The sequence below is a fragment of the Lolium perenne genome, chromosome 2, assembly GCF_019359855.2.
Source record: "Lolium perenne isolate Kyuss_39 chromosome 2, Kyuss_2.0, whole genome shotgun sequence".
In the NCBI taxonomy this organism is placed as follows: Eukaryota; Viridiplantae; Streptophyta; class Magnoliopsida; order Poales; family Poaceae; genus Lolium; species Lolium perenne.
This window is the reverse complement of record NC_067245.2, coordinates 289,934,711-290,006,176: the sequence shown is the minus strand read 5'-3', so window position 1 is coordinate 290,006,176 and position 71,466 is coordinate 289,934,711. Positions and strand designations below refer to the sequence as shown.

The following is a 71,466-nucleotide window of genomic DNA, read 5'->3' as shown; positions in this document are numbered from 1 at the left end:
CCAAGAAAAGAAAACTTTATTGTACATAGAGGATGACATGCGGGTCCCATTTAGCAGCAGCGGTCTTAACGTTTCAAATGCGGCTTGAGATCAAAAGAAAAAGAAAGTAGCCAGAAATTAGGGGGTAAAAAAAACTCCAAGAAAGGAAAGTTTTATCGATGAGCCAGCAGAGTCCTCAACGTTTCAAAGGCGGCAGGGGATCAAAAGAAAAAGGAAATAGCCGAAAATCAGAGGGTGAAAAAAAAACCAAGAAAATGAACTTTTATAGTACATAGAGGATGACATGCGGGTCCCATGAGCCAGCAGGTTTTTCAACGTTTCAAACGTGGCATGAGATCGAAAGAAAAAGGCAAGTGACCAAATATCAGGATCCAAAAATAATTCAAGAAAAGAAACTTGATTGTACATAGAGTATGACATGCGGGTCCCATTTAGCGACGGCGGTATCACCGTTTGAGAGGCGGCGGGGATCGAAAGAAAAAGGCAAGTGACCAAATATGAGGTGCCAAAAAATCGAAGAAAAGAAAGTTTTATTGTACATAGAGGATGACATGCGGGTCCCATGAGCCAAGAGGTTTTTCAACGTTTCAAACGTGGCATGAGATCGAAAGAAAAAGGCAAGTGACCAAATATCAGTAGCCAAAAATAATTCAAGAAAAGAAACTTGATTGTACATAGAGTATGACATGCGGGTCCCATTTAGCAGCAGCGGTATCACCGTTTGAGAGGCTGCACGGGATCGAAAGAAAAAGGCAAGTGACCAAATATCAGGAGCCAAAAATAATCTAAAAAAAGAAATTTTACTGTACATAGAGGATGACATGCGGGTCCCATTTTGCAGCAGCGGTCTCAACGTTTCCAAGGCGGCACAGGAACAAAAGAAAAATGAAGTAGCCAGAAATCAGGGGGTGAAAAAATTCCAAAAAAAAGAACGATTTCAATTGGGCTGCATGTGGACATCTGGGCATTCGAACTATCCTGCTGGCCTTTTGACTCGTACAATTTCAGCCCACTCCAAAACAGGATAGTTCGGATTTTTCTAAAAAAAATAGGAAAGTCCTATGCTTCGCAAAAACAAAAACAAGGAGATTCAGCATATAAATTTGTTTATGTAAAAATAAATATTTAATTTATCCGTTGAAATAGCTCAGAGCGCAATACAATGTTTATTGTCTGCAAAATAATCAAGATATCACATGTTTCTTGTATGGGGAGGCTGACATCGGGGACCCATGAGCCAGCAGCGTCGTTTTAAAGGCGGCAGGGGATGGAAAGAAAAAATAAACCAAAAATCTGTTGGTAAAAAATCCAAGAAAAAGAAACATTTTCGTTCTGAGAGGATGACATGCGGGACCCATGAGGCAGCAACATCCTCAGCGTTTATTGTTCATAGAGGCTGACATGTGGGACTCGTGAGCCAGCAGCGTCCTCAACGTTTTAAAGGCGGCAGGATATCGAAAGAAAAAATAAGCCAAAAATCATTTGGTAAACAATATCCAAGAAAAGAAACATTTACCGTTCTGAGAGGATGACATGCGGGACCCATGAGGCAGCAGCATCCTCAACGATTCCAAGGCGGCAGGGGATCAAAGAAAAAAAAAGGAAATATCCAGAAATTAATTAGGGGTTCAAAAAAAATCCATCAAAGGAAACTTTTATTGTTCATAGAGGATGACTTGTGGGACCGACCTGCCAACAGCGTCCTCATCGTTTCAAAGGGGCAGGAGATCAAAAGAAAAAAGGCAAATAGCCAGAAATTAGGGGTCAAAAATAACTCCAAGAAAGGAAACTTTTATTGTTCGTAGAGGATGACATGCGGGACCCATGAGCCAGCAGCTTACTCAACGTTTCAAAGGCGGATGAGATCGAAAGAAAAAGGCAAGTGACAAAATATCAGGAGCAAAAGATAATCCAAGAAAAGAAACTTTATTGTACATAGAGGATGACATGTGGGTCCCATTTAGCAGCAGCGGTATCACCGTTTGAGAGGCGGCAGGGGTTCAAAAGAAAAAAGAAATTGCCAAAAATCAGAGGGTGAAAAAAACCAAGAAAATGAACTTTTATAGTACATAGAGGATGACATGCGGGTCCCATGAGCCTGCAGGTTCCTCAACGTTTCAAACGTGGCATGAGATCGAAAGAAAAAGGCAAGTGCCCAAATATGAGGTGCCAAAAAAAACTCCAAGAAAAGAAAGTTGATTGCTCATAGAGGATGACATGCGGGTCCCATTTAGCTGCAGCGGTCTCACTGTTTGAGAGGCGGTAGGGGATCGAAAGAAAAAAGGCAAGTGAACGAATATGAGGTGCCAAAAATAATCCAAGAAAAGAAAGTTTTATAGTACATAGAGGATGACATGCGGGTCCCATTTAGCAGCAGCGGTATCACCGTTTGAGAGGCGGCAGGGGATCGAAAGAAAAAGGCAAGTGACCAAATATGAGGTGCCAAAAAAAAATCCAAGAAAAGAAAGTTGTATAGTCCATAGAGGATGACATGCGGGTCCCATTTAGCAGCAGCGGTATCACCGTTTGAGAGGCGGCAGGGGATCGAAAGAAAAAGACAAGTGCCCAAATATGAGGTGCCAAAAAAAACTCCAAGAAAAGAAAGTTTTATAGTACATAGAGGATGACATGCGGGTCCCATTTAGCAGCAGCGGTATCACCGTTTGAGAGGCGGCAGGGGATCGAAAAAAAAGGCAAGTGACCAAATATGAGGTGCCAAAAAAATCCAAGAAAAGAAAGTTTTATAGTACATAGAGGATGACATGCGGGTCCCATTTAGCAGCAGCGGTATCACCGTTTGAGAGGCGGCAGGGGATCGAAAAAAAAGGCAAGTGACCAAATATGAGGTGCCAAAAAAAACCCAAAGAAAAGAAAGTTGATTGCACATAGAGGATGACATGCGGGTCCCATTTAGCAGCAGCGGTCTCAACGTTTCCAAGGCGGCAAGGGATCAAAAGAAAAAGGAAGTAGCCGTAAATCGTGGGGTCAAAAAAATCCAAGAATAGAAAGAATGTTGGTTCATAGAGGATGACATGCGGGACCCATGCTCCTGCATCGGCATCGGCTCGATCGGAGAACGTTGAACGAGATGGCGCGATCGAGAAAAAAAACAATGCCAGAGAGGCTGCCATCTGGGCCCTACATCCCTCGGCGGTGCGGATTTGCGTTGACTCGGCCGGCGAACCCGAGATTTCGAGATGCACCACGTCCCGGGCCACCATACGCGACGTTTTGGCCGCTTTCGTCGGGCTAGGTGGCCTCAAAAACGAGAAAAAAAAAGTTTTGACATGCACCACGGAGGGACCCAAAATCGTCGGCCATGGTACACCAGCAACCACGGCGCGACTTCAACTTCGTCGACCATGGCAACTTTTCTTGTAGTGATTCTTGAGGGATTCTGTCGCCAAGTTTGGTAAGATGAGGGGGTGGATTAGAGAGGATCCCACCCCTGCTCGTACTCTGATCAGAGTTGCTTATGGAGGAACTAGAGATGTACCCAGGTCTTTGGTTATTAGGGAACCACAGAGATATGGGGGGACAGTAGTTTCATGGACTGTTCCAATCTACATTTTGACTAGTGAACCATAGGATGTGCTGCCACCTGATGAATCCCCTGAGCCAGAAAATGGCAATCCTCATCCACAGTTTTTTGTTGGTCCTGTTCCACCACAAGACAATTGGGCTCCACCAATGAACCAGGGCTGGGATAATTGGAATGAAGAAGGTCATGCTGGTAATGACAATGACAATGTTAATCCTGGATGGGATTTACCTGGGCCAGACTTTATGCAGCAGCTCCCTTCCTCCATATCTATTCAGTTCACTAATCAGACTATTTCTTCTGTTCAACTTGTTCCTGGAGAAGGGCCAGTCCTTGTGCAGCAAGGAAACATAGAGCTCATTGAGATAGAAGACATCACTGAAGATTGGGAGGAAGAATACCCACAGAATGTATCAGTGCATGATGTGCAGGGGAATATGGAGGATCCTCATCTTGCCCTGGTTCCATACAAATATTCTGTCTGGCACTCTGTTTGGTCTCAGGTTGGCTCATCTGCAAACACTGTTATGCTTTCTGATCCAGTGCAAGGAGATATACTGGGAATGCCTACCTCTCTGATGAACTCACTGATGCCTTTGGTGACTGCTGACCCTGCTGTACCTGGTGGTACTTCAGTTTCAGATTCAGATACTTCTGTGCAAGACTCTGCAGATATGCTACTTGATCAGCTGGTGGTGCATCCTTTGGGGGGTACAAGGAAGAGGGGGCGCGGGAAAAAGGTTGTGCCTGCTTCAGAAGAAGGGTCAGGAGAAGTACTAGGCAGGCTGCCATCAAGCAGGGGTATAAGGCTGAGCCCATCACTGAACAGCTGGAGCCCAAGAAGGAGGCAAAGAAAAAGCCCAGGTCCAAGCCCAGTAAGGAAAATGTTGCACCTTTTACTCCTATCAAGGTGATTCAGAAGGTTGGTGCAGCTCTGGAGATATCTGCAGACAAGTTGACTGAAGAGATCGAAGCTTATGGCTTCTTCTGCGCAAGACTCTACTTCAGGAGTTTAAATGATAATACACCTTTATGTGGTGCTTTTGTGCCCAAATGTGGGCTTATTTTGTTGCCTTAGCTACACCTATGATGCCACTGTGCAAGACTATCTATCACAGTATTATATATATATGAACTGCAATGCTATGATGCTTGGATCTTATTTGCTGCCTTGTGTGTTGTATGAGTTGTTGGTTGTCCAATGGCTATGTGCTGCTTTTTATACACTGTTATTTAATGGATAGCACAAAACAATGGTTAATGGATTGGTTGGTTCTGGATTGGAATGTGAGAGGTCTAAATGATAAGGATAAACGTTTCGCAGTTTATAATAAAATTGATGAAAGTAACTGCTCAGTAGTATGTCTGCAAGAAACTAAGTGTGAAAACTTTGATCATTCTTTTATCAGGAGTTTTTGCCCCAAAAGGTTTGATCAGTTTGCTTTCTCCCCTTCTGTGGGAGCCTCTGGTGGCATTATTGTATTATGGAACAGTTCTATCTTTGATGGCACTCTTTTGGAAATACATAGATCAGCAGTGAGGGTTCTTTTTACCTCAAAGCATACAAAAGAGTCTTGGACTTTGGTTAGTGTCTATGGCCCTTGTAGAGGCATAGAGAGGGATATTTTTGTTCAATGGCTGCATGATCTTCAGATTCCTTTTGATGAACATTGGTTGCTAGTGGGGGATTTTAACTTTATGAGGTCTGTTGATAATAGAAACAAGCCTGGAGCTGATATGAATGACATTTTCATTTTTAATGAAATTATCAGTTACCTTGGCCTTGTGGAGATTCCCTTAAAAGGCAGGAAGTTTACTTGGTCTAATATGCAAGATCAGCCCTTGCTTGAGCAGCTTGATTGGTTCTTTACTAGTTGTCAATGGACTCTCAAATATCCAAATACTTTAGTTCATCCCTTGGCCAAACCTGTGTCTGATCACACTCCTTGTGTGATTCAAATTGCACAAGTATTCCTAAGGCACACATTTTTAGGTTTGAAAATCACTGGGTTGAGCAGCCTGGGTTTATGGATTTGGTTAAGGAGGTGTGGACTTGGCCAGTTAGATCTTCTTCTGCTGCAGGCATTCTTTCAGCCAAGTTAAAAAAATTGAGATATGAGCTTAAAAGATGGGGGAAAAGCTTATCTGCCATTAAGCAGTTAATTTTGAAATGCAATCAGGCTATCTTGATTCTTGATCAGTTAGAGGATGAAAGGGAGTTGAGTAGGCCTGAATTTAATTTCAGAAATATTGTGAAGGAGCATTTGAAAGCTCTGATGCAGTCTCAGTCTGATTATTGGAAGAAGAGATGCACTATAAGATGGATCAAACTTGGAGGTGAAAACACAAAAAAATTTCACTCCAAGGCCACAGAGAGATATAGGCATAATGTGATTGCAGATATTATGGATGATGATGGGAATACTTTGTCCACTCACAGTGAAAAAGCTAATGCCTTCCTTCATAGCTTCAAGAATAGGATGGGAGTTTGCAGGGCAACTACTCCTATGGAACTTGGAGCTGTCATTCAGAGAGTGGATAATCTTGATTCTCTGGTAACTCCTTTTTCTGATGAAGAGATTGACAAGATTGTTCAGCACATGAAACCAGATAGAGCCCCTGGTCCTGATGGTTTCAATGGCTTATTCTTGAAAAAATGTTGGGGAATAGTCAGAGCTGATTTTATTAATTTATGTCATGAATTTCACTGTGGTAAAGCCTCCCTACAGAGTATCAATGGATCCTTTATTACTCTAGTGCCTAAGAAACACAGTCCTGAGACTATAAATGATTTTAGGCCAATTTCTCTGACTAATACTTGCCTCAAATTCTTGACTAAATTGGCTGCTAATAGGATGCAAAGTGAGATTAAAAGAACTGTTCATGCCAATCAGTATGGGTTTATTCAGCATAGAACAATTCAGGACTGCCTTGCTTGGTCTTTTGAGTTTTTGTACCAGTGTCAGCAGTCCAAGAGAAAGATTGTAGTCCTAAAAATTTACTTTGAGAAAGCTTTTGACACTCTAGATCATGAAGCCATTATTCAGATAATGAGGGCCAAGGGATACCCTGAGTTATTTCTGAACTGGGTAAAGGAAGTGCTGTCCTCGGGATCTTCCTCTATATTAGTTAATGGAGTGTCTGGTAAATCTTTTCCATGTAAGAGAGGAGTAAGGCAAGGAGACCCTCTGTCTCCTCTGCTTTTTGTACAAGGGGCTGATCTTTTACAGACTTTGGTCAATATTGCATACAGAGAGGGAATCCTGGTTGCTCCTATTCCTGTTGAAAGTGATTTTCCTATCATTCAGTATGCTGATGATACTATTATTATATTACCTGCTGAGAAAGTGCAATTGGCTGCCTTCAAACATATCCTGGATCAGTATGCTGCTTTCACAGGTCTTAAGGTTAATTATAATAAATCCTCTATGATTCCTATAAATTTGCCACATGATGAGGCTGTTGAGCTTGCCAGAGATTTTGATTGCCAGTTGGGTGGTATGCCTTTCACTTATTTAGGTCTCCCAATGGGAACCACTAAGCCAACAATCAGAGATATGTCTCCTCTTATTGATAGGGTGGAAAGGAGATTATCTGCCACTACATCCTTTTTGTCTTATGGAGATAGATTGGTTTTGGTCAACTCAGTGCTCTCCTCTTTGCCCACTTTTTTCATGCTTTCTCTAAGGATTCCTGTGGGAGTGGTGGATGTAGTTGATAGAGCAAGGAGGCACTGCTTGTGGAGAAGGAAAGATAAGGAGAAAATTCATTCTCTGGCTGCTTGGCAAATGATTTGTAAACCCAAGAATAAAGGTGGTCTGGGCATCATTGATTTAAGAATTCAGAATATAGCACTTCTGCTAAAATATCTTCATAAATTCTATAATAATGATGCTACTCCCTGGGTATAATTAGTGAGGGACTCTTATTATTTTGGATCAGTTCCTCATGCCACTGTACTTGTTGGTTCCTTCTGGTGGAGAGATGTGTTCAGCTTGGTGGACCAGTACAGAGCTGTCACTAAATGTACTATAGGGAATGGTGAGTCCATATTATTTTGGGCTGATAAGTAGAAAGAGGAATCACTGGATGTCAGGTTTCCTAGGCTTTTTTCCTTCACTAAGGATAAGCTTCAGTCAGTCAAAGATTTTTGTAATATGGATGATATTACAGATGGATTTCATCTTCCCTTATCCACACAAGCTCATGGAGAAATGTTGCAGTTGAGGGATTTTCTTCAAAGTGTGGAATTATCAGAAGGGACAAAGGACACTTGGTTGATAGAAAAAGGAAATGGGCAATATAAGCCAAGTCTGATTTATAGATTGCATTTTAGCTCAATGCTAAACCACACTCCCTCTATTTGGTTGTGGAAGAGCAAGTGTACTTCAAAACACAAATTCTTTGCCTGGCTCATTCTTCATGATAGAATAAATACCAAGGACATGTTACTGAGGAGGCATTGGAATGTTTCTGATACTCAAAGTTGTGTGTTGTGTCATGATGATTCTTATGAAGATTGGAGACACCTCTTCTTTAACTGCATGTACAGCACACGAATTTGGAATTATTTGCAAATACCCTGGCAACCGGGAGATACACTTGCATCACTATATGCTGCCAAAAGAAATTTCCAGGGACCATGTTTTGTTGAAGTTGTGGTCATTGCATGTTGGAACATTTGGAAGCAAAGAAATGCATGCATTTTTAAGCATATCAGGCCGACTTTCAGAGGTTGGAAGGCAGGGTTTTTTCATGACATCTCCATGCTTATGCATAGGGTGAAATCTGTTGATGTAGATCTTCTGTCAATATGGCTAAAGTCTCTTCCATTGGTTCCTTTTGTATATAGTCTGTTTCCTTTTTTCTTCCATCTTTTTGTATATATTGTAACTCTTCTGTTTTGGGTTTAATAAAGTGAGGCTGTGGGGGGCTCCCCCACAGTAGAAAGTTTCAAAATGCTATATGTTGTGTTTGTTGGGATCCGATGGATAGAGAATACTATGTTATGTTGATTATCAATTTATATCTATGTGTTGTTTATGATCTTGCATGCTCTCCGTTGTTAGTAGAGGCTCTGGCCAAGTTTTTGCTAGTAACTCCAAGAGGGAGTATTTATGCTCGATAGTGGGTTCATGCCTCCATTAAATCTGGGACAGTGACAGAAAGTTCTAAGGTTGTGGATGTGTTGTTGCCACTAGGGATAAAACATCGATGCTATGTCCGAGGATGTAGTTATTGATTACATTACGCACCATACTTAATGCAATTGTCTGTTGTTTGCAACTTAATACTGGAAGGGGTTCGGATGATAACCTGAAGGTGGACTTTTTAGGCATAGATGCATGCTGGATAGCGGTCTATGTACTTTGTCGTAATGCCCAATTAAATCTCACTATACTCATCATATCATGTATGTGCATTGTCATGCCCTCTCTATTTGTCAATTGCCCAACTGTAATTTGTTCACCCAACATGCTTATTCTTATGGAAGAGACACCACTAGTGAACTGTGGACCCCGGTCCATTCTTTTACATCGAATACAATCTACTGCAATACTTTTTCTACTGTTTTCTGCAAACAATCATCATCCACACTATACATCTAATCCTTTGTTACAGCAAGCCGGTGAGATTGACAACCTCACTGTTTCGTTGGGGCAAAGTACTTTGGTTGTGTTGTGCAGGTTCCACGTTGGCGCCGGAATCCCTGGTGTTGCGCCGCACTACATCTCGCCGCCATCAACCTTCAACGTGCTTCTTGGCTCCTACTGGTTCGATAAACCTTGGTTTCTTACTGAGGGAAAACTTGCCGCTGTACGCATCACACCTTCTTCTTGGGGTTCCCAACGGACGCGTGCTGTACGCGTATCAAGCAGATTTTCTGGCGCCGTTGCCGGGGAGATCAAGACACGCTGCAAGGGGAGTCTCCACTTCCAATCTCTTTACTTTGTTTTTGTCTTGCTTTGTTTTATTTACTACTTTGTTTGCTGCATTATATCAAAAACACAAAAAAATTTAGTTGCTAGTTTTACTTTATTTGCTATCTTGTTTGCTATATTAAAAAACACAAAAAAATTAGTTACTTGCATTTACTTTATCTAGTTTGCTTTATTTCCTATTGCTAAAATGGGTACTCCTGAAAATACTAAGTTGTGTGACTTCACAACCACAAATAATAATGATTTCTTATGCACACCTATTGCTCCACCTGCTACTACAACAGAATTCTTTGAAATTAAACCTGCTTTACTGAATCTTGTTATGAGAGAGCAATTTTCTGGTGTTAGTTCTGATGATGCTGCTGCCCATCTTAATAATTTTGTTGAATTGTGTGAAATGCAAAAGTATAAAGATGTAGATGGTGACATTATAAAATTAAAATTGTTCCCTTTCTCATTAAGAGGAAGAGCTAAAGATTGGTTGGTATCTCTGCCTAAGAATAGTATTGATTCATGGACTAAATGCAAGGATGCTTTTATTGGTAGATATTATCCCCCTGCTAAAATTATATCTTTGAGGAGTAGCATAATGAATTTTAAACAATTGGATAATAAGCATGTTGCACAAGCATGGGAAAGAATGAAATCTTTGGTTAAAAATTGCCCAACCCATGGACTGACTACTTGGATGATCATCCAAACCTTTTATGCAGGACTGAATTTTTCTTCGCGGAACCTATTGGATTCAGCTGCTGGAGGTACCTTTATGTCCATCACTCTAGGCGAAACAACGAAGCTTCTTTATAATATGATGATTAATTACTCTGAATGGCACACGGAAAGAGCTCCACAAGGTAAGAAGGTAAATTCTGTTGAAGAAACCCCCTCCTTGAGTGATAAGATTGATGCTATTATGTCTATGCTTGTGAATGGTAGGACAAATATTGATCCTAATAATGTTCCGTTAGCTTCATTGGTTGCCCAAGAAGAACATGTTGATGTAAACTACATTAAAAATAATAATTTCAACAACAATGCTTACCGGAACAATTCTAGTAACAACTATAGGCCATATCCTTATAATGATGGCAACGACTATGGTAATTCTTATGGGAATTCTTACAACAATAATAGGAACACACCACCTGGACTTGAAGCTATGCTTAAAGAATTTATTAGTACACAAACTGCTTTTAACAAATCTGTTGAAGAAAAGCTTGGGAAAATTGATATACTTGCTTCTAAAGTCGATAGTCTTGCTGCTGATGTTGATCTTTTGAAATCAAAAGTTATGCCTAATGAAAATCATAATAATAAAATTGCTACTACAGCAAATGCCATCCAAGTTAGAATTAATGAGAATATAAGATTGATGGCCGAATTGCGTGCTAGGTGGGAAAAAGAAGAAAATGCTAAAGAAGATAATATAGCTAAAGTTTGGACTATTACCACCACTAGTAATGCTAATGCTCCACATGTTGCTGCACCTCCTACTAATAATGGTAAAAGAATTGGTGTTGGCAATGTTTCCACTTGTAGTGGAAAGCGCGAAAAACTGCCTGAAACTGCTAAAACTGCTGAAACTGCTTGTGATAAAACTGGTGAAATTTTTTCCAACATTGGGGATGATGATCCCATTGCTTTAGATTATAATGGTTTAGATTTTGATGATTGCCACATCTCTGAAGTTATAAAGTTCTTACAAAAACTTGCTAAGAGTCCTAATGCTAGTGCTATAAACTTGGCTTTCACGAAACATATTACAAATGCTCTCATAAAAGCTAGAGAAGAGAAACTAGAACGCGAAGCTTCTATTCCTAGGAAGCTAGAGGATGGTTGGGAGCCCATCATTAAGATGAAGGTCAATGACTTTGATTGTAATGCTTTATGTGATCTTGGTGCAAGTATTTCCGTTATGCCTAAGAAAATCTATAATATGCTTGACTTGCCACCATTGAAAAATTGTTATTTGGATGTTAATCTCGCTGATAACTCTACAAAGAGACCTTTGGGGAGAGTTGATAATGTTCGCATTACCATTAACAATAACCTTGTCCCCATTGATTTTGTTGTCTTGGATATTGAATGCAATGCATCTTGTCCCATTATATTGGGAAGACCTTTTCTTCAAACTGTTGGTGCTATCATTGATATGAAGGAAGTTAATATTAAATATCAATTTCCTCTCAAGAAAGGTATGGAACACTTCCCTAGAAAGAGAATGAAGTTACATTTTTATTCTATTATTAGAACAAATTATGATGTTGATACTTCGTCTCTTGATAATACTTTATATACACTTTCTGCGCCTAGCTGAAAAGCGTTAAAGAAAAGCGCTTATGGGAGACAACCCATGTTTTTACTACAGTACCTTTATTTTATATTTGAGTCTTGGAAGTTGTTACTGCTGTAGCAACCTCTCCTTATCTTATTTTGTTGCATTGTTGTGCCAAGTAAAGTCGTTGATAGTAAGGTTCATACTAGATTTGGATTACTGCGCAGAAACAGATTTCTTTGCTGTCACGAATTTGGGCCTAATTCTCTGTAGGTAACTCAGAAAATTATGCCAATTTACGTGAGTGATCCTCAGATATGTACGTAACTTTCATTCAATTTGAGCATTTCATTTGAGCAATTCTGGCGCCTCAATAAAATTCGTCTTTACGAACTGTTCTGTTTTGACAGATTCTGCCTTTCATTTCGCATTGCCTGTTTTGCTATGCTTGATGGATTTTTCGATTCCATTAACTTTCAGTAGCTTTGTGCAATGTCCAGAAGTGTTAAGAATGATTATGTCACCTCTGAACATGTAAATTTTGATTGTGCACTAACCCTCTAATGAGTTGTTTTGAGTTCGGTGTGGAGGAAGTTTTCAAGGATCAAGAGAGGAGGATGATACAATATGATCAAGGAGAGTGAAAGCTCTAAGCTTGGGGATGCCCCGGTGGTTCACCCCTGCAAATTTCAAGAAGACTCGAGCGTCTAAGCTTGGGGATGCCCAAGGCATCCCCTTCTTCATCGACAACATTATCAGGTTCCTCTAGTGAAACTATATTTTTATTCCATCACATCTTATGCACTTTGCTTGGAGCGTCTGTTTGTTTTTGTTTTTGTTTTGTTTGAATAAAGTTGGATCCTAGCATTCATTGTGTGGGAGAGAGAAACGCTCCGCTGTTGCATATGGACAATTATGTCCTTAGGCTTTACTCATAATATTCATGGCGAAGGTTGAATCTGCTTCGTTAAATTGTTATATGGTTGGAAACGGGAAATGCTACATGTAGTAATTGGTAGAATGTCTTGAATAATGTGATACTTGGCAATTGTTGCGCTCATGTTTAAGCTCTTGCATCATATACTTTGCACCTATTAATGAAGAAATACATAGAGCTTGCTAAAATTTGGTTTGCATAATTGGTCTCTCTAAGGTCTAGATAATTTCTAGTAAGGGTCGAACAACAAGGAAGACGGTGTAGAGTCTTATAATGTTTACAATATGTCTTTTATGTGAGTTTTGCTGCACCGGTTCATCCTTGTGTTTGTTTCAAATAACCTTGCTAGCCTAAGCCTTGTATCGAGAGGGAATACTTCTCATGCATCCAAAATCCTTGAGCCAACCACTATGCCATTTGTGTCCACCATACCTACCTACTACATGGTATTTCTCCGCCATTCCAAAGTAAATTGCTTGAGTGCTACCTTTAAAATTTCTATCCTCTACCTTTGCAATATATAGCTCATGGGACAAATAGCCTAAAAACTATTGTGGTATTGAATATGTACTTATGCACTTTATCTCTTATTAAGTTGCTTGTTGTGCGATAACCATGTTCCTGGGGACGCCATCAACTACTCTTTGTTGAATATCATGTGAGTTGCTATGCATGTCCGTCTTGTCTGAAGTAAGGGAGATTTACCACTAGAATGGTTAGAGCATGCATAATGTTAGAGAAGAACATTGGGCCGCTAACTAAAGCCATGATCCATGGTGGAAGTTTTAGTTTTGGACAAATATCCTCAATCTCATATGAGAAAATTAATAATTGTTGAATGCTTATGCATTAAAGAGGAGTCCATTATCTGTTGTCTATGTTGTCCCGGTATGGATGTCTAAGTTGAGAATAATCAACAGCGAGAAATCCAATGCGAGCTTTCTCCTTAGACCTTTGTACAGGCGGCATAGAGGTACCCCTTTGTGACACTTGGTTAAAACATATGTATTGCGATGATAATCCTGGTAATCCGAGCTAATTAGGACAAGGTGCGGGCACTATTAGTATACTATGCATGAGGCTTGCAACTTGTAGGATATAATTTACATAACACATATGCTTTATTACTACCGTTGACAAAATTGTTTCTTATTTTCAAAATCAAAGCTCTAGCACAAATATAGCAATCAATGCTTCCCTCTGCGAAGGCCCTTTCTTTTACTTTTATGTTGAGTAAGTTCACCTATCTCTCTCCACCTCAAGAAGCAAACACTTGTGTGAACTGTGCATTGATTCCTACATACTTGCATATTGCACTTGTTATATTACTTTGCATTGACAACTATCCATGAGATATACATGTTACAAGTTGAAAGCAACCGCTGAAACTTAATCTTCCTTTGTGTTGCTTCAATACCTCTACTTTGAATTATTGCTTTATGAGTTAACTCTTATGCAAGACTTATTGATGCTTGTCTTGAAAGTACTATTCATGAAAAGTCTTTGCTATATGATTCATTTGTTTACTCATGTCATTTACCATTGTTTTTGATCACTGCATTCATTACATATGCTTACAAAAGTATGATCAAGGTTATGATGGCATGTCACTCCAGAAATTATCTTTGTTATCGTTTACCTGCTCGGGACGAGAAGGAACTAAGCTTGGGGATGCTGATATTTCTCCGACGTATCAATAATTTCTTATGTTCCATGCCGCATTATTGATGATATCTACATGTTTTATGCATACTTTATGTCATATTTATGCATTTTCCGGCACTAACCTATTAACGAGAGCCAGTTGCTGTTTTCTGCTGTTTTTGGTTTCAGAAATCCTAGTAAGGAAATATTCTCGGAATTGGACGAAATCAACGCCCAGGGGCCTATTTTCACACGAAGCTTCCAGAAGACCGAAGGAGTCACGAAGTGGGGCCACGAGGTGGCCAGACGCTAGGGCGGCGCGGCCTGGCCCTTGGCCGCGCCGGTCTAGTGTGTGGGCCCCCTGTCAGGCCCCCTGGCCTATCTCCTCCGCCTACTTATAGTCTTCGTCGCGAAACCCCCAGTACCGAGAGCCACGATACGGAAAACCTTCCAGAGACGCCGCCGCCGCCAATCCCATCTCGGGGGATTCAGGAGATCGCCTCCGGCACCCTGCCGGAGAGGGGAATCATCTCCCGGAGGACTCTTCACCGCCATGGTCGCCTCCGGAGTGATGAGTGAGTAGTTCACCCCTGGACTATGGGTCCATAGCAGTAGCTAGATGGTCGTCTTCTCCTAATTGTGCTTCATTGTCGGATCTTGTGAGCTACCTAACATGATCAAGATCATCTATCTGTAATGCTATATGTTGAGTTTGTTGGGATCCGATGGATAGAGAATACTATGTTATGTTGATTATCAATTTATATCTATGTGTTGTTTATGATCTTGCATGCTCTCCGTTGTTAGTAGAGGCTCTGGCCAAGTTTTTGCTAGTAACTCCAAGAGGGAGTATTTATGCTCGATAGTGGGTTCATGCCTCCATTAAATGCAGGACGATGTGACAGAAAGTTCTAAGGTTGTGGATGTGCCGTTGCCACTAGGGATAAAACATCGATGCTATGTCCGAGGATGTAGTTATTGATTACATTACGAACCATACTTAATGCAATTGTCTGTTGTTTGCAACTTAATACTGGAAGGGGTTCAGATGATAACCTGAAGGTGGACTTTTTAGGCATAGATGCATGCTGGATAGCGGTCTATGTACTTTGTCGTAATGCCCAATTAAATCTCACTATACTCATCATATCATGTATGTGCATTGTCATGCCCTCTCTATTTGTCAATTGCCCAACTGTAATTTGTTCACCCAACATGCTATTTATCTTATGGGAGAGACACCTCTAGTGAACTGTGGACCCCGATCCATTCTTTTACATCGAATACAATCTACTGCAATACTTGTTCTACTGTTTTCTGCAAACAATCATCATCCACACTATACATCTAATCCTTTGTTACAGCAAGCCGGTGAGATTGACAACCTCACTGTTTCGTTGGGGCAAAGTACTTTGGTTGTGTTGTGCAGGTTCCACGTTGGCGCCGGAATCCCTGGTGTTGCGCCGCACTACATCTCGCCGCCATCAACCTTCAACGTGCTTCTTGGCTCCTACTGGTTCGATAAACCTTGGTTTCTTACTGAGGGAAAACTTGCCGCTGTACGCATCACACCTTCCTCTTGGGGTTCCCAACGGACGCGTGCTGTACGCGTATCAAGGTTCTAGAAAAGTCCGGAAGAAATCACTATGGAAGGCGGAGTCCCGAAGGGACTCCACCTAGCATGGCCGGCCAACCCTAGAGGGGTGGAGTCCCAGGTGGACTCCACCAAGGGTGGCCGGCCACCCCCCTCATGGAAGGGTGGGAGTCCCACTTGAGGTGGGAATCCCACCTTGGGTAGGTTTCCCTACACATGGAAGGTTTTGGGTTGGGGTCTTATTCGAAGACTTGTAGTCCAACACATGGGGGTTCCACCTATATAATGAGGGGCAAGGGGAGGGGGCCGGCTACGACAAGCCCATAGCTTGGCCGCACCCCATAGTGGCCGGCCACCCCCTCTCCCCAAACCCTAGCCGCCCCACTCCTCCACCTCTCCCGCAACACTTAGCGAAGCTCCACCGGAGATCTCCATCGACACCGCCACCACGCCATCGTGCTGCCGGGATTCAAGGAGGAGCTACTACTTCCGCTGCCCGCTGGAACGGTGAGAAGGACGTCGTCTTCATCAACACCGAACGTGTGATCGAGAACGGAGGTGCTGCCCGATTGTGGCACCGTCAAGATCTTCTACGCGCTTTTGAAAGCGGCAAGTGATCGTCTACCGCAGCAACGAGAGCCTCCTCTTGTAGGCTTTGGAAATCTTCAAGGGTTAGTCTCGTTCATCCCCTCGTTGCTCCCGTCTTCTAGATTGCATCTTGGCTTGGATTGCGTTCTCGCGATAGGAAATTTTTTGTTTTCTATGCTACGAATCCCATCAGTGGTATCAGAGTCGTGTCTATGCATAGATGGTTGCACGAGTAGAACACAATTGTTTGTGGGCGTTGATGCTTTGTTTTCTTTAGTTCGAGTACTTTGCATGTTTGTGGCATGGTGGGATGAAGCGGCTCGGGCTAACTTTACATGATCGCGTTGAAAGGACACGGATGTCACCTAGAGGGGGGGTGAATAGGCGGTTTAAAACTTTTACGAGATGGGCTTAACAAATGTGGAATAAAACTAGCGTTTACTTTGTCAAGCCCAAAGCCTATATACTATGGTTCACCTATGTGCACCAACAACTTATTCTAAGCAAAGGTTCACTAATGTGCACCAACAACTTATGCTAAGCAATACAAGCAAGTATGTGATAGCAAGATATATATAACTTCAAGCACGATGGCTATCACAAGGTAAAGTGCATAAGTAAAGAGCTCGGGTATAGAGATAACCGAGGCACGCGGGAGACGAAGATTTATCCCGAAGTTCACACTCCTGCGAGTGCTAATCTCCGTTGGAGAGGTGCGGTGGCTTAGTGCTCCCGAACGCCACAAGAGGCTCACCTTGAGGTGTGGTTGCTCGATGCACACCAACGCCACAAAGGCCTCACCCCAAGATGCGGTACTCACACCACACACCGAACGCCACGAAGGCGCCTCACCTAAATCTCCGGTGACCCTCGCCACAAAGGCCTAGGTCACGGTTCCACTAAGGGATTTCCTTCGAGGCGGAAACCGGGCCTTACACAAAGATTGGGGCACACATCCACAACTTAATTGGAGGCTCCCAACAAACCGCCACAAAGGCCTAGAATCCGTCTAGGGTTCCAAGAACCCAAGAGTAACAACCTTCTTGCTTTCACCACCACGAATCACCGTGGAGAACTCAAACCGATGCACCAAATGCAATGGCAAGAACACCACAAAGATGCTCAAGTCCTTCTCTCTCAAATTCCAACAAAGCTACAAAAGCTATTGGGGGAATAAGAGAGGAAGAAGAAATAGGAGGAGGAACACCAAATTTCTCCAAGATCTAGATCTAGTGGATTCTCCTCACAAAGAGAGGGATTTGATTGGTGAAGATGTAGATCTAGATCTCCTCTATCTTTCTCTCAAATAGATGCAAGATTTATGGGAGGGAGAGGGAGATAGCAAGCTCAAAGAAGGTCAACAAAGGGGGCAAAAACGAGCTCAAACGGTTGGGAAACTTTGGGGAAGAAGACCCCCTTAAATAGGGCAAGAGAAATCTGCCCGTTATGCACAAAACTTGTCAAAACCGGAACTTCCGGTCATTTGGGGCGGAACTTCCGCCCCCCGGAAGTACCGGCCAACTTCCGGGTGAAGTAGGGCGTCCCCGGAAAGCTTACAGTATGTTTTCTGCGTGCAGAAACGTCATTTCCGGAAGTTCGGCGGAAGTAGGGCGGAAGTTCCGGCCACCGGAACTTCCGGCCAACTTCCGGCCAAAAAACTGCTTCACGGAAACTTGAATAACTTTTGCATCCGGACTCCGATTTTGATGATCTTGGGATCGTTTCGAAGCTAGTAACAAGCTCTACAAGATCATGCAGGTAACCATCATAGTCCAGTAAGGTAGGATAGAAATAAATGATGAAAGGTTTGATCTATCTAAAAAAGACATGCCGGTAAAACCTCCAACCTCGAAAATGCAACAACTTGAGTTAGGAAACTCGGATTTGGGTGAAACCAATTTTGTTGTAAAGAAGATGACAAGATCTACCCCACAAAGAGTGAAAAGCTTAAGAACAAGTGGGGTAGGTTTTTCTATGTATTTTAGAGTGAAACCTCTCAATACGAGAAACCGAGAAAAACTCCAATATCGAAAACGCAACAAGTGATTCATGCGGAATCCGTTTTCGATGAACTAGAGCTTGTCATGAGAATAAGCACAAGCTCTAAAACACCATATGGATAAGATACAAATAACAACCAAGAAAGATGATGCAAGGATGCAAAGGTTTGAGCTCTCCGAAGGATACGATCGAGTTACTCACTCGAGAGCCCTCTTGATAGTACGACAACTAAACTATAAACCGGTCTCCAACTACACTATGAGATCGGTGAGAGAGAAACCCTATCAAGAGCAAACCTTATACTTGCGCATTCCACTTGAGCTCGATGATGACGATCTTGACCGCAACAAGATGGAACGCCTTTCTTGCTTGTGCTTGCTTGACGAAGTCTTGTAGATTGCTCCCCCATAAACCACCATGAGAGAGCTTCTTCTTCGGCGCAACTTCACATATCCATGATCACCATATGGATGGCAAGAGTCAATCAAAGGATCTCTTCAAGATGGCTCATCTTGAACTTGCACTTCATTCTTCATTCTTCATCATGTTGATGTCTTGAAGTAACTTGAGGGCTCACTTCATCTTCATCTTCAAGACATACTTGACACTTGATATCCTTCATCAAATTCTTCTTATAGCAACCTTGAAGCCAACAAATGGTTCAAGAATTGCCTATGGACAACTCCTACAAATATAACTCAATGCAAACATTAGTCCATAGGGATTGTCATTAATTACCAAAACCACACATGGGGCTCCATGCACTTTCATCATGAGACTTGCTCCACGTTCGACATGCAACTTGTATTGCATAAGTGGATTTGCGGGTGTCTGTCTCTCCCACCATAGTGAAGACTCAGTTTACTCTTTCTATTGACAACACTAGTATCACCGTTGTGGTTCATGTTCGTAGGTAGATTGGAACTTACTCGAAAACCCTAAACCATGTAAAATATGCAAACCAAATTAGAGACGTCTAACTTGTTTTTGCAGGGTTTGGTGATGTGATATGGCTATGATGTGATGATGAATATGTATGAGATGATCATTATTTTATTGTGGCAACCGGCAGGAGCCTTATGGTTGTCTTTAAATTTCATGTTGAGTAGTATTTCAAAGTAGTTGTAATAGTTGCTACATGAGGTGAACAACCATGAAGATGGCGCCATGGACCTTGACGCTAAGCCGACGATGATGGAGATCATGCCCGTTGATGATGGAGATCATGTCCGTGCTTTGGAGATGAAGATCGAAGGCGCAAAGACTAAAGGGCCATATCATATCACATATGAATTGCATGTGATGTTAATCCTTTATGCATCTTATTTTGCTTAGAACGCGACGGTAGCATTATAAGATGATCCCTCACATTAAATATCAAGATAATAAAGTGTTCTCCCCTCGTATGCACCGTTGATATAGTTCGTTGTTTCAAAACATCTCGTGATGATCGGATGTGATAGACTCAACGATTACATACAACGGGTGTAAGCCATGTTGCACACGCGGAATACTTGGGTTTGCTTGACGAGCCTAGCATGTACAGACATGGCCTCGGAACACAGGAAACCGAAAGGTTGAACACGAGTCATATGGATGATATGATCAACATGTTGATGTTCACCATTGAAGCTACATCATCTCACGTGATGATCAGTTTTGGTGTAGTGGATTTGGATCGTGTACCACTTAACAACTATGAGGGATGTTGTATTAAGTGGGAGTTCATTAGTAATTAGATTAAAACATGAACTAATTATCATAAACATAGTCTAAGTAGTATTTTGAATTAATTTGTAGAATTGGCATTTGTTTTCTACCATGCGCTAGTCTTGTAATTGAGATAGAAATACTGTTAAAATCTGACAAGAAACTTTACAGACTGGTACCGTATTGTTAAAGAATCAAGAAATGATTAAATCCTATTGCAAACTTTTAGTAAACCTCACATTGTTGATTCAAAGAGTTGTGGTTTCAATTAGTACCTAAAGTTATCTTGTCTCCATGAAACTTGAAGTTCAAATCTGTTTGAAAAAGTAAGGAGCTAAAAATTTAGTTTCAGAAATAATCAAGGTATGCGATATATGTGATATCTAAGACCTTATTGCAAGATGATATAATATAATTTGGTGAGACTACATAAACTCATAAGTTTTATGGGAATGTACGAAGGTTGAAGACGCAAGGCGTCCCAATCCACCAACCATTGGGGCACTAACGATATTCGCATATCCATGAAGTGATCGTCCTAGTATGCACCGTTGGTAAGACTCGTCGTTTCGAAGCATCACGTGATGATCGGGTGTTATAGATTCTACGTGAGCATACCACGGGTGCAAGCCAGATTTGCACATGCGAATACTGAGGTTAAAATTTTACGAGCCTAGCATGTACAGACATGGTCTCGGAAAAGTCGTCATGATATGATGGATAAAATTATGAGTGAAATTGTTCATCATATTACAAAGTTACTAATAGTGAAATCTGAAACACTAGTCATATGATGATCAACTTCAAAGTAAGAACCTCAAGGTTATTGGTATTTGACCAAAAAACCTAGAAGTTATTGAAGGTGAAGTGTTTTCTGAGAATGAGGAAAGCTAAAAGAGAAACTACAAAAGATATTTTGGCAGAAAGAAAGAAAAGACTAGAAAGTCTAGCTCAGGTGTATATAAATGATATACATGTTATGGATGTATTCCTTGTTTGGTCACATAATGAAATTCTTGGGTATTTGTACCAGGTTGGTTGGTATGAGATGTCATACAATAAACACAATATAAGAATACGATGGCCTAAGTGACTAATAAGGAATATGGTAATAATGCACGTCTGGAACATAATAAAGTGTTATCATGTTTGTCGTTGGCATTCTACCTAGCCCTTAGAATTTATAATAAAGAACTTAATAATTGTTATTTTGCTCTGGTCAAATGAAAACAATGAGTTGTTCAAATTATGACATTACTCCATGTACGATGGATAAGTTATTATAAATTTTAATGGTGAAACAGAAACACATAATACTGACGCTAAAATGCCATAAGGCAAATGATTTGAATTCCACTTATTTATGGAACCGCCATTTAGGTCATGTTAGAAAGGAACGCATGAAGGAACTCCATGCAAATGGATTTTTGAAGTTATTTGATTTTTGAATTGTTTGGCGCTTGCAAATCTTTTCTAAAGAGAATGACTAAAATACCGTTCATAGGCCAAGAGTTGAACGGGCAACTAACTTAGTGAAAACATACATGATGATATATGTGGTTCACTGGGCATAGTTGTGTGCGGGAGATTCTTCTACTTCATGAAAACTTCCAACAATGAATTGAGTATATATATGTGGATATATTCGATAAGTAAGAAGTTTGAAACATTTGAATGGATTCAGATAGATTTTAGCATGAAGTGGAAATCATCGTAATAGAAAAGTCAAATATCTATGATTGGATCATTGGGAAAATATTTGAATTACGAGTTTTAGCAAACATCTAAGAGAGTTATAAAATTGTTCTACAACTCACATTTCTTGGAGTATCATAGTGATGATATAGTATCCGAGAGATGTATCCAAACTTGTTGGGTTAATGATGAGATAAAAATAAAATGATGCCATTATATATTTGTGGATTATGCTTTAGTGACTACCGCTTTTACACTAAATAGAGCATCATCATGATCCGTTGAAATGACACCATACGAGTTATGGCATGGGTATAAACCCTAATAGTCCTTTCTTTAAATTTTGGTCTAAGAGTTTACAACCAAAATCGGATGATTGTCTTTGTTGGTTATCCCAAAGAATTGATAGGGAATTCTTTCCACTATGAAGTAAAAGACAAAAGTGTTTGTTAATGTTACTTGCTTATTTCCAAGAAATTGTTTTCTAGCGAAGTATTTGAGTGGGAGGACAATAGAACTTGATAAGGTTTATGAACCTGAGCATAATGATCAGAGTAGCGCAGTATCGGAAATTGGTTCCGGAAGCGGCCACGACGATCATGGCTCCCATGACTACAAAGTGTTTTAGCCATGAAGATCGAAGTACATATTGAACCTTGTAGGTATGGTTTACTTTGTGAATGATATAATGGACACACCCAATTAAGCGTAGCATAAGATCACGCCATTAAGTTATTTGCTATAAGCTTTCGATACATAGTTACCTAGTCCTTTCGACCATGAGATCATGTAAATCACTTATACCGGAAAGGTACTTTGATTACATCAAACACCACTGCGTAAATGGGTGGTTATAAAGGTGGGATTAAGTATCCGGAAAGTGTGAGTTGAGGCATATGGATCAATAGTGGGATTTGTCCATCCCGATGACGGATAGATATACTCTGGGCCCTCTCGGTGGAATGTCATCTAAATAGCTTGCAAGCATATGAACGGTTCATAAGAGACCACATACCACAGTACGAGTAAAGAGTACTTGTCAGGAGACGAGGTTGAACAAGGTATAGAGAGATACCGATGATCAAACCTCGGACAAGTAAAATATCGCGTGACAAAGGGAATCGGTATCGTATGTGAATGGTTCATTCGATCACTAAGTCATCGTTGAATATGTGGGAGCCATTATGGATCTCCAGATCCCGCTATTGATTATTGGTCGGAGAGAGGTCTCAACCATGTCTACATAGTTCGCGAACCGTAGGGTGACACACTTAAGGTTTGATGTCGTATTAGTATATATTGAATATGGAATGGAGTTCGAAGTTTTGTTCGGAGTCTCGGATGGGATCCCGGATATCACGAGAAGTTCCGGAATGGTCCGGAGAATAAGATTCATATATAGGAAGTCATTTTATAAGTTTGAAAATGATCCGGTGCATTTATGGAAGGTTCTAGAAGGTTCTAGAAAAGTCCGGAAGAAATCACTATGGAAGGCGGAGTCCCGAAGGGACTCCACCTAGCATGGCCGGCCAACCCTAGAGGGGTGGAGTCCCAGGTGGACTCCACCAAGGGTGGCCGGCCACCCCCCTCATGGAAGGGTGGGAGTCCCACTTGAGGTGGGAATCCCACCTTGGGTAGGTTTCCCTACACATGGAAGATTTTGGGTTGGGGTCTTATTCGAAGACTTGTAGTCCAACACTTGGGGGTTCCACCTATATAATGTGGGGCAAGGGGAGGGGGCCGGCTACGACAAGCCCATAGCTTGGCCGCACCCCATAGTGGCCGGCCACCCCCTCTCCCCAAACCCTAGCCGCCCCACTCCTCCACCTCTCCCGCAACGCTTAGTGAAGCTCCGCCGGAGATCTCCATCGACACCGCCACCACGCCGTCGTGCTGCCGGGATTCAAGGAGGAGCTACTACTTCCGCTGCCCGCTGGAACGGGGAGAAGGACGTCGTCTTCATCAACACCGAACGTGTGACCGAGTACGGAGGTGCTGCCCGATTGTGGCACCGTCAAGATCTTCTATGCGCTTTTGAAAGTGGCAAGTGACCGTCTACCGCAGCAACGAGAGCCTCCTCTTGTAGACTTTGGAAATCTTCAAGGGTTAGTCTCGTTCATCCCCTCGTTGCTCCCGTCTTCTAGATTGCATCTTGGCTTCGATTGCGTTCTCGCGGTAGGAATTTTTTTTCTATGCTACGAATCCCTTCAACAACTGCTATTGAGGCGGCCACGATGGGGAAACAAATTACTCCAGCGGCAGCGGAGAGGAGCACCGAAGCAAGAACCGGTGCAGCCAGGGGATTAGAGGCGCGGGGATGAGAGGAGGTAGACGACGTGGGGTGGGAGGCCGCCGACGCAGAGAGGAGGGGAGGCGCGAGAGGAGCCCGAGGCGGCGGTAGCACGCGGGAGGAAAAGTGGATAGGGTTTGCTAGGTCTGAATCGGGACCTTTTCTCACCTTGATGTTTTTTCCTCCCTTTGCTGAGCCAACCAGGTCACGACACGTTCCCCAATCAGTGGAGGTGAAGGGAGACCAGCGCCAAACCAGCGCGCGCCTCATGCCTATTGTGGAGTGCTCTGGCCTAGGCCAAGCACCCACACACTTGCTTGTTCTCAATTGCATTTTAAAAATGTTAAAAGTATAAAAAATATCTTGTGTATATCTTAACATGTACATGCTTATAAAGTTATTTCAGCAAAAATCGACATGTTTTATGCCATGTATAAAAGGAGAAAAATTATCTCGAGAAATATATTATTCTACTTGTCGGTTTTATGTGAAATTTGTGTGCGCATATAGAACATGTTTCTCCACATGCAACAAAGATTTCTTTGATTTTTTTAACTTTTTTAAAATATGTTTTGCACATGCCGGGTGTGTATGCACCCGGTACCAGTTTTGAGTTTCGCATTCATTAAACAGAAATTTTAAAATCATGCGTATCAACTATTTGCAGGTTCAATAAATCTGGACAGATTTTAATCCATATTTTACCTAAATTCGCGATAACTATTTTGGTTCGGAAGGAACTATGGGAATCAACCCTTCTATCCTTACGTGCTCCTCTCTCGGTTACCTATATCCATTTACCGCACTTTGCAACTTGTATTGTGTATCTTGTTACTTGGTTGCATCTTGTCATATAGGTAAATTAACATAGTTGCACATCTAAAGAATTTTCTTTCGTGTCAAACCTAAATTAAAAAGAAGTAAAATTTGACTAGCACATATTCACCAACCACCACCTCCCCCCCACCCTCTAGGTGTCCATACGATCCTTCCAGACGGCGATGAAAAAAAAAGAAAATACAAAGGACCGGAGGATACACGAGCAGGGAGGACTAATGCCTTTCTCGGTCTTGGAAAGCAATTAACCAAGCTCCAATTTGTTATCGAGCAAAAGGAAAATTATGTTGAAGAAAGATTAACCGATATTTTGATGAGCGGAGGCAACTAGATCCTTTCAAAATGATAGGGATCACAACCAAGCGTTAATTCAAAAGATATAGGGGTTGATCCAACTTGAGACCAACAAAATTTGCGGTGCGATTGACCATGTTCTTACACGCTCCCTGAGTGGCCTTGGCGATGCGAACGTTGTAAGGCCTCAACCTTTTTTAATGTGACAATGTACAATTGCTTATGTGAGTACCTCTAACGTTTTTCATATGTGGTACTGCCCCTTACTTTGGAGTACTTCAAGACCGCTCATCAAAACAAGTCCTAGTGTCCTACACGTTGGTTCACTGTTGGAGGGAGCTCAAGGACGATCTCGAGTGTAGACTATGCTTTACGACAAACCAAAAGAGTCTAAAACTGACGGAACCAATGTATCGTTGATCATTGATCTCGAACAGGAAGGCCCAAGAAATGGTGTCATTCCTTCTCGGGAAGGGCCACGAAGCAATCTCAAGCTTGATGCTTATGCACTTGCATTGAGCGAAAACTTGAAGGGGTTGATGACCAAGAAGAAGGAGGAACTTTCCAAGAGGGATGACAAGCGATGCCAAGAGAAAGAGGACACATCTGCTAGCTTCATCGACCTTACAAAGACAGCTATGGAAATCTAAGCCATTGAGGTCGAGGCCAAATTGCACGTCGAGGACAACACAATCATGTTCACCGACTTGAACCTCATGGATCCGGAACAAAGAGATTGGTTCGACAAGAAGCAAGCCATCATCCGCCAAAGCGATGCGTGATTGTACATAGCTATCGTAGTTTGTCCATTTCGCATGAAGCTTGCGTTCTTTTACACTTTGATTCGGTACTACCACGTTGAACTATGTGAATTACTAGTTATTTATTAGCACTACATTTAGTTTTGTGGCCTTTTTCGTTTATATATTACGTTTCAAGATGTAAGCCATATAAACTTTTTAATTCAGAATATAACGCGTATTGTGTTTCACCACTTGCTTGGACATTATTTTTAGAGATTTGTTTACGCTTTCTTATCCTATGTGAAGTTCTCTATTTTCTCACACTAATTACCTAATGGTAATTCTTCCCAAACCTGGTGTAATTTTCTCCCAATATGTGCTCTTTAATTTCCGTGCCAAAAACTATATAGCTTATATCATAAAACGGAGGGAGGTGGCCACGATCCGTAGCTTTATTGAAGGAGACGATGCCCTTCTCCGCCGCCCTTAGTGCCTCCAACCTCTAGAGTAGAAGAAATAGAGATATGAGCCTTACTCGGCCCTAGATCTGGCTGCACAAATCCAACGCCTTGCCCCAAACTACTGGCATCACGCCAAGCACAGGCATCAAGCCGAAAACGCTAATACTACCCTATACACACCGAGCATCTCGCCTCTCTCTTCTCGAAGCGGCGATGCCACCGGAGATGAGCCGGAGGAGAGCTCGAGGACAGGAGGCGACTCTCAAAGCGAACTGAGGAGAGGGAAAGGAAGGGAAGAAGTGAGGACCCCCATTTAATATTTAAAATAGGTTATAGTTAAAAGAGAAAGAGAGGAGAAGGGTTTTGGTTCACATGGTCACCAGTGCTCCCTTCACTTTTAGATTTTTTTAAATTTCAAAATCTCACACTTCATGTATTTAAAAATTATGGCGTTAAATATATTGATAGATATGTACATGAGATATACAAAATAAACAAATTTATGACCAAAAGATATATTATTTTAATACTATTTTAGTACCATTTACTGTCAGAAATTTATCTTTTTTATATTTCCCAAAATATAACATATTTTTTAACGAAACTTTGTACATACATCTGTACTGTATATATCTATCTATTAACATAATAATTTTTAGAGACATTCTAAAAATCTGAAAGTGGAGGCAGCATGCCCATGTCACACTTTTCGGAAAGGGAGTGAAGATCCACCGAGTATATGAAAACTCATGCAGCGTGCTTACTTGCTAGAGAATTTGAGTTTCTAAGGAAATCTACCGGGAGATCAACCTGGCATTCGAGAAATTTCTCGGACACTCTGACAAACGCTGCATGGCTCCTAGCGTTCGCTATTGCGCAGAGCCTGGTGCCGAACCTCGTACACGATGGAGCTCTACGACGGCGTCCACCCCCGACGTGTCCTCGGCTCCCAGTACCGCGCAGGCCACGTGTACGCGGCAAATTCGCCACGTGTACCGCCACGCACTTGAGAGCGAAACGCGGACTAAGATCGAACTCACCCCTGCCATCTAACTATTGGCGCTTCCGTCCTTCCCGGATCACACGCATGAACTCCCGAGGAGAAAGAAACCACACGCGAACTCCAGATCAATTACGCTGTAACGGAAGCCCCCGCATGCGAATTAAAGAACAGCGGTGACGTACTGACGTGCTGACGCGTGGGCGCTCCCGCTAAAACTTTTCCTCGGCGGGCAAGAGCAAGGCAAAGAGCGCTAGCACCTAGCATCGCAGTTGATCGAAGAAGGAGCCTGAAGAATCGTGGACATCTAGGAGGGAACGCCATAGCTCTATAGCAGCATAGCGCGAGCCATGGGAGGAGGTCACGCGGCTCTGATCGCCGCCGCGATCCTTCTCTTCTCGTGCTCTGTCCGGGTCATCCAATGCGACCCGGTCTCGGCTGTCTCGCAGCAGCATGAGATCCAGAGGCTCAGGTCCAAGGTCGCGGCGCTAGGTACGTACTAGATGAGTTACATGTTCTTCGTTCAGCAGCCACAGTATGTAAAACTGAGTTTGATTGGGTGGTAGAGGACGAGGTCAGCTGGACCAAGGACGAGACCTCGCAGCTGGAGGACGTCGTCAGGGAGAAGACGGCGCAGATCGCGGCGCTGGTCAGTGGGCTAGAGGCTCTGCAGGTAGACAACCTGATTGCCCTTTTGTTCTGCCCATCATTTGTTATTATGATCAGAAGATCACCGTCCAACACATTATTGAGCTCTTGATGTGATCAGGTGAGGAATGTGGCTGATGATGAACCCGTGGTGCAGGCGAGCACGAACAGTGCGCTGCTCGAGAAACAGGTAACTATACAAGGGCAATTCCAGTCTCCAGCTTCAGTAAGTAGGTAGCGATACTGTGATGTTGCAGCTGCGATCCCCAAATATATTAACAGAGCTGAAAACATATAAAAAATGAGGACAGATTGAGAGGCTGGGGAATGATTTGGAAGACCAGGTCAGGAAAGGGGAATTATTGGAAGCCCGGGCTAGGGAAGCGGAGAGACGCCTGCTTGAACTTGGTCACAAGTTGGAGCGTGTAAGTATAAACATTTGTCCTGTGCCGGAACAAGTGGCATGTCTTTTGGTGCTGAGATGTTCGCAGATTTCTGATGTCATTCGCATCGTCTTCAGGTTGAGAAGATCAATATCGAGCAGAGGAAGAGAATTGAGGAGCTCGAGCGTGATCTTCAGCAGCACTCAGAGGTTAGTACACAAGGAAGATTGCTGTAAACAACCCTTTCTAATGTAATGTGCTAATCCGTGGTTCATGTGCTTTGGTCAGGAAAAACTCCCTGAACTGGAAACAAAAGCAAAACTAACGGCTGAAGAGTTGGCAATGGTACCGTGACTCCCACAGTTGGTATCAGAGCAAAAGCTTTGACCTTAGGTTGGAATCTAGTAAATGGGACGAAACGTTAGGAGTCAAATAGGATTAGTAAAGAATTCTCTAAAAATATGGCGTATATTCACTTGAGAATAAAACAATTATATCTTTTAGTGCGATAATTCTTTATTATCTCTATTATGATGCATTATTACTAATCTTATATATTCTTTCTATTCTACAGCCAACAATAGCAAGTTCACGTCCAGGACGAAACGTGAAAGTGGTGGACTCAACACTGAGTGAATATGATGGAGGGCTCGCAGATATTCTGCGTGCCATGTTACTTGAATTTGGGTGCGATCCCCAGATCCAAGTAAAGAAATACTGGTTCTACGACGGACCCGTATTGGCTAAGTGTAGGGTGGGATTAAGACTTCCTGAATCCTTAGGGTTGAGCATAGTAATGCCAGCAGGGAAAGCCAGAACTATCCAAACAGCCTACCACATTGCAGTCATGAGAGCCATTACTGATATTAGGGAACATAAGACGAAAGAGCTTATTGGTTCCGAATTTAGCCACATTCCACACCTAGAGGAGGAAGATGACCCTATGCTTAATCACTTCAAGTATGCAAAACGCAAACCAGCAGAAGCTGCCAAGTACATGGACAATAGTCGCAACCTACTATCATTGTTCTTTCAATTGAACCATCATTTGTCAAGGGCAATTGATACAATGTTACAAGAGTTCACTAAGCCCAATGAGGAGGCGAAAGGGAAGGAACCAGTGGAGGATGAGATTCATACACCAGTTTATTCAGCTGGTGATTATATTAGTATTGACCATCCTGAACAACAAACCACGCCAATTACACCTAGGTACTTTCCTACTAGTTCCCACGGAGGATATGAGGGTGGAGAGGAATCTGAGAACCATCAGCGTTCCGAGACTCCTATAGAAAACTCAATAGGTTGGCGTTGGGGGTCAGACACAGGAAACTCCGGCGATCCAGTCGGAGATAATACGGAGATGAATGAGGACGCCACAAACCAGTTCCAGAACAATCAGTATAGTAGGGGAGACTATGAGGAGTATCCTATACTGATCGAGTCGGATACTGATGGTGGTAACACCTATGGCGGAGACATCGGAGAGTACAGCCGATGGGTGGATTATGATGCATTGAATAATCAGTTAATGACCACAGATTTTTCTCTGGGATCATCTTCTGATTCACCATCAGTATCCGACTCGATCAGTATAGGAGACTCCTCATAGTCTCCCCTACTATACTGATTGTTCTGGAACTGGTTTGTGGCGTCCTCATTCATCTCCGCATTATCTCCGACTGGATCGCCGGAGTTTCCTGTGTCTGACCCCCAACGCCAACCTGTTGATTTTTCTATAGGAGTCTCGGAACGCTGATGGTTCCTAGATTTCTCTCCACCCTCATATCCTCCGTGGGAACTAGTAGGAAAGTACCTAGGTGCAATTGGCGTGGTTTGTTGTTCAGGATGGTCAATACTAATGTAATCACCAGCTGAATAAACTTTGGTCTGATCTCATCCTCCACTGGTTCCTTCCCTTTCGCCTCCTCATTGGGCTTAGTGAACTCTTCTAACATTGTATCAATTGCCCTTGATAAATGATGGTTCAATTGAAAGAACAATGATAGTAGGTTGCGGCTATTGTCCATGTACTTGGCAGCTTCTGCTGGTTTGCGTTTTGCATACTTGAAGTGATTAAGCATAGGGTCATCTTCCTCCTCTAGGTGTGGAATGTGGCTAAATTCGGAACCAATAAGCTCTTTCGTCTTATGTTCCCTAATATCAGTAATGGCTCTCATGACTGCAATGTGGTAGGCTGTTTGGATAGTTCTGGCTTCCCCTGCTGGCATTACTATGCTCAACCCTAAGGATTCAGGAAGTCTTAATCCCACCCTACACTTAGCCAATACGGGTCCGTCATAGAACCAGTATTTCTTTACTTGGATCTGGGGATCGCACCCAAATTCAAGTAACATGGCATGCAGAATATCTGCGAGCCCTCCATCATATTCACTCAGTGTCCACCACTTTCACGTTTCGTCCTGGACGTGAACTTGCCATTGTTGGCTGTAGAATAGAAAGAATATATAAGATTAGTAATAATGCATCATAATAGAGATAATAAAGAATTATCGCACTAAAAGATATGATTGTTTTATTCTCAAGTGAATATACACCATATTTTTAGAGAATTCTTTACTAATCCTATTTGACTCCTAACGTTTCGTCCCATTTACTAGGTTCCAACCTAAGGTCAAAGCTTTTGCTCTGATACCAACTGTGGTGACCCTACATACCAACTGTGGTGACCCATATGTGTTGTGTATGTTTGGTAGCTTACAACGCAGGAGCCTCTTGCCTATAATGATCTTCAGAGATGCTAATGCAGCGGCATGATTTGTTTTCAGGTCCGTGGCATGTGGCTACCGTATTGGTTCGCATCCCGCTCTGTACATTGTCAGGTATGTGTGGGAGTGTTCAGGGAATTGATGTAGCTTTCAACCTTATTTTAGCCTTATGTCATGCACTTGCAGGAGCTAGCATCTGCCAAATGGCATCTCCACGGGAAACCTGTGTTTGATGCTCTGACGCACAAGGTTTTTGTTTTGCATTGAATTTTAGCAAATATATTCCTCTAGTGTTAGGCTGGTGCCAACGCGGGCGGCAGCCGGGGCGCTACCGCCCGGGGCGGGGCGGGAGAGCGGCGGGAGGCGGGCGGGACGAGAGGGAGGGGCGCCGGCGGGGCGCCCGGCGGTAGCGCCCGCTCCCGCCCGGCTGGCGCCCGCGTTGGCGGCGGGAGGGAGGCGGGAGAGGGGCGGGAGGCTGGGCGGCGTGTTGGCGGGTTGGGGCGGGAGGCAGGCGGGCGCTAGGGCGGGCGAGAGCGGGCGGTAGCGGGGCGGGAGGCGGGCGGGATGCGGGCGAGAGTGGGCGGTAGCGGGGCGGGAGTGGGGCGGGAGTGCCCAACGGCTAGCTGACGTGCCGCGACGCGATTGGTCCACGTCAGCTAGCCGTTGCTGGTTCAAATTTATTATGTAATTTTTAATATTTATTATGCAATTTATTAATTATTATGTAATCGGAAATATTTTAAGTTGAATAAAATATTTTCTTGCATTATTTTGAATGTCTAAACAAAATCGAGTGAAATAACTTAATGTGGAAAAGAAATGGTGATGTGGAGGAGAGAGAAGTGAGAGTGGGGACTATAGCCCATGCATTGGCACCGTGTGGTGAGAGTGGGGTGAGAGTGGGGTGAGAGTGGGCCAAAAGCTGACGTGGTGGGGCGGGAGCGGGGCGGTGCGTTGGCACCAGCCTTAGGGCTTCTCCTAGTTTGCTAATAGTATGTGCCATTGCGCTTAGTGGCTCACAATGTCGAGTGGACAGGTCGCTGAGACGTTGGCACATGGACAAAGATTAATGGAACCACACTTGCAGGCAACAAAAGATGTAGGTTACTATTTGACTAATCCCAACACTTGGTTCTCTTCAATATCCGTGTGGACATTCTGACGCGCAATCTTTTTTTGCGTCTTGAAGAAACTGCTGCCTGTTGCCAAAGCTCATTTCAACTCACTGAAAAACAGTGCTGCCTACAAAGCCTGCAGAGATACCATGTATGGTGAAGACGCGGGAGCTCGCAGATCACTACTGGCAGGTGATGCTGCATGCATCTTAATATTAGGCTAGCAGCCTTTTTCATCACATTGCAACTTCGCACGTATGGTTGACCCACTCAGCTCTGATTCTGAGCATGAACGGTTTTCATCAGGCATCCAAGAAGTTCTCCGAGCCATACATTGCTCGGATTGCCGCAGCGTCTGAACCTCATCTCTCTAGAGCGCGCGTGGTTCTTGGACCTTATACGAAACCTGTCATGTCTGCCTGGACAGGGCTTGTCGCGCCGACGAGCATGTACCATCGTCAGGTGCAGCCTTCACACGGAGTATATGCTAACTTTTCGTATCTTAAGGCCCTCTGTTCATATGTCTCAGAACTTATCACTGACAATGATCATACTGTACAATTCATTTCTGTCTCGTGAAAAGAAAACAAAATGACTGGTGCAATATATGCAGGTTCAGACAGGAATCGGCCGCTTCCTGGAGGGCAACGAGCTGCTGAATCCACATTCAGCTCATGGATTGGCATGGTGGATGGTAAAATCTGATGTTCCGCAAGGAATGAACACAACTAAAAAATTCACCAGGCCTGCGGAACTCACCCAGTTTGCTTGCTGCTCCTTCTTTTGCAGGCGTCCACCTTGTTTGTGCTACCGATGTTCGCCATCTACAGGATCTTCTCGGCCACTGTCCGGTAAGCGGTAAACTTGCATCCCGTCCATGTGTGTACCATTCGTTCGTTGTCAAATGGCTGTACTACTGTACGTAATCGTCTCTGACTAATCGTCCATTACGTATGGACACGTGCACGTACGTACTTGTCTGCAGCAAGAAAATTCAGGAAAGTCCTGACAGAGGAAAAGGCAGACGATCGTCTGGCCGCAAGCACACGCGCAGGGTCCACAAGTAGGGGAACCACGACATGTGGTTCTCGTGCTGAACGGTAAGCTTTAGACTAGTCACAGACTTAAAGTGGCTAATGTCGTAGATTAGTATATATGATAATAGTAGTATCGTAGGTTATATAGTTATATCATATTTTTATTATATTTATTATTGATTTGTAGAATCTCAATATAAACCATGTATATGACCTATACTTGACATTAAACTTTCTAATACCGTGTTATGATGCGGGATCTATCTATGATACTACTATCATCTTTTTTATTTTTAGTAGCATTTCGATTTTTTTACCCATATGAAATATGTAATACTACCTACTACATGTGGGTAGTCTTAGAACCCCTATCGGAATTTCTCGGAGGCACCACGAACGTTTTCAGCAACTGTGTAAAAAGCATTATGGATCTAGGACGTAATTGGTTGCCCATGAAGCTCTTTCTTACATCACTTGGGTTAAAAACTGGGGAAGCAGATTTGGTGCACATGGGTTTTTGTTTTCAAAATATTGAAAAACTGTACATATGTGTTTCAAAATATCATCACATTTATTCCATGAATACATACATATGTCTTAGATATTTGTGCGAAGTTTCGGTAAAAATTGCATTATACTTTGAGCTACATGAAAAAAAAATTTTATAGCTACATATAGGGGTAGATATTTGTTAAAAATTTATCTTTTCTATATAGCTCAAAATACAACATAGTTTTCTCCAAAATTTCTACCGTACTTTAGGAATGTTTATATATATGTGGGTATTTAATTTCAAATTTTTTGAAATCTAAACATAATGATTTTAAAAAATCAAGAGCACTGGTGCTCATGTGTCAAATACACTTTCCAAAAAAATTGGATGTTTGCCAAACGAAAAAAAATCCTGGTATATTTCTAGAAGTAGTTCAGATGCAGGCAAAAGTTGACCCAAAAGAATAGCCGAATCGGCTTTTTCTCCATGGTCAGCTCTGGGGAGCGCGAAAGTGGGCCCTTCGTGGTTGAAAGTATACAAGCATGTAGGTAACCTTGTTTTAATCTACATCACTTTAAAATTTTACAATGTTTCATCCTTTCCGACTTACAAAATGGTTGGTCTGTTTAAAATATGATTTATACGAAAAATATGTGTATTGATGTTACGAATCAATCCTTATTAACGTTTTTTTGTTTCATCTAGTATTATTTAAAATTTCTTCGAGAAGTAGCTTTATCTCACCTTGCAACTCCAGACAAGGCGTAATCTTTCAAGATGACTTTTCTTATAACTCTAACTTCGATCGCACACAACTCTTGTTGTTCATTGATATTCAAGTACATCTACTTGTTATATAAAATCCTTTTAAATATCCATATGTTATGTAATCTAGTTGTTAGAAAAAATAACAAAAATGAATTTTGATATGTTTTGCAAAAAGTATTTTATATGAGAAAGAATCTATAGAAAACGGCTATGGATTTTGCAGACGATGTCGGATGAATTTTTTTAATATTAGAAGGAATCTACAGAAAAGTTACATCCAAATTAACAGTGTATGAATGTTTACCGATTTTTTGAATTCCTAAAAATCAAAAAGAAAAGTGAAGTTTTGTCATGTTTTAGATTTTATTGCAATTTTTTTAAATGGACAAGACTTAGGGCCACACTACTTTCCTTCATCCACACATTTTTATCCACGTCCCTTCTTCCTCCCATTCTCTCTGCACATGAAGATACTCCCCTCTCCGGCTCCTCCCTCCTCTTCAACACACCTCCTCGTCTCAAGCACCCCGCCTCCTCTCCTTCCTCGTCTTTGGCGACCATCGATATCCCTCATCTCATCCTCCTTCGCATGCGCTCTTCTTCGATGCACCCCCTCCTCTCCTCCTCATCCATCCTCTTCGGCGCCCTCCTCTCCTCCTCTCTGGCGTCCTCCCTTCTCTCCAACCTCTTCTCCTCCTCCCTCCTTTCCTCCATTCTTGACTCCCGTCGTCCCATCCCTTCTCTCTGGCGGTTGATCCATCTCCCCCTTTGTAGCCACTGGCTAGGGTTAGAGAACAAATAATTCAAAAAATAAAAACAAGAAAAAAGATGAGCAATTTTTTCTCTCGAAAAAGTAGTGGCGCATCGCCGGCTAAAACAAGTAAGCCACTGTCAGCTGTTTTCGTAGTAGTGTTAAGATGACCGTGTCAATTACCTCTCTTTCGCTCAATTTAGCAAAAACACACCAACTCACGGTTACGAGTTGGCTTTTCATGCCTAACTGATCCTAAACTTCCTTGGTGCAGAATCCCGCAGGACAAAAACAACCTCTTGGATGCATCAGAGACGTGTACAGCAAAATGCATGTGCCTAACTATGTGTTAATTTGTGTAAAATTATGTGCCCAACTATGTGTTAGTTTGTGTAAACCATGTTTCCAATTATGTGTTAGTTTGTGTAAATCATATTCCAAATTATGTATTAGTTTGTGAAATGTTTCTTTTCTCTCTGTTGAAATAAAAATAAAATAAAAATATTTTAATATTTTGAAAAGTTTGGGGTGGCGTTTGGGAGACGCGGTTTGGGAAGCGACGTTCCCAAACGCGACACGAATAAAATACGCTACTCAAACACTCGATCTAGCGTTTTTTGGAGGATGCTTTAGGAGATGCGGCTGAAGCTCTTAGTGCATAATCCCGCAGGAAAAAGACAACGTCTTGGATGCCTCACAGACGTGTACAGCATAATGCATCACATACGTGTACATAAAAAAAAACGTTATAACCCAGCGGCCGTATTTTTGTTACTATTAAATTGAAAGCAGTGGTTTCGGTAGGCAAGAAAACCAGTTTGGTACGTTAATATATATGCATACGCGTACGTGGGCTGTATGTCCCGTCCGTCCGTGTATTATTTCCCTCTAGCCGTTGTATTTGACACGGTAGTGGAATAGTTATTGCTTCCGTGGAAACGAGGGTTGGCCCTGACGACGTCTGCCGTGCGACGCAGGCCTATTTTTGTTGGTGCTGTAACGGCGAAGGGGACAGAGATTTGGTGCACATGGGCACCAGTGATCTCGTCTTTAAAATAAATTAAAAAATCATATTTTTGAGTTTCAAAAAATTCTAAAAAAAATATATACATATAGCCAATAATGTATCCAACAAACGTGTAAAATATCAATTTCAAATACTTTATATTTTAAGCTGCACAAAAAAGACAAAAGTGCAGATCTGAGTAGTCATTTTCAAATCTACAAAAATATGTCAGATTTTGTTATTTTTGTCTAGCTCAAATTAAAAAGAATTTTGGGTTGAGATTTTCCATGATTGTGAGACGTATCACTAACAATCTACAGAATTATTTTTCAGATTTTTTGATAACTAATAAATATTTTTTAATTTTTTTTAGAATGGCGAGAGCACTGAAGCTCGGGAGCCAAATATACTTTTCGCGGCGAAGGGGACAATTCTTTTCTGCTTTTGTGTTCTGGTATCACCCACGAGACCACGACGCGGTGTTTCCTCTGCTAAAACGGCAGAGTCGTTCGTTGCACGACGATGACGGGTGGGGTACCTTCCTGTCGTTCGGTGGACCCGAGTTCTTCGGCTCACGGACTCGATCGACGGCGAGTGGTCATTTCCGCACGAGGTACTGCTTCACGGCGGCCTGACCCATCGCGGCTTCTCGATTGAGGAGGCTTTGCATGCGCTGGTCTTCTATGACCGAAGATATGAGACCATAAAAGGAAGAAGAGGTTCATGTGCACACAACAGCCACTACAGGTTGACCGGTAATGTGTCCCCCACCATTTCTGTGATGCAACCTAGCCGCTAAGGTTTGGATCAACTCGATCACGAAAGCGATATTTTGGCATAAAGGACGAGCTCTTTGGGAATAATGGTTGCTTCGTGGGAGATCGGCCTTTTCCCCACTCGTGTGCATCTCAGCTGCATCTGTGATTGAGAAAATATGTACTATACAATTGTACTCTCTCCATGCACTTATGTAGGATGTATTTTTAAAATAGACTGGATACAAGGTAAAGTTATTGAACCTACATACCAAAAATAGACTAGATACAAACTTAGGTGAACCAAAGAAAATGGCTAAACATCTTACATATCCGAAACGGAGGGAGTAATTATAATGGCCGAGAGGGTGTTCTATAATCTCAAAGAATGATGAATGGTCACGCTTCATATGCTTGTTCTATATATATCTCTAAAATAGGAATAGCCATCCAAGAGTGTACGACATAAAGTGTTAGTGTTGCGAGTGGTTCAATATTGCAGCGGAGTTTTTGTTTCCCTTTCTCTTTTTTATTTTTTATTTCTTTCTTACTTATGTGCATTTCTGACGTTTTTGAATATCTTGTTGTTGCAGAGGCTGTGTGTAATTGGTATCTTCACGATATTAGTATATTTTTTTCTATCGAAAAAGTGTGGTAATATAGTCTAACGAAGAAATTAATATCCATGTTCTAGATGTACATCATTCAAAAAAATGTCAACAAATCATCTCTTCTATTGTATGACGATGCAAACTATATAGTATGTTATATTCTTCTGTCCCATTCCCAACTCAACAAAAAACAAATGATGGGACGAGTTTCCACCAGTTGCGTCATCGAGACAGTTGTGACGGTGTACCATAGCAACATTAAAGAAGGGTTAGTTCTAGGCCGTTGTTCATGTAAGCTATGGCGGTGCACGTGTAGATGGCTTCAGACAACCCTAGTAGTGTATATGTGTATTATTTTTTTCATTTGCGTAGCTGCGGATCCTAGTCTTGATAACTTAGAATCCAGATGCACCAACGTTAGGCGGGATCCTATAGCTCACCAGGAGGGAAGAAGGCACGCGGGATTCACAAGGACATGGTTGCACGAGGGAGCGTTCCTTGTGGAGCGGGGACGGGCTCGGAACGGCGAACACTATATTGGGCAGCGCCGGGCGGAAGGAAGCTTTAAGGCGCGCGACTGGGGACGAAAAAAATGTCCGGCGCACCCAAAACCCTTTAGAGGACGCGACTGGAGATGTTCTTAAGATCTAGATGCAACAATGTTAGGCGGGATCCAATAGGTCATGACGGATGAAGAAGGCACGAGGGATTCACAAGGACATGGTTGCATTTCCCCCCGTTCTGTTAGGTATTTCGTGGAATGCCGTAATGAAATATGATGAGAAAATCCTTCTTTTTAGGGAAAATATTAACCCCGACATTAATAGTATATATAGTACGGAATCTTCTTGAACACTTGCATAGTATTTCCGATCTTCACAATCGTGACACTATTTTGCAATAAATAAATGCATTGAATTTGATTTTGACAAGCCACGGTTTCCACCAAACAAACACAGAGGCCACGTCTCCAAACGATCTGGAACCGTCCGATCAGGCCGATCCAACGGCTGCTACGCCGCGCGCCTCGTCATCCCGGTCCTGGGCGTCCTGCCAAGTGCCGCCCTGCCGTGCACCCGTCGTGCCGTCCAGTCCAATGGGAGCCGGCCATCAGCATCAGTTACCAAACAACAAACAAAATCTGCCACGCTCGGCTGCCGTTTACTACTCTTCTTGATTGAAACAAACAAACAAATGGCATGTGGTGTCCACTCTGGTGCCCAAACCTTCCATAATTCCCATGTCCCTTGTTTAGGCAACAAACTAACCCACCCTTGATTCTTTCAAATTTCCCTATCCATCTTCCTCCCCGCGCCGCCCCCCTCCGATTTATTCCTCCCCTCCCCCACCGGGATTCCTTCCCTCCCCAAATCGCCCCTTCTCCTGCTTCCTGCTACGGCGGCGGCGGCGGCGAGCCAGGCTTGCTCTTAGCTGATTGATTCATCCACCGTGCCGGTAAGGAACCCTAGCTTCAATTGGTAGCCGTTTCCCCCCTCCGCTTCGCCAGTTTGAGCAATCGGGTTTTCTTTGCTCAGCTGGTCGCCGATTCGTCTGCCGCGGTTCCGAGATCGATCTGAGCCGAGCTGACCTCCCGTGCGGCCTGCGGGCGGGCGTCGGGGACATGAAGGCCGCGCCGCGAGCGTCCGCGCGGCGGCGCGTGTGGGTGCTCGCCGTGGCGGCGCTCGTCTCCGTCGCGCTCGTCTGGGCCTACCACTACCCGCCGCAGCATTACGCGTCCCCCATGCGGGACTGGCTCCCCGCCCAGCCCGACAGGGAGTTGACCGACGACGAGCGGGCCTCGCGCGTCGTCTTCAGGCAGATCCTCCTCACGCCTGCTATTCCCTCCAGGAGCTCCAAAATCGCCTTCATGTTCCTCACCCCCGGCACGCTGCCCTTCGAGAGACTGTGGGAGAAATTCTTCGAGGTACTTTTTATTCTTGTCTTCTTCCCTCTGGCTCTTGCATCAAGCATCATCTTCCCTTTGGTCAAACAAAACCCAAGGTATATAAAATTGGCAAAAGAGTTCACCACGTCCAACTGAACAGAAAGAACCAAAACCAAAGGTATATTAAACTGCGACATATATGCATCAATCAAGGAGCACTAAGGCGTCAACAGCTTCATAGTTTGAGTACATAACCATTTGCAGTGCTAATGACCAAGATCTACTACTCCCTTCCGACCCAAATTACTTGCCATAGATTTAGGAAAAATATCTGTCTAGGTTCATTGGACCCGCAACAACTAATTTGGATCAGAGGGGTTAGTTGATTGCTTGGTCTTTGATGCACATCTGTTGTGCCGTTACAGTTTACACCTCGCCCCCTAGCTAATACCATATAGTCATTGTTAATTTCCTATTACCATGCTATACCAGTACTTTTTTTATTGTCCAAAGTATCGCGTTGAAATTTGAACCTTCTGTCATGACACTTCGTGACTATTTTACAGCATCATGTAGAACTGTCGGTCTATGAACCAATGCCACAATTCCCATGTCATCACATTTTACTCAAAGTTTCTCGTTTCATGTCTTCTGCCTCTGTTTCTGCAGGGTCACGAGGGAAGATATACCATATATGTTCACGCCTCAAGGGAGAGGCCAGAACATGTCAGTCCCTTGTTTATTGGTCGAGATGTACACAGTGATAAGGTAATGATGCTTTAAATAATGCACAAGCACTTCAGTGCTGTTATAACAGGGCACGTACTGCCCATAGTATCATTTAATACCGGGCTATACAAGACTGCAAATTAATTTCAGCATTATGTTTATGCTTTTGAAAATTTCCTCTGCTGGTCCTTGATCGTATTTGGCATTTATTCATATAGATAGATCGTGTATTGCAACAGTGGTCAGAAGCTAAAGACCGCCTTGGATGACAGTTCGTTTTATTTTTGTCGCAGGTACAATGGGGTACGATCTCTATGATTGATGCTGAGAGGAGGTTATTGGCGAATGCTCTGCAAGACATTGACAACCAGCATTTTGTGCTGCTCTCTGACAGGTCGACAAATCAATCACAATTTGCTTCCATCCCGTTTGCCTTGGTGATAAATTCTGTGTGATGCTGACTCTTGTATGTTGTTGCAGTTGCGTGCCTTTGCACAACTTTGACTACGTCTATGACTATCTGATGGGAACAAATCTCAGTTTTATTGACTCGTAAGTCTAATTGCGGTCTCAATTTCCTTCTCAAGGACTAGTCTCAGTACTCCATTTTTTCTTACTAATTCCTAAACTGACTTTAAGGTTGAAAGAAAATAAGCTTTAAGTGGGGTTTCTTTTTTTTTTTACCATTACATATGTTGTCAGTGACCAGTAATATCGGAGTTTTCTATTTCTTCTGCTTACATTTTCTCTGTTCCTTTGGTCAGCTTCTATGATCCTGGGCCACATGGAAATTTTAGATATTCAAGAAATATGTTACCTGAGGTTAGAGAGGCTGACTTCAGGAAGGGTTCACAGGTACCAAACTACCTAGTATTAAGTTTATGGGTCAAAGATGTGCCTTCCATTGTCCAGGATCCTCCCTACCTCCAACAAAATCTAAAATATTTCCAATCGCACTCTTGAACTATTTCGTGCAATACATTTTTAAAGACGCCAACTTTCTCTCTGAATTTAAGCCTTTAATCAAATTGTTATTACCAGACAATATTAATGCAGCCACCCTCCTCTTTTACTCGATTTTGTTGATATTTATACTCATATGGAAAGATGCATTTCAACAAATCTCTAATATTTCAGTGGTTCTCACTCAAGCGCCAACATGCATTGATGACAATTGCGGACAGTCTTTACTATACTAAGTTCAAGCTTTATTGTAAGGTATGCCATGTATTTTTACTCTCTTTTTTCAGTAGTACAATTCTCATAATGGGTTGTTATTATGTTTTAGCCTTTTAGATATTTATGTGTTAATTTACAAAGTTATCATCCATGATTTTGTGCACATCATATCCTAGTTTACGTCAATAGTTATAGTGCACATCATATCCTAGTTTACTTCAATAGTTATAGTGCACATCAGTCCTTTTGGTTTACATCAATGATTTTAGTGCTAATCATTATCTCTAGTTTACCATTATCTGCTCAGATGTATGACATGTGGGTTGCCTCTTTGCAGCCAGGGATGGAAGATGGGCGTAATTGCTATGCAGATGAGCATTATTTGCCAACACTATTCAATGTCAGTATACGACGGCCTTATATATGTTGAAATTTATCATCTTTAAGCTTATTGTGGCACCTCTGATGCGGTTTTATCTGCATGAAACAGATGATGGATCCACATGGAATCTCAAATTGGTCTGTGACTCATGTTGACTGGTCGGAAGGGAAGTGGCATCCAAAAGCTTATCGGGCGCAGGATGTCAGTTATGAGCTCCTCAAGAATATAACTGTATGTTTCTGTCTTCTGTTCTATATATGTTTGTCTTGCATCATTTATGTATACCACGGTTCTAACTCCAATCCATTGATCTTGTCTGCAGTCAATTGACATGAGCCACCATGTCACAAGTGATAGCCAGGTCTCGTCTCTATTTCTCTATGCATATTCACCTGACACTTTTTTGGCGGGGTTAACCGACACTTGAGATGATGAAGAAAAGGAACTAATACTTGACTTTTTTTCCCCTTGTTGTTACAGAGAATTGAGACACATAACCCTTGCTTATGGAATGGAGTGAAGAGACCATGCTACCTGTTTGCGAGGAAGTTCTACCCTGAATCCATGAACAATCTCATGAACCTGTTCTCGAATTACACACTCTTCTGAGTCTCTCCGGAGTCTGGTGCTCATTCTACACCACTCGACAGCCACAACTATACATGAATTTACAGGAGATATATTGCTATAGAAACATCTGTACATTGGAGAAGACATCAGGTTCATTGACAATTGCTGGTTATAGAAAAATAGGGAGAAGGCATTCGCTTCAGTAATTGAGTGGTTCCAATCTTCATGTCAGGCCACTGTAACCCTGAACGTTACACTTTTTAGGACCACCTTATTCTTCTTACTAGTTTCTCTAGAGATTTTTAGGTGCAGATTCTGCCATGTATATCATTATTGTAACTCGGAAAAGCCATTAGATGAGATCCTATTTTTGGTTATACATACCCCTGAGTATACTGAAAGAAGCTCTGTGCGTGTCTTCAAGTGGGTGCTATGTTTCTGCGTTTCTGAAGTAAAATTGAGCGCCTCGGAATATTTTTAACCTACAAAATATTCTGGTTACAAGATTGATTTTTTTATTGCTATATTACCTTCGTGCGAAAAAGAAAAGGAAAGCGATATCAGCGTCTCACACCCAGAGAAACCGTTTCTAGAAAAAAAAAGTACAGTACGAGAAATGGGCTTCAGTTTAGCTATCGTCTGCGCCACACAACACGGCAGAAGGAAATGGCGGCCTCTGCTCCGCCCTCCTCTTGCGTCCGCATCTCCTCCTCCACACCTCCACTGACCGCTCTCCACCGGCCACGCCGCCGGCGCGTCCATTCCGTCCGATGCTCCCTCGCCGCAGCCCCCGGCGTCCGGGCACCGGCGGAGCTCGTGGACTCCATCCTCTCCAAGGTGACGTTCACATCTAACCCCTCTCGTTTCCTCCTTGCTCCACTGCCTGTGTATCACTTTATCAGTTCATCTATAGGGCAAAGGAACCTTCAATCAATCGTTGGTGTTTTGCATTAGTAGTTTGCTTCGATTTTCAGTGTGATCTCTTATCAGATACCGTCATAACGACAGGTCAAGGGAACTGACAGGGGAGTGCTGCTGCCGAAAGAAGGCCATGAGGAGGTCGCGGATGTCGCGCTGCAGCTGGCGAAGTATTGCATCGAGGAACCCGTCAAGTCCCCGCTTATATTCGGAGGTAAATTCTGCCCTTTCTCGCCAACAAAAACACAGAGTTTGCATCTTATCTGATACCCTGTTGTGTTTGTGGCTATGCAACTCGCTGACACAATGTAAAAAAATGGCATACCTTGCAACCATCCAACATGTAGGACTTGCAAAGTGAAATAGTAATGCTTCTGTTTGTAGCGTGCACTCAAGATTAATGGGAGATGTAGTGTAAGATGCATCTTATTCATTGCATCATGCCATCTTGATTAAGTTTCTTGTGTTGGTGTGATGTGCCTGAGCAGAGTGGGAGGTGGTGTACTGCTCGGTGCCGACATCCCCCGGAGGGATTTACCGGACCCCCCTCGGCCGTCTGGTGTTCAAAACCAACGACATGGTTCAGGTGGTGGAAGCCCCTGACATAGTCCGGAACAAATTGTCCTTCTCCGTCTTTGGTCTCGACGGTGCGGTGTCCTTGAAAGGTAAACCGCATGTTGGTTCTTCGCTCATTCGATTTAGATTTTGCATAACCTTGGCAGTAAAAGTTTATTGCTGGCTTTAAGCCCTACATTGTTCCAACCTACGACATACATATAAGATCACGGGTAGTGTGCAAGTGATCTTGTAATTTTTTGTTGGCCGTGCAGGCAAGCTGAATGTATTGGACAGCAAGTGGATTCAGGTAATCTTTGAGCCCGCGGAACTGAAGGTAGGCTCCTTGGGGTTTCAATACGGTGGCGAGAGCGAAGTCAAGCTGGAAATCACCTACGTCGACGAGAAGATCCGGCTTGGAAAAGGATCTAGAGGCTCGCTTTTCGTCTTCCTGAGACAGTATTAGAAGGGTCCAGGGCAGGGTGGTATGTTACCATACCACCATTGGGTGTGCTACTGTGCTTAAGGCCACAAGGTATAGCGGCCATATGATCATCTGCACAGTAACTGTATTCAGATGTAAGTTCAGAGATCAAACCCTTGAAGTAGTTTTCCCGGATATTTCTACCTAAATCGAAGCAGATTGCCCTGTTTGCTGTGAACGAAAATGTTTGCAGTATTCATGCTGACCTTTTCTCGGGATGTACTTATGATAACGTTGGGGGTTTTGTGAGCAGGACAATGTTGGTTTGAGGAATTGAGTGTTCTGGCTTTGCTACCTCTTGAATTTTGATTTTTTTTTTTTGCAATTTTTTCTTTCGAGGTTGACGGGGGGGATCCCCACCGCTTGTTGTATTCCATCGAAAGTAGCCTGGCAGGCCCATGTTCTTACAAACAGATCCAAGAAATTACAGGGGGTACAAAACAACAGAAAAAAAAAGCAACTAGAAACAAGGGAGGCAAAGGAGGGGGGAGGTTAGCATCCGAAGCCAACCGAAGCCCCCGGGAGGCCAGCATCTCAAAGGACGACCACCGTGACTTGGCAAGGCGAGCTACGGGCGACGACGAAAGACCTGCAGAACCGAGACCAAGCACAGTCGAAGGGCGTCGGATAGCCGAGACTGGGGCGACGACACCGATGTGCCGACCCCGTGGTCGACGGGCAATGCAGAGTCGAGTCGCGCCACAAGGCTCGAACCGGAGCAAGGTCACAACAAGACGCCACTCCGAGGGCCTCGAGCCGACCGCCGGGGAGGATCTCCGGTGAGAGCCTCAGCACCGAAGGCAAGCAGCCAAAAGGAACAGGTAGCAGAATACGTGGACACAAGACATGAGCACACCAAGAAGCGTCACCTGGCACGGTCGAAGGGCGTCGGATAGCCGAGACCGTGGGACGACACCGGTGTGCCGTCGGCGAAGCCGAGGGGCGTTGTGCCGCCGAGACCAAGCTCAGTCGAAGGGCGTCGGATAGCCGAGACTGGGGCGACGACACCGGTGTGCCGACCCCGTGGTCGAAGGGCAACACAAGCCGAGGCCACCCCATGACGTCTAGGCAGCTCAGTCTGCGCCACCATGACAGCGACCTCGCCCCGAAGGACACGAGCCAAGGGCCGGCGAGGGGGCAGGAGACACGGCTGTCCGCCGCGAGAGCGTCGCGACAGGCCGACCTCCCCCACTCAGGAAACCACTGCACGAGGGTGGACACGGGCCACAAGGACATGCAGCAGCCGACGAACCGAGGGTCCAACCTGGACGGGAGGGCAGCCGGCAGGCCCTGGTCCAGACCCGTGGCCTTCACGGCCAGATCCATCGGGGCGGAGGACCAAAATCGCCTCCCAGCAGGGCGTCGAGCCAGGACGAAGGAGTGGCCACGGCGTGCAAGACCAGCCGCCGCCGGCGCGGAAGGGGCCGTGCGCACCAGCATGGTGAGCAGCGGCAGCAGGCCTGGGGAGGAAGCACCGCCGAGGGGCGGAGGAGCAGGGGCGCCGATGCGGAGCACGACCGAAGCCTGCGGCGCACAGGGCACACAGAAGGGAGGTGAGCACGGTGGGATTTGGATTTTGGGGGAAACAAACAGGGGAGGTGCTCCCCGCCGCCTCCGTCCGCCGCGGGGTGACCTCATCCGGCGATGGCGGGGGCAGGGGGCGAGGTGGAGGAGGGGGTTCTGGCGGTGGCACGGGGGTCGCCTCGGAGTCGCCCGAGAGCGACCCGGAGGCGGCTAGGGTTTTTCCTCAAGACTGAAGATATGATTGATGTTGGATCTTTTCTCTCTTACACATTATTTGAAATGTATATTTGTGGCTGTATGGATAACTACTTGCACGCCACCACCATACTGTTTTGTCAATTTGTTGTACACACAACTTAGACATGGCGTGCACGGACATGGGACGTGGGCGGCGTGGAAGGCGGCTCGAGGACTTGAAGGATGCTTGTACAAGGGTCCTGCTGCCATGTAGTCATGGGCTCATGGCATATGCTTATGAGCAGATCAACAAACAAACTATCGAATACACCTACGGATCGAACAAGGGCTCTGTTATATCGGAAAATAAAGCTGAGATGTGTTGGTCATGCAGGCAATTGAGCTGAATTTGGACAGCTCACGACTGGATTTAGGTCATATCTCAGCCCCCCCTGAACTGAAGATGTTTCTATATGGCGGCGAGACGAGAGCGAAGTAAAGCTGTAAATCACCTATGTCGACGAGAAGATCACGCTTTTCGTTTTCATGAGCCACCGGTAGTTAGTATACTGGAATATTTCCACCTGAAGTAGCAGACTTCTCTTGTCGATCTGAACGAAGTTGTTTCTGGCGTTAGGATTTCTGCGCAGGATGCGCTGATGATAGTGTTAGGATTTCTGCGCAGGAGACTGTTGTTTTGAATTTCGAATCGTATTTTTTTAGAAAAATATGTTTGAATTTTGTTTGATATACATAAATCTCGAGGACCTCTTATACTTTTATCTCCAAGTGGAGTCGACACTGTCAGTCTGTCACTGCTACTACACGAGACGCCAGAAGTACGTTTTTACCAGAGGAAGACGCCTTTCTGAACTGGTTTCTTCTTCCCAGCAGACGGCGGCGTGCACCCCATCCAACCAGTCACCCGCCACCACTTCGCAAGCCTCTCTCTCCCGCCCTTCCGTGTCCTCGATGGGGGTCTTGCCATGGACCTGCCGCTGCGGGCTCAACCCTTCCCCCAGCAAGAACAGGGGTGCGCCCGGTCGTCCTCCTCCTCCTAGTACAACCTCGAACGTCGAACCCCTCTTCCATTTCCCGTTTTGCTCTTTCTCGAGTTTAGCTGTCCCCAGAATCTTACCATATCTTTATATTTTTCTCTAATATCAGCTGTTCTCGGTTGTTCTTCAGCTCCCCGAGGCAGGAGGTCCAAATACACGGGACAATCTGTGGTAAGGACCTCGAACAGCCTCTCATTGTTGTTATCTGTTCGTTTATCCTTACGGAAAATCACACGATTTTGCATTTTTCTTTCTCCGGTAGTACAGTCAAACTCTGATTGTTCGTGCTGGACTTACCTTCAACAGTAGAATTTAAGTGAATAAGGTAAGCAAAAAAACGAAAATGCTTTCAGAATTCAGAGATACACATTATGTAATCTGTAGACTGTACTTCTGTTGTATATCATCTTATGATTGTGAACCTATCGACGGCCCATGCATACTTGTAGCTTTGTCTTTCGTGTAGATATAAGGGTCGTGTTGTGTAGCTGGTATATTGGCCAAATGTGTGTGGTAAGATCTAGTTTTAACTCTGTTGGTGTTGGTCTATGCATGTAGAGAACAATGCCTATGCGTGTGCTAACAGTCGGCAAGAAGAGATCTCAAGGTACACAACTTCTTGTTGAAGAATACAAGGAGAAGCTTGGTCACTATTGCGCTGTTGAAGACATCCTTATCAAATCCAACCCAAAACTTACAAGGTAGGACAATACTGTGTGATGCTACGAAGATAATGATCAGTAAACCCCCTGAGACTATATTGCACTGCTGGGTAGAAACCTATATGCATGCTATCGTTATATTATTTCCTTTCTACGCGTCATCAGAAAATGGGAAGTTCTTATTTTCCTGCTGATGTGACATGTTTCATAAATTGTTCCTGATGAAGTCGATTGTTGATGATGGCCTCTGGTATCCTTCTGTTTTCACTTTTCAGTGACGTTAAGGTGCAAATCGAAGCGGAAGACACGTCTATGATGCAGCAGCTCAAGGCTGAAGATTTTGTATGTTTCAGTATCCTATTGTTTTTAACTGATAAATAGTTCACCATCCATTAGGTTTATCTCTATAAGTAAGAAAATTTTGCTTCTGATGTTAGTCTGCATGATTAGGTTGTTGTGTTGGATGAAAACGGGAAGGATGTCATGTCTGAGCAGATAGCTGATCTGATTGGGGATGCTGGCAGCACGGTATGCTCGCTTTGGTTCACCAGATAGTTTGGTTGTGGCTGTGTACATCTTAGCTATGTAGAGGCTGGATGTAAGCTTCTTGAAATTTTATCTTCGCAACTTATGAGTAATAAAACGCCTTTATCGAAAAAATATCATATAGTTTGGTTGTCAACTAATTAATGTTAAAGTTCCCACTGCTGGAATTTCCTTGGGAGAACATACGTGCGGATAATATGTTTCTCCAAATGTTTAGGGATCATCAAGGCTCACATTTTGTATTGGTGGGCCATATGGTCTTGGTGTACAAGTACGAGAGCGGGCGGATGCAACAATTAGGTTATCCTCACTGGTTTTGAATCACCAAGTCGCTTTAATAGTTCTAATGGAGCAGCTCTACAGGTGAACAATGAGGTTTTGTAATGCAGTAATGTCATTTCTACATTTGAACATACTTACGTAATTCCAATGGAGCAACTCTACTGTGATATAACTGTATAATCAAAAGGGTAAGGTCTCACTGGATAATCATGAATATTTATCAGCATTAGTAAATTCTTTTGCTGTTAATTGTATCAATCAATCATTCATCAAGTGACACATAATTTTGCAGGGCATGGACAATAATCAAAGGACAGAAGTATCATCACTAGATTTGAGTTGCAGTAGCATCATCTGGTGCATTCTGAACGCGGCTACAGGCGCTTCAGTATGGTTTATGGTCGTTAGGCTAGCCCAAAGGCCCCGGTAATATTGTACGTGGTAGGCTGGTAGAGGCACCGGCGGCGCCGCTCCTCGGAGAGAGAAATACTACTGGTGACAACACTAGTACTGCCGGTCCTAGGCAAAGCGTAGGGTCAGATTGGAGACGGTTATCTCGGCGACATCTTGGGAATGCTAGGTGAACTTGATTTCAACCTTACCTTCCAAAGCCGACACCCTCCTGATAGTATGGTTTTCGTATGACAGACTAAAACGAAATGAAAGAGTCGGAACACCGTCTTTTTTTTTTTTTTTGAGGAACACAGTACAAACGCAGACGCTCACATACACGCGCATACACTCACCCCTATGAACGCACACACGCACACCCTACCCCTATGAGCACCTTCGGAAGACTGAGCCGGCGGATTGGATCTTGAAATTGACGAAGTCACCACAGGCGCCTCGCTGTCGACGGGAACGTCGCCTCCCACTGAATGAATATTCCGCCTTTATGAGACACACAGATGTCAAACCTGGGGTTTGAACTCTGGTGGGCTGGGGATACAACCATCCTCCTAACTTTGCTCTTTCACTTCAGAATCTTTTTGTGCCATCTTCGAATAGATCTATATAACTCAAACAAACGATTATTATGTTAGTTATGTTGTGATCTACACCAAAACCAGTTAGGGAATCCTTTCATTAAGGTTGTTGCCATTCTTCTAAGAAGATTATCTGAAGTTCATCCAGATGGTATATAATCCAAAATAATGGTAATGTTCCCTGCCGATAGTTAAAGAATATGAAAAATTGCAATATTCAACCAATGGGTAGTTAAATGGCCCTCTATGGGGTCCTCGTGGCATGACTATATATTTTGACCATCCTAGTTAATATACAAGAGCATCTCTAACAGAACAGCCCGAAAACACGAACTAAAAAGCAAAGCGCGAGTTCAGTTTACCGAACTCATGCTTACGGGTCGAAAAAGAGGTGGCGCGGAACAGAGCTCATAATCCAAAATGGTTAAACAAAATATTATGTTTTACAGTTTTGATTTACGGGCCAACAACTTCCAAACTCGTAAACGCAGGGTTTTTCACAAAATCGGCATATCAAACTACAAATGCAAACAAGTGATGCATAGTTCATAGTTTTACATCAAATCACCACGACACAATCATAGCAAATCGTGAAGTTCATAGCAAAAAATTGTTGCATCTCCTCACCATCTCCTCTGACCACATGCATCAAATGGAGATAGGACCGTCGTCACCTTCATCACCACCACCTCCATGCATAGCCGATGCACCACCACTTGCCCCTTCACGAGCTAGTATTCGTCTCTCTGTGATCTCCGCCGTGGCCTCCTTCCATGTAATATCCTAGGTTTAGAGGCTACAAAATGAGAGAACACCGGAGTGTGCATTGCATTCATGCATAGAAAATCCGGGCAATTTTCGCGCTTTCAAATAAAACTTGTCACAGTAACTGAAGTTTCACTTGACTTGCTGGAATTAAAGTAGATCATCAAGTCAAGCGCTATAAACTTCACTGTGATCTTTGCTAAAACCTTGTTTTGGGTAGAGATGATTTGATCTATGGACTAGATCAAATGAGATTAGCTTTACTATCACAACACCTTAAGTGAGGATTAAATACCAGATCCTATAAAGGAAGCATAGCATGGTATTCCTTACAACAACACATTCTTTAAGAATCAAACCCCAACTTATTAACACTTAAAAGTTAGCAACTACCTTTGTGTGTAATTTAATTCACTTCTAAACTTATTACCAAATAAGGTAAACCACAAGGTCTAAAGTGCATAAAAGTCACACATTCTTATTTAAATCACAACTTATTAAATATATGGGATATCATAAAACTAAATCCGTTTCCATTACGAATTATAGTTTAAACTATTTGAATAAAACTAACTATGAGTATTTTGAAACTCATATGATCATGCCTTAGTGAAATCAAACACCAACTATCCAAAAGTGAGGAATAACCCTCAACCTTGACCTTTGACCAATATTATAACACAAATCCAATCATATATGATATGGTGCATTATTCACAAGTATAAAAGCATTCATAATACATCTAGTTACAAATGCCACTTGGAACCATGTGGTAGACGTGATGAGCAACTAAACAATTGTTATACAAACAAATGCCACTTGGATATCCAAAAACAAATCATATGAGAGGATAATATTCATGCCACATAAGATGAAAATATCTACATGACTTGCATTCCAAGCTATGCCACCTCATGTTCAAAGGATTGCTATGGATAAGGGCATGACAACCAAGCACCTTACTCATCAAACCAAAACAAGAGTCATCCACCTATGTGTCATGATACTAGAGCTTGCCCAAGCCTATAAAAGGAGCCACACCCTTCATCCATTGATCATCGAGTACCATGTTATAAGGAAATCAAAATTTTGAGACCACCCATACATTAGCTAGGATCAAGATGAAGAAGCTAGAAGGTGGAGGCATACCACAAGATGCAGGTTTGTCAGATTTCCTGAAGAACAAGCTACAGAAGATACCAAGGTAGAATTCCTAGGTAAACCATATATTTAGAGGATCATATCATCATCTCTGGGGTAGGACCTTAGGATATTCCAAGACATTTTGAAGTGAGAGAGATTATAGATGCTAACCATAGCCATGTCTATCCTAGAGAATACTATAGTAGTATTAAATCCTACTTGTTCAAACCAACCTTTAATCTTGGAGGTGATAGCCATATTCTGTTAGTGGAGCATAACCAGAACCCTAGACCACTTTCCTATTTCCTTACTGCCTCAATTGATAAGTATAAGGGAAACCCTAGATCATACCATATAGAACATGTGCCTAAACCCTAACTTGTAGATCCGAAGTAAACCCTAAGACCATAGCCTAAACTCAAGTACTAGTACATAATTAGTTGATCAATCAATAGCAAGGATTTTAAAATAAACCTAAATAAATTTCCATGCCTTATAAATAATTGGCACATAAAATCATGACCCTAACATCATCTTCATTAACACTTTATTTTAAATTCTAGCCATAATTAAAATACATATGAGCAACCAATATTGTTAAGCACTTTAACAAAACCTAATAGTATGTTCACCATGAAAATATCATAAATTTCAAATCACTTAAACATATTTGGTTCTTAAATAAAAAGGAATTGAAATGAACACATAAATTCATGTCTATTTAAATTTGAATGACCCTCACAAGAACACTAATTTAATCAAATATTAAATATTGTTTTGAACAACAAAAAGATGTAGTAATCATTATTATCAAACCTTAGTGGAATTCAAATAGTTAAGAGCCTGCAAGTATAACCAAAATTCAAATATGAATTCAAACAACAAAATAGAAAACAGAAAATAAAAACAGAAATAGAAAAAGGTGCTTACTTACCTTACCAGGCCATCGCAGCCCAACAGCAACCAGTAACCAGTCCCAGGAGCAAGCCAACAACGCCAGAAGCATCCCAACCCAAATCCACTTACGGTTTCGTTTAAAGGGAGCAGAAAAGCGAAGTCTTCTTCTTCGGACGACACCACGACGAAGTGCTCCGGCTACGTCCCTCGTCGACGATAAGGACGACCTGGACGTTGCCCATTATCTCAGAACCACACCCAATTCTTCTCGTTTCCGTGCTTGTTTGCAGTATCAACGACCCCGCCACATCTCGGCCGTCGCCGACGGTGAACTTACCAATCCGACCTCGCAAAGCTCTATAAATATGTCTGGAGCTTCGCAGCGAAACCCTGAAACCACTCCGCCATTCCTCGTTCTCTCAACCATCCTCTATCTCTCGCATTCTTCCACTCCCTATAGCCCGTGTCGAGGAAGAACACGGCGATCCAGGCCACCCCAACCTCCGGCGCCTCGACACGGAGATCATCTGGGAGGAGCCCAGCATCAAGGAGAGGCCAAGGCGATGCGAATTTGAAGATTCCCTTTCTCAGTACATAGCCGGTAATGGTGAAATAGAGCTCAACTCCGGCGGCAATTGACGTCTTCGACCGCACCATCAACTTCATGGTGAGCTTGCGCATCATTAGAGCCAACTCTCGCTTCCCAGCATCATCCCTATTTCGAGTTAGCCGTTTGGCCGGAGTAGCACCGCCGCAGATTCCTTCTCCAGCGATGCTCCGGTGAGTATTTCGGTAAACCATCACCACCATCGTGATCAGTAGGTCGAGGGGGTCCAGAAACATGTAGTAGACCATCCCGGGGAGCCCGAAATCGGCGTCACCGTCGCGTTCTAACTCACCGGCATCAAGCCGCCGGTGATGTCAACGTGGCAGTGGGACCTGTTGACCACTTTGACTCGGTCAACTACCTACGAGGCAGCTGACCTGGACCAGACCCCACTAGTCAGTGACCATGGTTAGGTTTTGCCCGGTATGTTTAGTATTTGTTCTTTAATTCAAAATCCAGAATATTACTGAAACTTTGCAAGAATATATAAAATTCATTTTAGCTCATAAAAATATAAATGAGATATAAAATTCTCAAAAAAATCTATCTAATAAAAATATACTATGAAAATGTTTGCCAAAATAAAAATTCAATTATTTTAACCTTTATTAATTATGTATTTTCTTTTATCCAAAATACAATTTGAATTCAATAATTAGTTAAGTTTCAAAAATAAATAATAACTATTTAGTAAGTGAATAAACTGTAAGGCTTGAGCCCCACAATTTATCATATTATCATTAACTTAAGTATTAGTGATATTTTAAAAAACCTAAATTACAACTTACTATTTTTTGAGCATAAACTGTAAGGCTTGAGCCCCGCAGTATTTTATTATAACAAAAAAAAACCACTGTACAAATATTTACAAACAACTATAAAAAAAACAAAATCACAAGAGAGAGTCAATCTATCTTGACAGGCTATGAACATGCTTCTCATTCACCCTATGCTTATGCAAAGAGAGATCTAACATAAAATGATACTTCCAACTCCTAAAAGAAGGCATAACTCCCTGAAAAATGGCCTCATTTCTCTGCTTCCAAATATGCCAAAGAGCAATAATCACCACCTCAGAAAAGAAAGGCTTATTGAATTTCCGTCTTGCAGTTGTAACAATTACTTCCAAAGTAGGTTTCAGGCTCCCATTCAATCTGAAGATAATTCCAAATCCTTGCACTGAAATTACATTGAAAAAACAAATGCATCCTATCCTCAGTGGCATGTGTTGGGCAGAGCACACAAAAGGGATCATCGGCAATATTCCAGTGCCTCCTTCTAAGCATATCCCTTGTATTGAGCCTATCACTGACCAATAGCCAAGCAAAAAAAATTTATTCTCAGTATAACCCTGCTCTTCCAAATCCATTTAAAAATCCCCACATCAGGCAAGGAGCTAAATCAGTGCTTATAGTACAATTGAGAAAATCCCTCCCTTCCAAATTGTGCTCCAAAAATCTGGTATATCCTCATGCAACCGATACTGATCCAAAATTACTTCCGGAACTATAAGCTCCTCTTCTTCTTCTCCTCCTCCTCCTCTTCATTCTCCTCCTCCTCCTCCTCTTTCCTTTGGCCTCGACCTCAACCACACCTTCTTCCTCGCGTTCATCTTCATCCCCGTCTTCCCCTTCATCGTCTTCATCGTCGTCTTCCTCCCCATCTCTTCGAGTGGAGGAATGACAATGCCAACCTCCTCCAACATCTCCATGTACGAGGCGTTGCAGTTCCTACCAAAAACCGGACTCAATTTCTGGTCACAAATTAAACCGAATTAGACTTGGAATTTTATTTTTACCTTGTTGGCCCATCGTCGAGCGCGTGGTGGGCGTCGTTCACGTTGGCACCTGCCGGCGGCGACGCGGTTGGAGAGGGGCCGGGCCGCCACGACTCTTCGTGGTCTTCGACATCGTCCTCTTCGGCGCCAAAGACTTCGATTTGGCACATGATGTCTCCGGCGCCGTCGTCGGTTTGCCTGCGGTGGCCCCTTTGGCCCAGCCGGGAACCGCCGGGACAACATCGGTGGCCGCAAAACCTGCTTGCGGGACGATGTGCGTTCCCACGTGCCGCCGCTTGAGGAAGCTCGTGGACGCGACCAGGTTCACGACGTCGGTGGGGGTGGCAGGAGCTTCGACGGCCACGTGAGAGGGTGGCGTGGGCTGCGAGCTAGCTCCGGTGGCCGGTGGGGTCGATTCGAGACTCATGCCGCTGAGATCAGGCGACGGCGGCGCAGATAACGGTGAGGGCGCACAGATCGGTGGCGGCGGTGGCGGTTGGGATGAGGTGAAATTTCCGTCATGCACAAACTAGGGGTTGCGTTCGGGCCGTGTTCGGTTCGCTCGTTGGACCCCTACAAATACAAGACGAGTTAGGTTTTCGGTCTTGGCCTGAAAACTTTTTTCGGTTTTAGCTTATTTACGGTGACTGATCTGCGCCGCTTTTCAAATTGAACCGTAAACTAGCAGCTATTATTGGGTTTTCGGTTGTTTACGGACTCTGTTAGAGATGGCTCTAACATAAGAGCTAGGAAGGGAAGAGAAAAGTTGAGATCAGTTCATGTAACATGAATGCATAGTTTAACCCTTTACTTTACGATTGCAGCAGGAGAAATAAAAACTCTGGTACATGGAACTCTAATACTGTAAGTATACAATCATAAGAAGATCATAGTACTCTGGAGAGGTGCGAATTTGAAGTCTGGATTCTTCAAAATGTCCTGAATTCTATAAACAAAATACAAACCTCTATCCAAGTGCACATTTTCACTTTTTTTCCAGCTACATATATTCAGAGGTAATGATGAATTGAAGGTCAATGAGATATGTACCATGAATTAAATTAATGTGCATCCATTAATGTGGCACTAATAGCACTGCATCGAACAGAAATACCTGGTTTTCTCACATGTAGCAAAATTCTCTAGGAATTCACCTATTTTAGTGGGATCATACTGAGCGGAAATTTAATTCGGCTCTCAGGTGTGTATGCTCCATCCATCCGAAAATCATATTTGTAATTGTAAAATAAATTCAACAAAAAATACCGCATGTATATCTCAACAATCTATATGAGTTCGTACAGTTTCATGAAAAACCGTATTTTTTTGATCGATGTAAAAAGACAAAATATGTCTAAAAAAGTCTTATGTTTTAGCACCAAAATTTTTCTTTTTACACAGCCCAAACAAGGAAAATGATACTGTTCCCTTGGGGTTGGCACCCTCGCAGCCCCGCATGCGTTGCCGTCCGATGCAACAAATCATGTGGGTCAAAACTCTGAAGCGCACCGCTCCTGCACGCGGGGGCGGGGGGGGGGGGGGGGGGGGGATGCAGAGGAGTTCACGCCGCCGATGTTGCCCACCTCACCCTGCTCCCAGCCACTTAGCCCACGCCTTCGCTGTGCCGTTGTTCGCCGAGTCATTTCCCCACCGGTTTCCGCCGCAGGATGGAGCCACGGCCCTCCCACCGCACCTTCCGCGCTGCCATGGTTGTTCCTCTCGCTGATCCTCCCCGCGCCCCACCACCCGTGCCACCATGGCTCTTGCCACCAGCGCTGCAAGGCGCGCAACCATGGACTCCCTCCGTCGCTGCACCATTGCTCGACCCGAAGTCATCCGCCGCGATGTCTGCTACCGCTCCGGCTGAACGGCTCCGCGTCTCACCTCCATCCGCACGGCAAACACCTCCAGCTTGCGCGCTCCCAACTGAGGTGCTACATGCGGCAACCCTGCGTGACTTCAGGAGTTGTTGCTGCCGGTTCAGGGTACTGCTACCTTGGGCGTCTGGCGTTGCTATCGGTGGAAGCCGATTTTGCTACCTTAGGTGTGCTTGTGACGGTAAAGCACACGTCCGTTGGGAACCCCAAGAGGAAGGTATGATGAATACAGCAGCGAGTTTTCCCTCAGTAAGAAACCAAGGTTATCTAACCAGTAGGAGATGAAGATCACGTGAAGGTTGTTGGTGAAGGAGTGTAGTGCGGCGCAACACCAGGGATTTCGGTGCCAACGTGGAACCTGCACAACACAATCAAAATACTTTGCCCCAACTTAACAGTGAGGTTGTCAGTCTCACCGGCTTGCTGAAAACAAAGGATTAAACGTATGGTGTGGAAAATTATGTTTTCTTGCAGAAAACAAAAGAGAACAATGATTGCAGTAGGTTGTATTTCATATGTAAAAGAATGGACCGGGGTCCACAGTTCACTAGTGGTGTCTCTCCAATAAGATAAATAACATGTTGGGTAAACAAATTACAGTTGGGCAATTGACAAATAGAGAGGGCATAACAATGCACATACATATCATGATGACTACTATGAGATTTACTTAGGGCATTACGACAAAGAACATAGACCGCCATCCAGCATGCATCTATGCCTAAAAAGTCCACCTTCGGGTTAGCATCCGCACCCCTTCCAGTATTAAGTTGCAAGCAATAGACAATTGCATTAAGTAATGTGCGTAATGTAAACAATACAAATATCCTTAGATAAAGCATTGATGTTTTATCCCTAGTGGCAATAGCACATCCACAACCTTAGGGGTTGCTGTCACTCCCCCAGATTCAATGGAGACATGAACCCACTATCTAGCATAAATACCCCCTCTTGGAGTTACAAGTATCAACTTGGCCAGGGCCTCTACTAGCAACGGAGAGCATGCAAGATCATAAACAACATATATGATAGATCAATAATCAACTTGACATAGTATTCCATATTCATTGGATCCCAATAAACACAATATGTAGCATTACAAATAGATGATCTTGATCATGATAGGCAGCTCACAAGATCTAAACATGATGGCACAATAGGAGAAGACAACCATCTAGCTACTGCTATGGACCCATAGTCCAAGGATGCACTACCCACGCATCAGTCCAGAGGCGGGCATGGTGATGTAGAGCCCTCCGGTGATGATTCCCCTCTCCGGCAGGGTGCCGGAGGAGATCTTCTGAACCCCCCGAGATAGGGTTGACGGCGGCGTCTCTAGAACTGTTCTGGTATTTTGGCTCTCGGTGCTAGGGTTTTTAGGGATGAAGGAATAAATAGGCGAAGGGGCAGCGTCGGGGGAGCCAGGGGGCTCCCTCCCAACATCTTGGCGCGGCTGTGGGGCCCCCCGCGCCGCCCTATGGGGTGGGCCCCCTGCTGGCCTTCCTCGACTCTTCTTCGGTCTTCTGGAACACTCCGTGGAAAATAGGGCCGTGGGCTTTTGTTTCGTCCAATTCCGAGAATATTTGTAAACCAACTTTTCTGAAATAAAAAACAGCAGAAAACAGGAACTGGCATTGTGGCATCTTGTTAATAGGTTAGTCCCAGAAAATGCATAAAAACATTATAAAGTGTGAATAAAACATGTAGGTATTGTCATAAAACTAGCATGGAACATAAGAAATTATAGATACGTTGGAGACGTATCAAGCATCCCCAAGCTTAGTTCCTACTCGCCCTCGAGTAGGTAAAAAATAAAAAGAATAATTTCTGAAGTGACATGCTACCAACATAATCTTGATCAATACTATTGTAAGGCATATGAGATGAATGAAGTGACTCAAAGCAATGGTCTATAGTTTGCTAACAAAAAGATAATGACTAAACAACTGAATCATATAGCAAAAACTTTTCATGAATAGTACTTTCAAGACAAGCATAAAAAAATCTTGCATAAGAGTTAACTCATAAAGCAATAGATTCTTAATAAAAGGTTTTGAAGCAACACAAAGGAAGATTTAAGTTTCAGCAATTGCCTTCAACTTTCAACATGTATATCTCATGGATAATTTTCAACACAAAGTTATATGATGAGTGCAATAAGCAAGCATGTAAGAATCAATGCACACAGTTGACACAAGTGTTTGATTCTAAGATAGAACGAAGTAGGTAAACTGACTCAACATAAAGTAAAAAAAAGGCCCTTCGCAGAGGGAAGCAGGGATTAAATCATGTGCTACAGCTTTTCAAGTTTTGAAATCATAAAGAGAGCATAAAAATAAAGTTTTGAGAGGTTTTGTTGTTGTCAACAAATGGTAGTGGGCACTCTAACCCCCTTGTCAAACAGACTTTCAAAGAGCGGCTCCCATGAAGGACGTTATCTCTACCAGCAAGGTAGATCATCCCTCTTCTCTTTTGTTTACACATGTATTTTAGTTTTATTTATAGATGACACTCCTCCCAACCTTTTGCTTTCACAATCCCTGGCTAACCGAATCCTCGGGTGCCTTCCAACATTTCTCATACCATGGAGAAGTGTCTATTGCAAAATTAAGTTGCTTACTGATAAATCAGGGCAAAACATGTGAAGAGAATTATTAATGAAAGTTAATTAATTGGGGCTGGGCACCCCGTTGCTAGCTCTTTTGCAAAATTATTGGATAAGCGGATGTATATGCCACTAGTCCATTGGTGAAAGTCTGTCCAACAAGATTGAAAGATAAAACACCACATACTTCCTCATGAGCTATAAAACATTGACACAAATAAGGAGTAATAAAGTTTTGAATTGTTTAAAGGTAGCACATGAAGTATTTACTTGGAATGGCAGAAAAATACCACATATTAGGTAGTTATGGTGGACACAAATGGCATAGGTTTTGGCTCAAGGTTTTGGATGCACGAGAAGCATTCCCTCTCAGTACAAGGCTTTGGCTAGCAAGGTTGTTTGAAGCAAACACAAGTATAAACCGGTACAGCAAAACTTACATAAGAACCTATTGCAAGCATTATAAGACTCTACACTGTCTTCCTTGTTGCTCAAACACTTTTACCAGAAAATATCTAGACCTTAGAGAGACCAATCATGCAAACCAAATTTCAACAAGCTCTACGGTAGTTCTCCACTAATAAGTTTAAACTACATGATGCAAGAGCTTAAACATGATCTACTTGAGAGCTCAAACAATTGCCAAGTATCAAATTATTCAAGACAATATACCAACTACCACATGAAGCATTTTCTGTTTCCAACCAAATAACAATAAGTGCTGCGGCTTTCAGCTTTCGCCATGAACATGAAAAATAAAACGAAGAACACAAGTGTTCAAATGAAAAAGCGGAGCGTGTCTCTCTCCCACACAAGCATGTTAGGATCCGATTTATTCAGAGAATGAAAATAACAAAACGAAAATAAAAGCACATAGATGCTCCAAATAAAGCACATAAGATGTGACGGAATTAAAATATAGTTTCACTAGAGGTGACCTGATAAGTTGTTGATGAAAAAGGGGATGCCTTGGGCATCCCCAAGCTTAGACGCTTGAGTCTTCTCGAAATATGCAGGGATGAACCACGGGGGCATCCCCAAGCTTAGACTTTTCACTCTTCTTGATCATATTATATCATCCTACTCTCTCGATCCTTGAAAACTTCCTTCACACCAAAGTCAAAGCAATCTCATTAGAGGGTTAGTGCATAATCAAAAATTCACATGTTCAGTAAGGACACAATCATTCCCAACACTTCTGGACATTACCCAAGGTTACTGAAATTTAATGGAGCAAAGAAACCCACTCAAACGCAGCAAAAGAGGCAATGCGAAATAAAATGCAGAATCTGTCAAAACAGAACAGTCCGTAAAGACGAATTTTTTCGAGGCACTTAGAAATGCTCAGATGGAAAAGCTCCAGTTGAATGAAAGTTACGTGCATATCTGAGGATTACTCATGAATTTTTTCAGGATTTTTAGATTTTTCTACAGAGAGAAAAACTCAAAACCGTGACAGCTAAAAATCTGTTTTTGCGCAGAAATCCAAATCTAGTATCAACTTTTCTATCAAAGACTTTACTTGGCACAACAATGCAATAAAATAAAGATACAAAGGTATTGCTACAGTAGTAACAAGCACCTTGACTCAAATATAAAACAAAAATTGCAAAAATAAAATAATGGGTTGTCTCCCATAAGCGCTTTTCTTTAACGCCTTTCAGCTAGGCGCAGAAAGTGAAAATCAAGTAACATCAAGAGAAGAAGCATCAACATAGGAGTTGGGATTTTTCTCAACGATGCATTGTATCTTATCTATGTAAGTTTCAGAAGCTCCTCTTTCATTACTTTTAGGCTCACTATCCTCCTCAAATAAATTTTCAGGAACAATCCAATCAAAATTCTTTTCTAGTGCCTCATGCATTCCTATGAGCTTATAAGGTATTGGTACTTTAGTCTCCCCCTCACAATTGGCTTTATTAGTGTACTTTAGCCTATCTTTTTCCATCCTTTCAAGGGTATTTGCAACATTGATATAAAAGCCAAGCATCTTATGTTGAATAAAGACTTTTCTAGCTTCACTAGCTACATCACCAAATTCTTTAAGGGTTTCTAAAACAAAATCTTTCTTCTCTCCTTCTTCCCTATAACGGAGTGTAAGAAACATAGTTGCATTATAGGATTAAGATTAACAAATCTAGCTTCCAACATGTGCACTAAAGAGGCAGTAGCAATTTCATAATTAGGAGCAAGTTCTACCAAGGATCTATCTTCAAAATCTTCAACCTTACTAACATGATTGAAAAATTCTTCTATATTATCTCTTCCAATGATAGACCCACTCCCTACCGATATATCTTTCAAAGTGAACTTAGGGAGAAGCATGATGAAATAAGCAAGGGTAAACCGATAAATAAAGTAAATGTGAGTAACTATTTTTTTTGTGTTTTTGATATAAAGAAAGCAAACAAGACAGAAAATAAAATAAAGCAAGACAATAAACAAAGTAAAGAGATTGGGTGTGAGAGACTCCCCTTGCAGCGTGTCTTGATCTCCCCGGCAACGGCGCAAGAAAAGTAGCTGCTTGTGACGGTAAAGCACACGTCCGTTGGGAACCCCAAGAGGAAGGTATGATGAGTACAGCAGCGAGTTTTTCCTCAGTAAGAAACCAACGTTATCGAACCAGTAGGAGATGAAGATCACGTGAAGGTTGTTGGTGAAGGAGTGTAGTGCGGCGCAACACCAGGGATTCCGGTGCCAACGTGGAACCTGCACAACACAATCAAAATACTTTGCCCCAACTTAACAGTGAGGTTGTCAATCTCACCGGCTTGCTGAAAACAAAGGATTAAACGTATGGTGTGGAAAATTATATTTGCTTGCAGAAAACAAAAGAGAACAATGATTGCAGTAGGTTGTATTTCAGATGTAAAAGAATGGACCGGGGTCCACAGTTCACTAGTGGTGTCTCTCCAATAAGATAAATAACATGTTGGGTAAACAAATTACGGTTGGGTAATTGACAAATAGAGAGGACATAACAATGCACATACATATCATGATGACTACTATGAGATTTACTTAGGGCATTACGACAAAGAACATAGACCGCCATCCAGCATGCATCTATGCCTAAAAAGTCCACCTTCGGGTTAACATCCACACCCCTTCCAGTATTAAGTTGCAAGCAACAGACAATTGCATTAAGTACTGTGCGTAATGTAAACAATACAAATATCCTTAGACAAAGCATTAATGTTTTATCCCTAGTGGCAATAGCACATCCACAACCTTAGGGGTTGCTGTCACTCCCCCAGATTCAGTGGAGACATGAACCCACTATCTAGCATAAATACCCCTTCTTGGAGTTACAAGTATCAACTTGGCCAGAGCCTCTACTAGCGACGGAGAGCATGCAAGATCATAAACAACATATATGATAGATCAATAATCAACTTGACATAGTATTCCATATTCATCGGATCCCAACAAACACAACATGTAGCATTACAAATAGATGATCTTGATCATGATAGGAAGCTCACAAGATCTAAACATGACGACACAATAGGAGAAGACAACCATCTAGCTACTGCTATGGACCCATAGTCCAAGGATGAACTACTCACGCATCAGTCCGGAGGCGGGCATGGTGATGTAGAGCCCTCCGGTGATGATTCCCCTCTCTGGCAGGGTGCCGGAGGAGATCTTCTGAACCCCCGAGATAGGGTTGACGGCGGCGGCGTCTCTGGAACTGTTCTGGTATTTTGGCTCTCGGTGCTAGGGTTTTCGGGGACGAAGGAATAAATAGGCGAAGGGGCAGCGTCGGGGGAGCCAGGGGGCTCCCTCCCCACATCTTGGCGCGGTAGTGGGCCCCCCCGCGCCGCCCTATGGGGTGGGCCCCCTGCTGGCCTTCCTCAACTCTTCTTCGGTCTTCTGGAACACTCCGTGGAAAATAGGGCCGTGGGCTTTTGTTTCGTCCAATTCCGAGAATATTTGTAAACCAACTTTTCTGAAATCAAAAACAGCAGAAAACGAGACGCCTTTGTGGCATCTTGTTAATAGGTTAGTCCCAGAAAATGCATAAACACATTATAAAGTGTGAATAAAACATGTAGGTATTGTCATAAAACTAGCATGGAACATAAGAAATTATAGATATGTTGGAGACGTATCAAGGTGTTCAGCGTTGCTACCAGCGGAGAGCGGCTTTGTTACCAGCGGAGGGCGGCTTTCCTCATGCGTCTTGCGTTGCTCCTGGCAGTTACGGGCGTTTGATACGTCTCCGACGTATCGATAATTTCTTATGTTCCATGCCACATTATTGATGATATCTACATGTTTTATGCACACTTTATGTCATATTCGTGCATTTTCTGAAACTAACCTATTAACAAGATGCCGAAGTGCCAGTTGCTGTTTTCTGCTGTTTTTGGTTTCAGAAATCCTAGTAAGGAAATATTCTCGGAATTGGACGAAATCAACGCCCAGGGTCCTATTTTGCCACGAAGCTTCCAGAAGACCGAAGAGTCAACGAAGTGGGGCCACGAGGTGGCCAGGAGGGCAGGCGGCGCGGCCCCACCCTTGGCCGCGCCGACCTGTCTCCTGGGCCCCTCGCGACGCCCCCTGACCTACCCTTCCGCCTACAAATAGCCTTCGTCGCGAAACCCCCAGTACCGAGAGCCACGATACGGAAAAACTTCCAGAGACGTCGCCGCCGCCAATCCCATCTCGGAGGATTCAGGAGATCGCCTCCGGCACCTTGCCAGAGAGGGGAATCATCTCCCGGAGGACTCTACGCCGCCATGGTCGCCTCCGGAGTGATGTGTGAGTAGTCTACCCCTGGACTATGGGTCCATAGCAGTAGCTAGATGGTTGGCTTCTCCTCATTGTGCTTAATTGTCGGGTCTTGTGAGCTGCCGAACATGATCAAGATCATCTATCTGTAATTCTATATGTTGTGTTTGTTGGGATCCGATGAATAGAAAATACCATGTTATGTTGATTATCAATTTATATATATATGTTGTTTATGATCTTGCATGCTCTCCGTTATTAGTAGAGGCTCTGGCCAAGTTTTTACTCTTAACTCCAAGAGGGGGTATTTATGCTCGATAGTGGGTTCATGTCTCCGTGAATCTGGGGAAGTGACAGAAATCTCTAAGATTATGGATGTGCTGTTGCCACTAGTGATAAAACATTGATGCTATGTCCGAGGATGTAGTTATTGATTACATTACGCGCAATACTTAATGCAATTGTCTGTTGTTAGCAACTTAATACTGGAAGGGGTTCGGATGATAACCTGAAGGTGGACTTTTTAGGCATAGATGCATGCTGGATAGCGGTCTATGTACTTTGTCGTAATGCCCAATTAAATCTCACTATACTCATCATAATATGTATGTGCATGGTCATGCCCTCTTTATTTGTCAATTGCCCAACTGTAATTTGTTCACCCAACATGCTGTTTATTGATGCGTGTGGTTGGCACGTCCGTTGGGAACCCCAAGAGGAAGGTGTGATGCGCACAGCGGCAAGTTTCCCTCAGTAAGAAACCAAGGTTTAATCGGACCAGTAGGAGTCAAGAAGCACGTTGAAGGTTGATGGCGGCGAGATGTAGTGCGGCGCAACACCAGTGATTCCGGCGCCAACGTGGAACCTGCACAACACAACCAAAATACTTTGCCCCAACGAAACAGTGAGGTTGTCAATCTCACCGGCTTGCTGTAACAAAGAGTTAACCGTATTGTGTGGAAGATGATTGTTTGCAGAAAAACAGTAGAAACGATTGCGATGGGATTGTATTTCAGTAAAGAGAATTGGACCGGGGTCCACAGTTCACTAGAGGTGTCTCTCCCATAAGACGAACAGCATGTTGGGTGAACAAATTACAGTTGGGCAATTGACAAATAAAGAGAGCATGACCATGCACGTACATATCATGATGAGTATAGTGAGATTTAATTGGGCATTACGACAAAGTACATAGACCGCCATCCAACTGCATCTATGCCTAAAAAGTCCACCTTCAGGTTATCATCCGAACCCCCTCCAGTATTAAGTTGCTAACAACAGACAATTGCATTAAGTATGGTGCGTAATGTAACTAGTGACTACATCCTTGAACATAGCACTAATGTTTTATCCCTAGTGGCAACAGCACAACACAACCTTAGAACTTTCATCCTTTGTCCCAGGTGTCAATGCAGGCATGAACCCACTATCGAGCATAAGTACTCCCTCTTGGAGTTACAAGCATCTACTTGGCCAGAGCATCTACTAGTAACGAAAAGCATGCAAGATCATAAACAACACATAGATATAACTTTGATAATCAACATAACAAGTATTCTCTATTCATCGGATCCCAACAAACGCAACATATAGAATTACAGATAGATGATCTTGATCATGTTAGGCAGCTCACAAGATCCGACAATGATAGCACAATGGGGAGAAGACAACCATCTAGCTACTGCTATGGACCCATAGTCCAGGGGTAGACTACTCACACATCACTCCGGAGGCGACCATGGCGGCGTAGAGTCCTCCGGGAGATGATTCCCCTCTCCGTCAGGGTGCCGGAGGCGATCTCTGGATCCCCGAGATGGGATCGGCGGCGGCGGCGTCTGCGGAAGGTTTTCCGTATCGTGGTTCTCGGTGCAGGGTTTCGTCACGGAGACTTTTTATAGGCGAAAGGGCAGGTCAAGAGGCGGCACGGGGGCCCCACACCACAGGGCCGCGCGGCCAAGGGGGGGCCGCGCCGCCTATAGTGTGGCCCCTCCGTGGCCCCTCTTCGTCTCTCCTTCGGACTTGGAAGCTTCGTGAGAAAATAGGCCCCTGGCTTTGATTTCGTCCAATTCCGAGAATATTTCCTTACTAGGATTTCTGAAACCAAAAACAATGAAACGACAGCGGCACTTCGGCATCTTGTTAATAGGTTAGTTCCAGAAAATGCACGAATATGACATAAAGTGTGCATAAAACATGTAGATATCATCAATAATGTGGCATGGAACATAAGAAATTATCGATACGTCGGAGACGTATCAGCATCCCCAAGCTTAGTTCTGCTCGTCCCGGCGAGGTAAAACGATAACACGGATAATTTCTGGAGTGACATGCCATCATAATCTTGATCATACTATTTGTAAAGCATATGTAGTGAATGCAGCGATCAAAACAATGTATATGACATGAGTAAACAAGTGAATCATAAAGCAAAGACTTTTCATGAATAGCACTTCAAGACAAGCATCAATAAGTCTTGCATAAGAGTTAACTCATAAAGCAATAATTCAAAGTAGAGATATTGAAGCAACACAAAAGAAGATTAAGTTTCAGCGGTTGCTTTCAACTTGTAACATGTATATCTCATGGATATTGTCAACATAGAGTAATATAATAAGTGCAATAAGCAAGTATATAGGAATCAATGCACAGTTCACACAAGTGTTTGCTTCTTGAGGTGGAGAGAAATAGGTGAACTGACTCAACATTGAAAGTAAAAGAATGGTCCTCATAGAGGAAAAGCATCGATTGCTATATTTGTGCTAGAGCTTTGATTTTGAAAACATGAAACAATTTTGTCAACGGTAGTAATAAAGCATATGCATCATGTAAATTATATCTTATAAGTTGCAAGCCTCATGCATAGTGTACCAATAGTGCCCGTACCTTGTCCTAATTAGCTTGGACTACCTCGGATTATCACCGCAATACATATGCTTTAACCAAGTATCACAAAGGGGTACCTCTATGCACTTTGTACAAAGGTCTACGGAGAAAGCTCGCATTTGGATTTCTCGCTTTTGATTATTCTCAACTTAGACATCCATACCGGGACAACATAGACAACAGATAATGGACTCCTCTTTTAATGCTTTAAGCATTCAACAACAATTAATTCTTTTCTCATTAGAGATTTGAGGATGTTTGTCCAAAACTGAAACTTCCACCATGGATCATGGCTTTAGTTAGCGGCCCAATGTTCTTCTCTCACAATATGCATGCTCAAACCATTCAACTCAGTGTAGATCGCCCTTACTTCAGACAAGACGAACATGCATAGCAACTCACATGAAATTCAACCAATGAATAGTTGATGGCGTCCCCGATAAACATGGTTATCGCACAGCAAGCAACTTAATAAGAGATAAAGTGCATAATTACATATTCAATACCACAATAGTTTTTAAGCTATTTGTCCCATGAGCTATATATTGCAAAGGTGAATGATGGAATTTTAAAGGTAGCACTCAAGCAATTTACTTTGGAATGGCGGAAAATACCATGTAGTATAGGTAGGTATGGTGGACACAAATGGCATAGTGGTTGGCTCAAGTATTTTGGATGCATGAGAAGTATTCCCTCTCGATACAAGGTTTAGGCTAGCAAGGCTTATTTGAAACAAACACAAGGATGAACCGGTGCAGCAAAACTCACATAAAAGACATATTGAAAACATTATAAGACTCTACACCGTCTTCCTTGTTGTTCAAACTCAATACTAGAAATTATCTAGACCTTAGAGAAACCAAATATGCAAACCAAATTTTAGCATGCTCTATGTATTTCTTCATTAATGGGTGCAAAGCATATGATGCAAGAGCTTAATCATGAGCACAACAATTGCCAAGTATCACATTACCCAAGACATTTATAGCAATTACTACATGTATCATTTTCCAATTCCAACCATATAACAATTTAACGAAGGAGAAACTTCGCCATGAATACTATGAGTAGAAACCAAGGACATACTTGTCCATATGCTACAGCGGAGCGTGTCTCTCTCCCATAAAGTGAATGCTAGGATCCATTTTATTCAAACAAAACAAAAAACAAAAACAAACCGACGCTCCAAGAAAAAGCACATAAGATGTGATGGAATAAAAATATAGTTTCAGGGAGGAACCTGATAATGTTGTCGATGAAGAAGGGGATGCCTTGGGCATCCCCAAGCTTAGACGCTTGAGTCTTCTTGATATATGCAGGGGTGAACCACCGGGTGCATCCCCAAGCTTAGAGCTTTCACTCTCCTTGATCATGTTGCATCATACTCCTCTCTTGATCCTTGAAAACTTCCTCCACACCAAACTCGAAACAACTCATTAGAGGGTTAGTGCACAATATAAATTGACATATTCAGAGGTGACACAATCATTCTTAACACTTCTGGACATTGCATAATGCTACTGGACATTAGTGGATCAAAGAAATTCATCCAACATAGCGAAAGAGGCAATGCGAAATAAAAGGCAGAATCTGTCAAAACAGAACAGTTCGTATTGACGAATTTTAAAATGGCACCAGACTTGCTCAAATGAAAATGCTCAAATTGAATGAAAGTTGCGTACATATCTGAGGATCATGCACGTAAATTGGCTTAATTTTCTGAGTTACCTACAGGGAGGTGGACCCAGATTCGTGACAGCAAAGAAATCTGGAACTGTGCAGTAATCCAAATCTAGTACTTACTTTTCTATCAACGGCTTAACTTGGCACAACAAAACTCAAAACTAAGATAAGGAGAGGTTGCTACAGTAGTAAACAACTTCCAAGACACAAAATAAAAACAAAGTACTGTAGGTAAAAACATGGGTTGTCTCCCATAAGCGCTTTTCTTTAACGCCTTTCAGCTAGGCGCAGAAAGTGTGTATCAAGTATTATCAAGAGATGAAGTGTCAACATCATAATTTGTTCTCATAATAGAATCAAAAGGTACCTTCATTCTATTTCTAGGGAAGTGTTCCATACCTTTCTTGAGAGGAAATTGATATTTTATATTACCTTCCTTCATATCAATGATAGCACCAACAGTTCGAAGAAAAGGTCTTCCCAATATAATGGGACAAGATGCATTGCAATCAATATCCAAGACAACAAAATCAACGGGAACCAGGTTATTGTTAATGGTAATGCGAACATTATCAACTTTACCCAAAGGTTTCTTTGTAGAATGATCAGCAAGATTAACATCCAAATAACAATTTTTCAGCGGTGGCAAGTCAAGCATATTATAAATTTTCTTAGGCATAACAGAGATACTTGCACCAAGATCACATAAAGCATTACAATCAAAATCTTTAACCTTCATCTTAATGATGGGCTCCCAACCATCCTCTAACTTTTTAGGAATAGAGGCTTCACGCTCTAGTTTCTCTTCTCTAGCTTTTATGAGAGCATTTGTAATATGATGCGTGAAAGCCAAATTTATAGCACTAGCATTAGGACTTTTAGCAAGTTTTTGCAAGAACTTTATAACTTCAGAGATGTGGCAATCATCAAAATTCAAACCATTATAATCTAAAGCAATGGGATCATCATCCCCAATGTTGGAAAAAATTTCAGCAGCTTTATCACAGTGCAGTTTCAGTTTTTAGCGATTTCAAGCAGTTTTTTCGCTTTGCATTCGAAGTGGAAACATTGCTAACACCAATTCTTTTATTAGTATGAGTAGGAGGTGCAGCAACATGTGTAGCATTAGCATTACTAGTGGTGGTAATAGTCCAAACTTTAGCTATATTCTTCTCTTTAGCTAGTTTTTCATTTTCTTCTCTATCCCACCTAGCACGCAGTTCAGCCATTAATCTTATATTCTCATTAATTCTAACTTGAATGGAATTTGCTGTAGTAGTAATTTTATTATGATGATTCTCATTAGGCAAAACTTTTGATTTCAAAAGATCAACGTCAAGACAAGACTATCGACTTTAGAAGCAAGTATATCAATTTTCCCAAGCTTTTCTTCAACAGATTTGTTAAAAGCAGTTTGTGTACTAATAAATTCTTTAAGCATGGCTTCAAGTCCAGGGGGTGAACTCCTACTATTGTTGTAAGAATTCCCATAAGAATTACCATAGCCGTTGCCATTATTATAAGGATATGGCCTATAGTTGTTACTAGAATTGTTCCGGTAAGCATTGTTGTTGAAATTATTATTTTTAATGAAGTTTACATCAACATGTTCTTCTTGTGCAACCAATGAAGCTAATGGAACATTATTAGGATCAATATTAGTCCTATCATTCACAAGCATAGACATAATAGCATCAATCTTATCACTCAAGGAAGAGGTTTCTTGACGAATTTACCTTCTTACCTTGTGGAGCTCTTTCCGTGTGCCATTCAGAGTAGTTGATCATCATATTATCAAGAAGCTTTGTTGCTTCACCAAGAGTGATGGACATAAAGGTACCTCCAGCAGCTGAATCCAATAAATTCCGTGAAGAAAAATTTAGTCCTGCATAGAAGGTTTGGATGATCATCCAAGTAGTCAGTCCATGGGTTGGGCAATTTTTAACCAGAGATTTCATTCTTTCCCAAGCTTGAGCAACATGTTCAGTATCTAATTGTTTAAAATTCATTATGCTACTCCTCAAAGATATAATTTTAGCAGGGGGATAATATCTACCAATAAAAGCATCCTTGCATTTAGTCCATGAATCAATACTATTCTTAGGCAGAGATAGCAACCAATCTTTAGCTCTTCCTCTTAATGAGAAAGGGAACAATTTTAATTTAATAATATCACCATCTACATCTTTATACTTTTGCATTTCACATAATTCAACAAAATTATTAAGATGGGCAGCAGCATCATCAGAACTAACACCAGAAAATTGCTCTCGCATAACAAGATTCAGTAAAGCAGGTTTAATTTCAAAGAATTTTGCTGTAGTAGCAGGTGGAGCAATAGGTGTGCATAAGAAATCATTATTATTTGTGGTTGTTAAGTCACACAACTTAGTATTTTCAGCGTTGGCCATTTTAGCAACAGTAAATAAAACAAACTAGATAAAGTAAATGCAAGTAAACTAATTTTTTTGTGTTTTTGATATAGTAAACAAGATAGCAAGTAAAGTAAAACTAGCAACTAATTTTTTTGTATTTTGATTTAGTGCAGCAAACAAAGTAGTAAATAAAACTAAGCAAGACAAAAACAAAGTAAAGAGATTGAGAAGTGGAGACTCCCCTTGCAGCGTGTCTTGATCTCCCCGGCAACGGCGCCAGAAATTTGCTTGATGCGTGTGGTTGGCACGTCCGTTGGGAACCCCAAGAGGAA

General features: G+C 42.7%; 4 protein-coding genes across 7 annotated transcripts; all 4 read left to right on the top strand.

Moving 5' to 3' along the window:
- Nucleotides 1–27,876: 27,876 nt before the first annotated feature.
- On the top strand, nt 27,877–33,494 carry LOC127329454 (uncharacterized). Its single transcript, XM_071825708.1, has 14 exons — nt 27,877–28,044; nt 28,089–28,225; nt 28,322–28,390; nt 28,512–28,625; nt 28,721–28,792; nt 28,872–28,928; nt 31,373–31,426; nt 31,499–31,561; nt 31,610–31,823; nt 32,549–32,619; nt 32,734–32,889; nt 33,041–33,121; nt 33,217–33,278; nt 33,413–33,494. The coding sequence occupies exons 1-14, from the start codon at nt 27,903–27,905 to the stop codon at nt 33,492–33,494; spliced, it is 1,374 nt and encodes a 457-aa protein (XP_071681809.1). The 5' UTR covers nt 27,877–27,902.
- A 5,532-nt stretch (nt 33,495–39,026) lies between these two features.
- LOC127336302 (glycosyltransferase BC10) lies at nt 39,027–42,970 on the top strand. Its single transcript, XM_051363097.2, has 11 exons — nt 39,027–39,303; nt 39,384–39,772; nt 40,403–40,501; nt 40,756–40,856; nt 40,943–41,014; nt 41,227–41,317; nt 41,600–41,680; nt 41,979–42,041; nt 42,132–42,254; nt 42,346–42,384; nt 42,504–42,970. Exons 2-11 carry the CDS (start codon nt 39,470–39,472, stop codon nt 42,630–42,632), a joined length of 1,101 nt encoding a protein of 366 aa, XP_051219057.1. The 5' UTR covers nt 39,027–39,303; nt 39,384–39,469; the 3' UTR covers nt 42,633–42,970.
- Nucleotides 42,971–43,212: 242 nt separating this feature from the next.
- LOC127336303 (probable plastid-lipid-associated protein 8, chloroplastic) lies at nt 43,213–44,759 on the top strand. The gene is made up of 4 exons (XM_051363098.2): nt 43,213–43,430; nt 43,602–43,725; nt 44,000–44,176; nt 44,342–44,759. Exons 1-4 carry the CDS (start codon nt 43,260–43,262, stop codon nt 44,530–44,532), a joined length of 663 nt encoding a protein of 220 aa, XP_051219058.1. The 5' UTR covers nt 43,213–43,259; the 3' UTR covers nt 44,533–44,759.
- A 2,308-nt stretch (nt 44,760–47,067) lies between these two features.
- Nucleotides 47,068–49,484, top strand: LOC127336304 (putative RNA methyltransferase At5g10620). Of its 4 annotated transcripts, none has more exons than XR_007873248.2 (7): nt 47,068–47,311; nt 47,419–47,480; nt 47,868–48,010; nt 48,247–48,313; nt 48,422–48,499; nt 48,735–48,987; nt 49,092–49,484. XR_007873248.2 is itself a non-coding variant. In XM_051363099.2 (7 exons), exons 1-7 carry the CDS (start codon nt 47,224–47,226, stop codon nt 49,129–49,131), a joined length of 624 nt encoding a protein of 207 aa, XP_051219059.1. In that variant the 5' UTR covers nt 47,069–47,223; the 3' UTR covers nt 49,132–49,484. The 4 variants fall into 4 exon arrangements, 3 of the variants coding, with proteins under 3 accessions (XP_051219059.1, XP_051219061.1, XP_051219060.1); XM_051363099.2 differs by having other exon boundaries at nt 47,069–47,311; nt 48,735–48,880; XM_051363101.2 differs by having other exon boundaries at nt 47,070–47,284; nt 47,440–47,480; nt 48,735–48,880.
- The last annotated feature ends 21,982 nt before the right edge of the window (nt 49,485–71,466 follow it).

Bases quoted from the DNA above. Each gene is read 5' to 3' on its own strand.
- LOC127336303 (XM_051363098.2), top strand. From the start codon at position 43,260: ATGGCGGCCTCTGCTCCGCCCTCCTCTTGCGTCCGCATCTCCTCCTCC. The intron at 43,726-43,999 runs GTAAATTCTGCC...GTGCCTGAGCAG, and splicing joins GTCCCCGCTTATATTCGGAG to AGTGGGAGGTGGTGTACTGC. The intron at 44,177-44,341 runs GTAAACCGCATG...TTGGCCGTGCAG, and splicing joins CGGTGCGGTGTCCTTGAAAG to GCAAGCTGAATGTATTGGAC.
- LOC127336302 (XM_051363097.2), top strand. From the start codon at position 39,470: ATGAAGGCCGCGCCGCGAGCGTCCGCGCGGCGGCGCGTGTGGGTGCTC. The intron at 42,255-42,345 runs GTATGTTTCTGT...TCTTGTCTGCAG, and splicing joins AGCTCCTCAAGAATATAACT to TCAATTGACATGAGCCACCA. The intron at 42,385-42,503 runs GTCTCGTCTCTA...TTGTTGTTACAG, and splicing joins ATGTCACAAGTGATAGCCAG to AGAATTGAGACACATAACCC.
- LOC127336304 (XM_051363099.2), top strand. From the start codon at position 47,224: ATGGGGGTCTTGCCATGGACCTGCCGCTGCGGGCTCAACCCTTCCCCC. The intron at 48,314-48,421 runs GTATGTTTCAGT...CTGCATGATTAG, and splicing joins AGCTCAAGGCTGAAGATTTT to GTTGTTGTGTTGGATGAAAA. The intron at 48,881-49,091 runs GTGAACAATGAG...ATAATTTTGCAG, and splicing joins CTAATGGAGCAGCTCTACAG to GGCATGGACAATAATCAAAG.
- LOC127329454 (XM_071825708.1), top strand. From the start codon at position 27,903: ATGGGAGGAGGTCACGCGGCTCTGATCGCCGCCGCGATCCTTCTCTTC. The intron at 28,793-28,871 runs GTTAGTACACAA...TGCTTTGGTCAG, and splicing joins ATCTTCAGCAGCACTCAGAG to GAAAAACTCCCTGAACTGGA. The intron at 32,620-32,733 runs GTGATGCTGCAT...GGTTTTCATCAG, and splicing joins TCGCAGATCACTACTGGCAG to GCATCCAAGAAGTTCTCCGA.